The following is a 72,089-nucleotide window of genomic DNA, read 5'->3' as shown; positions in this document are numbered from 1 at the left end:
GATGTGAAGACTTTATGTTGCAATTTTCATTCCGTTGGATTCAGCTTCATTTTATCTGTCAATGTGCTAACGGTGGTCAACCTCTTCAGGATGGCTCCCGCTAAGAGCACCAATCAGAATCAGAATCAAGATCCGCCACCACCTCCACCTCCTCCGGAGGCATGGCAAGCTGTGATGGCCGCAACCAATGCAAACACACAGTTGATCATGCAAATTCTTCAAGAGCGCAATCAAGCGAACCAAGGCAACCAAGGCAACAATCAGAATCACTTTGCTACACTCAACCAGTTCCTTGCTAACGGGCCAAAGACTTTCAGCAATTGTGTTGAGGCAACTGATGCTGACGATTGGCTCGTGGATCTGCGCAAGCATTTCGAGTGCAGTAATGTCAGGCCTGAGGACTTCGTCAAGTTCGCTTCCTTCCAACTCAAAGATCAAGCTGCAGAATGGTTCCAGCAGTACAAGGATTCCAGAGGTGGACGTGTTATTACCTGGGATGAATTCCGTCAAGATTTCAGAGCTCATCATATCCTCAGAGCGTGGTTGAAAGCAAGCGTGAGGAATTCCGCAACCTGAAGCAAGGCTCTTTGTCTGTCTATGACTACAACAAGTTGTTTCAGAAGCTCGCCCGCTTTGCTAAGCAGGACGTCTCTGATGAGAAGAGCATGATATACCAGTTCAGGGGTGGTCTCAGAGAAGAAATCCAGCTAGCTCTTGTTCTCTTTGAGCCCTTGAGGTACGATGAGTTCTACAACATGGCATTGAAGCAAGAGGCTGCTCAACTGAGGTGTGATGCTTCCAAGAAGCGAGTCAGAGATGCTACTCCTTCTTCCTCTACTCAAGTGGCCAAGCAGCAGAAGTATTGGCTTCCTCCTCCTCCGTTTCGTCAGCCGTATCAGCAGAAGAGCAAAGGTGGCAGTGGATCTTCCCACCCACCCAACCCTGGCTTTCAGAACAAGACTTCGTCTCAAGCTCCAAGATCGAGTGCTCCGTATCACCGTCCGCTTTCAGAGGTCACGTGCAACAAGTGCCAACAGAAGGGTCACTATGCCAACAAATGCTTCAATCAGAGGCGCCTCCCTCCTCCTCCTCCTGTGAGATCGGCAAGTACAGCTATGGTCAAGCATAACCCCAAGCACGCCAAGGTCAACTTGATGAATGCAGCTCAGGCAGAGGACTCGTCAGATGTCATCATGGGTAACCTTCCTGTTAATGATATCCCTGCAAAAGTTCTTTTTGACACAGGTGCATCGCATTGTTTCATCTCGAGACCGTTTTCATCTAAGCATGGTTTGGCTTTGCAAATTTTGCCTAGTCCATTAGCAGTTGTCTCTCCCGGTAGGCGCATGCATGCTAACTCCATTGCTTCGGATGTTACTATCACTTTGGGTGACTACAAATTTCTATCTTCTCCAACAGTTCTTGGTGATTCGGATATTGATCTTATTCTCGGAATGGATTGGCTTTCTAAGCACAAGGCGCATCTTGATTGTGCTGCCAGGCAGATTCAATTGACTCATTCGTCTGAGGATGTAATTGTCTTTGCTGCTCGGGATAATACCATCCGTCTATTTTCTCTCAATGAGAAGGGTGAACTGGATGCTATCTCGCAAATTCCAGTCATTTGCGAATATCAAGACGTCTTTCCAAAAGAGCTTCCAGGAATGCCTCCGCACCGGCTAGTTGAATTCGTCATCGATCTTGAGCCTGGCACGGAACCAGTGTGCAAGTGTCCTTACAAGCTCGGACCTGAAGAGTTGAAGGAGCTGAAGAAGCAACTCGATATTCAAGAGAGAATGGGTCTCATCCGGCCTAGTTCTTCTCCGTGGGGTTGTGGTGTTCTTTTTGTGAAGAAGAAGGATGGAACGGATCGACTTTGTGTTGACTACCGTCCATTGAACAAGAAGACCATCAAGAACAAATACCCACTTCCCAACATCAACGAGCTGTTCGAACAACTCAAAGGTGCCCAAGTATTCTCCAAGCTTGATCTCCGTATGGGTTATCATCAGATTCGAATCCGTGAGCAAGATATTCCCAAGACGGCTTTCAGGACAAGCTATGGTTCATATGAATACACTGTCATGTCTTTTGGCCTCGTCAACGCTCCTCCGACTTTCTCTCGCATGATGAACTTCATCTTCAACGCCTACACCAATGACTTCGTTTTGGTCTATCTCGACGACATTCTGGTTTTCTCGAAGAACAAGGAAGATCATGCCAAGCACTTGCGTTTGGTACTCGATAAGCTGAGGGAACACCAGTTCTACGCCAAGTTCTCCAAGTGCGAATTTTGGCTCGATGAGGTTCTTTATCTTGGTCATATCATCTCTGCCAAGGGCATTGCGGTGAATCCTGAGAAGGTGTCTGCAATTGTGAATTGGGAACCTCCTCAGAACGTGAAGCAACTCCGTAGCTTCCTCGGTCTCGCAAGCTACTGTCGAAGATTCGTTGAAAACTTTTCTAAGATCGCGAAGCCTCTCTCAAATCTTCTCCAGAAGCACGTCAAGTACGTTTGGTCTCCGGAGTGTGACATTGCTTTCAACACTTTGAAAGAGAAATTGGTCACTGCTCCAGTTCTGACTCCGCCTGATGAATCCAAACCGTATGAGGTCTTTTGTGATGCCTCTCTCCAAGGTCTTGGCGCAGTGTTGATGCAAGAGAAGAAAGTTGTTGCTTATACCTCTCGCCAGTTGAAGCCGAACGAGAAGAACTACCCCACTCATGATCTCGAGTTGGCGGCAGTTGTGCATGCTCTTTTGACTTGGAGACATCTCTTATTGGGAAGAAAAGTGGACATTTTCACTGATCACAAGAGTCTCAAGTACATCTTCACTCAGCCTAATCTCAACCTCAGGCAAACTCGATGGGTCGAAATGATTCAAGAGTATAATCCGAGTATCGAGTATACTCCAGGCAAGGCCAATGTGATTGCTAACGCATTGAGCAGGAAGGCTTACTACAACAGTCTGATTCTCAAGCCTTATCAACCCGAGCTTTGTGAAGCTTTCCGCAAACTTAATCTGCAAGTTGTTCCTCAAGGTTTCCTCGCCAACCTTCAAGTCTCTCCTACCTTGGAAGACCAGATTCGCCAAGCTCAGCTTCTTGATGCTATGGTGAAAAAGGTGAAGATTGGGATTGCCAAGAGTCAACCCAAGTACAAGTGCTACCGCCTTGATGACAAGGATACTCTCTTCTTCGAGGATCGTATTGTTGTGCCCAAAGGTGACCTCGTAAAGTGATCATGAACGAGGCTCACAATTCTCTCCTCTCCATCCACCCTGGGAGCACGAAGATGTATCAGGACCTCAAGCAGGCTTATTGGTGGACTCGAATGAAGCGCGAGATTGCTCAGTTCGTGAATGAGTGTGATGTCTGCAGAAGAGTGAAGGCAGAACACCAAAGGCCAGCTGGTCTCCTCCAACCTCTTGCCATTCCAGAATGGAAGTTTGACCACATTGAGATGGACTTCGTGACTGGGTTTCCAAAGTCCAAGCGTGGCAATGATGCTATATTCGTTGTCATCGACAAACTCACTAAAGTGGCTCACTTTCTGCCTATCAAAGAGTCAATCACTGCAGCTCAATTGGCGGAACTCTATACCTCTCGGATTGTCTCTCTGCACGGTATTCCACAAGTGATCTCTTCAGACCGTGGCAGCATCTTTACCTCCAAGTTTTGGGATTCTTTTCAGAAGGCCATGGGCACCAACATCCGCTTCAGCACAGCTTTCCATCCTCAAACTAGCGGTCAAGTCGAGCGTGTCAACCAGATTCTTGAAGATATGCTCAGGGCTTGTGTGATCTCCTTCGGCATGAAGTGGGAGGATTGTCTTCCTTATGCTGAATTCTCCTACAACAACAGTTTTCAAGCAAGTTCGGGCAAGGCCCCATTTGAAATTCTGTATGGCAGGAAGTGTCGTACCCCTCTCAACTGGTCTGAAACCGGTGAACGTCAGCTTTTGGGTAATGACTTAATCACAGAGGCAGAGGAAATGTGCAAAGTCATTCGAGATAACCTCAAAGCAGCCCAATCCCGCCAGAAGAGCTACTATGATAGTAAGCACCGTGATTTGGCTTTCGAGATCGGAGATCATGTTTACCTCCGCGTCTCTCCTAATGAAAGGTACTCGTCGCTTCGGTATCAAAGGGAAGCTTGCCCCTAGATACGTGGGACCTTTCAAGATTGTCAGCAAGAGAGGCGATCTCGCATATCAACTCGAGCTTCCTTCAAACTTTGCAAATGTTCATGATGTGTTCCATGTCTCTCAGCTTCGAAAGTGCTTCAAGACTCCTGACCGCACCGTCAACTTCGAGGACATTGAGCTCCAAGAAGATCTCTCTTATCGTGAGCACCCCGTTGCTATTCTTGAAGAGACTGAACGCAAGACTCGCAACAAGTCAATCAAATTCCTCAAAGTCAAGTGGTCACACCATTCCGACCGTGAAGCTACCTGGGAACGCGAGGATCACCTCCGTTCTGAGTACCCAACGTTTTTTCAGTCCTAGATCTCGGGACAAGATCCTTTCGTAGTGGTGGAGTGTTGTAACACCCCGGATATGATTTTCCCAATATGTAATCCAACTCTTGCCGTTTCTGGCGTTAATTTATTTTATTTTCTCGGGTTCGGGTTTTGTCTCCGCGTGTTGTTGTCGTTGTCATGCATCTCATATCATGTCATCATGTGCATTGCATTTGCATACGTGTTCATCTCATGCATTCGAGCCTTTTCCCTGTTGTCCGTTTTGCATTCCGGCGCTTCATTCTCCTCCGGTGGTAATTTCTACCTTTCTTTCATGTGTGGGGATTAAACATTTCCGGATTGGACCGAGACTTGCCAAGAGGCCTTGGTTTACTACCGGTAGTCCGCCTGTCAAGTTTCGTACCATTTGGACTTCGTTTGATACTCCAACGGTTAACCGAGGGACCGAGAAGGCCTCGTGTGTGTTGCGGCCCAACACCCCTCCAAGTTGGCCCAAAACCCACCAAAACCCTCTCCGTCATCTAGAGCATTCAATCACGATCACATGGCCGAAAACCGCACCTCATTTGGACTCTCCTAGCTCCCTCTATGCCTATAAATAGGTCCTCCTCCGAAAATCCGGATCTCTCCCCCGTCCAAACCCTAAAAATCCCATATCCGCCGCACCGGACGTGTCCGGCCTGCGCCGGACAACGTCCGCCGCCTCCGCCACCAATCGGGGCGCGCCACGTGGCGAGCGGCGCCCCACATCGCCGCCTCAGCGCCGCCGGCCCGGGAAGCCCATCTCCGGCCCCCGTGGCCCACTCACCCAGCCGCCGCCCGGTGCCTTCCCTCCTCCGCGCCTGCTCGGCCAAGCCGCCGCACCACCGTCGCCGGCGAGCGCCGCCACCAGGGCGCGCTATCGCTGGCGCTCCTCCCCGCCATCCAACGCGCCGGCGAGCTGCCGCTGTCCGCCCCGCGCCGGCATGTGCCTCCTCCCCGCCGGCGTCTCATCAGCGACCTCGGGTCCGGCCGCCCCCCGGTCTTCTTCCTCCTGTCCGGTCGTCTCCGGCGAACAGCTCCGGCGGACCTCGTAAATCGAGCCCGGATCCCGATCTGGATCTGAGATTTGAATCTCGGGGTTGACTTCTGTCCCTAACCCTAATTTATTTGCCCTTGTTTATCGTGCCATAACTCCTCATCCGTAGCTCCGTTTTGGGCATATAGCATATCAAAATGTTCGTCTCGAAGAGCACATCATTTCATCTCATTGCGTCATTTTCATTTGAGTTCATATTGATGCCCGAAATGCTGATAGAAGAGTGCTATTTGAGATAATTGTCAGATCTGCTGCTCCAATTAGATATTTGTCATTTTTGCCATGATTATTGTGTGCATGATATGCCCATGAGCTCTACATGTGTTTTGTTATATGTTTTTCCATCTATCCAGAGGTGCAACCGATATATTTTTGTGATGTGTGTGGTGACTAGCACAAGCTTGCAAAGTGGAGCATTCGTTAATACTGATTTCAGGGACTTAGTATTTCCACTAAGTCCTTGAGCTGTTTATCTCAATATGCCATATGTTCTTGTTGTTTCCTAGTGATCCGTGCCTCTTTTGAGGATGATCAGTAAGGGTGTTTTGTTAATATTGTAGTGCTCTATCCATCCATGTCTTTGTTTGCAATTATGGAGCATCCTAGCTTGAGTCAATCGAGCTCTACTTTTGCTATTTCGTGAATCTGGGCAGATTATCTACTTGTTAGCGATTTTGCCGAGGATGTTGTACTTGATCCATGCATGCTATGCTATTGTTATTGCCATGTCTAGCTTGTATTTTGTGTATTCTTGATGGTTGTATGCTTAGATTGTCATGACTTGCTCTGTAGTGAGTGCATCGAGCTCGTAAACATGCCTACTCGATATCTGTTTTCAGCATGCTCCAGTTTTCACTAAGTCTGAGAACTGATTATGTTTTTGCCATGTTCACATGCTTGCAATTGTATTTTCTGATCACTTTTGGCTCAAGGTCACTAAGGGGCTTTTGTTAAGCTCTATGGGTAGCTCCATGACATGCTTTACTTTGTCATGTTCAGGTCCTGTAGCATATTGTTTTCATGCCCCAAAGAGTGTTATCTGATCTGAAATTCCACGCAAGTGTTAATTTCACTAAGTCTGAAATCTGTTTGCCAAATGCATTTTTGCCATGCTTGTTTGGACCTGTTAATGGATGATTTGGCCATAGCTCAGTGCTAAACTTTTGTTAAGTATCTTGAGTGGATCCCTGCCATATATTTTGATGCCATGTTTGGCTGCTGTAGCATGTTCATCTTGTTGCATTTAGATGGCTACTTGTTGTAAATCGCAGAACATGGTCATATTTGAATTGCTTGCCGTTTCCAAACCGTAACTCCGATTTTGGTGTTCTTTATATTGTTTTCAAACGATTTCATCTCACGTTTCCCTTGGCACACTTGGATTTCCAAGTTGAGGCCAGGTTCATTCATACCTTGCCAAATCTTGCATATGCATCACATATTGCATCCCGCATAGTATACCATCTTTGCATCATGTTGTTTGAGTTTGCACGTGGTTGATTGTGTCCTTGTTGCTTATTTGTCTTGTTTGGGTAGAGCTGGGAGACGAGTTCGCTAACAAGGAGCTTGTTGAGTTTGCTTTCGAGGATCCAGTCAACTCTGATAACTTTGCAGGCAAGACGATCATACCCTCGAAATCACTACTATCTTTGCTTTGCTAGATGCTCGCTCTTTTGCTATGCCTATGCTATGGTGCCTACCACTTGCTTATCATGCCTCCCAAATTTCCATGTCAAACCTCTAACCCACCATGTCCTAGCAAACCGTTGATTGGCTATGTTACCGCTTTGCTCACCCCCTCTTATAGCGTTGCTAGTTGCAGGTGAAGATTGGAGACCGTTCCTTGTTGGAACATTATTTTACTTGTTGGGATATTATTATATTGCCATGTTATCTTAATGCATCTATATACTTGGTAAAGGGTGGAAGGCTCGCCTCTCGCCTAGTGTTTTGTTCCACTCTTGCCACCCTAGTTTCCGTCATATCGGTGTTATTTTCCCGGATTTTGCGTTCCTTACGCGGTTCGGTAATAATGGGAACCCCTTGATAGTTCACCTTGATTAAAGCTTTTCTAGCAATGCCCAACCTTGGTTTTACCATTTGCCACCTAGCCTCTTTTTCCCTTGGGTTTCTGGAGCCCGAGGGTCATCTTATTTTAAACCCCCCCCCCCCCCGGGCCAGTGCTCCTCTGAGTGTTGGTCCACCTGTCAGCTGCCGGTGGCCACTAGGGGCAACTCTGGGCTGGCCTACCCGTACCTAAGACAATCTGAGTGTGCCCTGAGAAAGAGATATGTGCAGCTCCTATCGGGATTTCTCGGCACATTCGGGCGGTGCTGCTGGTTTTGTTTTAACTTGTCGAAGTGTCTCGAGGAACCGGGATACCGAGTCTGATCGGAACGTCTCGGGAGGAGGTCTATTCCTTCGTTGACTGTGAGAGCTTTTCATGGGCTAAGTTGGGACTCCCCTACAGGGATTTGAACTTTCGAAAGCCGTGCCCGCAGTTATGGGCAGATGGGAATTTGTTAATGTCCGGTTGTAGATAACTTGAACCTTAATTTAATTAAAATGAATCAACTATGTGAGTTGCTGTGATGGTCTCTTCTCGGCGGAGTCCAGGAAGTGAACACGGTGTTGGAGTAATGCTTGTGCAGGTTGTTCTCTAGTTTCTCGTTCGCGCTTTGCCTCCTCTCTTCTCGCTCTCTTTTGCGAACAGGATAGCCACCATATATGCTAGTCACTTGCTGCAGCTCCACATATTTAACTTGCCTTACCTTTAAGCTTAAATAGTCTTGATCGCGAGGGTGCGAGATTGCTGAGTCCCTGTGGCTCACAGATTACTTCCAAACCAGATGCAGGGCCTGATGATTCCGCTCCAGATGGTGTGCTTGAGCTCAAGTGGGAGTTCGACGAGGGCTCTCAACGATACTACGTGTCTTTCCCTGATGATCAGTAGTGGTGCCCAGTTGGGGGTGATCGGGACCGTGTCGCATGTTGGATTATCTTTTATTTTGGCGCCGTAGTCGGGCCATGAGTGTTTGAATGTTGTAATGTTATTTATGCACTTTTATTGATGTGGCGAGTGTAAGCCAACTATGTATCTCCCCTTTATTATTTATATTACATGGGATGTTGTGAAGATTGCCTAACTTGCGACATTGCTTTCAATGCGGTTATCTCTCTAAGTCGTGCCTCGACGCGTGGGAGCTATAGCCGCATCGAGGGCATTACAGTGCCCCCCTTTCCTTCCCCCCCTCTCCTTCCCTCTCCTCTCTTACTCCCACATGGAAGGGGGGAGTAGGACTCCTCATGGGGCGCGCCTAGGGTGGCCGGCCCCCTCCCCCTCCTCCACTCCTTTATATACGGGGAGGAAGGCACCCCTTGGAGACACAACAATTGATCTCTTGGATCTTTTAGCCGTGTGCGGTGCCCCTCTCCACCATAGTCCACCTTGATAATATTATAGCGGTGCTTAAGCGAAGCCCTGCGATGGTAGAACATCAACATCGTCACCACGCCATCGTGCTGACGGAACTCTCCCTCAAAGCTTAGCTGGATCGGAGTTCGAGGGACGTCATCGAGTTGAATGTGTGTAGAACTCGGAGGTGTCATGCATTCGGTACTTGATCGGTCGGATCGTGAAGACGTATGACTACATCAACCGCGTTGTGCTAACGCTTCCGCTTTTGGTCTACGAGTGTACGTGGACACACTCTCCCCTCTCGTCGTTATGCATCACCATGATCCTGTGTGTGCGTAGGGAATTTTTTTTGTAATTACTATGTTCCCCATCAATCTTGTGATCACTTGACTTGGGTAGCAACGTGTGCCTTAGAATCCAGTTTATGGTAGGCAGACCAGACAACAAGTAGTGGACAGATCCAAACTTATGAGTATCCAGAGCAGCATCTGGGATCTCTTTGTACATGTTGGCCATTGTGTTGTGGTCTTTCTTCTTCTCAGCATAAATATCCAAGTCATCCTCACTTTCTTTTGGGCCTTGATCAACTGAGCCCATTCATCAACAGAAGATTGGTACCTGGTACCCTCAGACATCCAAATGATCTTCCCATCTGGATATAAATGGGCAGTGGATTAAAACTGCATGATCAACTCATCGTTCCACTTGGTGAGCTTCTGGGCCACAAAGGCATCAACTCCACATGTCTTGAAGCTATCATAGACACCTGGATAGTGATCTTCATTCTCTTGGATGTATTCGCAGTCAACCCATTTCATGTCACACATGATGGGCTTCTTGTCAAGCAACACTGTCTCATAAAAATCTTGCTGTTCTTTGGTGTGAAACCTGTAGTCCACAACAGTCTTATCCTGATAGCGTATGGATCAGACTGTCTCCATAGTCTCAATCTTGCATCCTTCCTGATTTTCATATTTTCTGCAACTGGATGTGCATCATTGTGGTCAGGGATCTTGGGTTTCAGCTTCCTTAGCACCTGAGTTTCATCTTCTTCAGCAGCTTCAAGCATTGGGGCCTTGTTCTTTTCCTCAGCAGGAATGTTTCTAGTGCTTCTCTTGGGTTTAGGCTTCTGAGCTGGAGCAGTAGCCTTGGGAGCAACTTTGGGCTTAGATGGAGCAGCCCCTGATCTAATTGCATCTCCCATGAGCTTTTGAGTCTTAGGAGCTGGTGCAGCATCCTCTTCCTCTTCATCATCATCTCTCATAATTGATGATCTACCAAGCACTCTGGCAGTGGTCTTCTTGACCATTTCCTTCCTTTTCTTGCCTTCTCCAACTGCCTCTTCATATGGCTTGGAGGTTTCAGCAGTGGATGCTCTGGCCTTAGACATGGGGACTCTCTTTGCTAGTGCCTTCTTATGCATCCCTGGCTTGACTTTAGCAGCTGAGCCATACTCCTTTTTAGCACCTTTTTCCTTGAAGTGGCCTCATCCTCAACAGCCACATAATCTTCATCCTATGAATCAGAAATTCTCTTCTTCCTTGTTCTGGTGTCTGCTTTGGGCAAGTTGCTTGGTGTGCTCCCGCTGCCATCATCATAAGAACTGGAGGGACCAGTGCCCTCACTCATTTGGACCTATTCTTCAGGTTTGTTCTAGCTGTCACTTTGGTCAGACATCTTGCAAGCAAACTGTCAGCAGACCCTGTGAATAGATTATAGATGAGGTAGAGTAGATGAGCATCACAAAGTACAGGAGTTTTGCAAAACAGATGACTTAAAAACTTAGTTTTAGTTCTTCACAGAAAGCATTTCGGGGCTACTGATTTGTAAACTCGGTGATACCGAAGTAGCTTTTGGGACCTAAACTAGTGAACTTGGTCAGACCGAGTCATAGTTCGGCCGTACCGAGACTGCTAGCGTTTCATAGAGAATTGAACTCGGTCACACCGATTCGTAATTTTCGGTCAGACCGAAAACGCATGTGCAATGGCCTAAGCCAAATCGGTGAGATCGATTTCTACAACTCGGTCGGTCCGAGATGAATTCGGCAGAGACCTAATCCTAAATTTTCAAATCAAAACTAATCTACGGGACATTTTCGCTGGACAGGACGATCTCATTCGTGGCAAGAATCATGGCAAAGCAATGTGCTAAGAATCAGAGTTATGGATTAGCACAAATATCAAGTTCGTACCCTAGTTTGGTGGAGAACTTGCTACGGCGGCAACGGCGGGGCAGATTGCCATTGATGGCAGTGGAGACCAGCGGCGGGAGGTCGCTGACGACGAGAGGATGATCCAGAGACCCGAGGAGGCAGAGTAGGTTATGCGCGGGCGAAGAGGTTTCGGAAAAATTTCCAAAATTTGACCCGTCGGTATATATAACATGACCCTGTCGGTGTGACCGAGCGGAACAACTCGGTGGCACCGAGATGCAAAACTGCAGGCGGTTACTGCAACTTGGTGTGACCGAAAGGTTCTAATCGGTTGCACCGAGATTGAAAACCTAGATCAACTAAGTGATCTCGGTAGGACCGAAAAGGATGAATCGGTCAGACCGAAATACACAAAGAGGTTTTGGAAGTTTAAGTCTATGATGAATTGGCAACTCCGAGTGCTCCTCGCACAGAGTGGTTCAAATCTGACTTGATCAAACTTTGTGATGTAGCATGAATAGAGTTTGGGACGAGAAAAGCATAGATAGCTAGAGGGAGTTCTTAGGCATTCTTGTCCATCCATTTGGCAAAAATAGAAAAGGCCAAACAATCAAAGCAACAAATGGATGTCCTCGAATGAGAAAAACATGCAACCAACATGCTCACACAATTAAAATGGCAAATGAAATATGTGACAAAGCATGCACAAACACTCTAGCATCTATCAAGCAATTGGCGATGAATAGGTCATCTATATATGAGTATATTGACTTAGGAGTCAAATGAGAACATTTGATCATAGGTCATACTCATTGTTTAAGCACAAGTGGGGTTACCACTTTTTCATAAAGCATTGTTATGTTCACACCGTTAGAGTTGCTTTAGCTCAATTGATTAGAGTAAAGCTCCCCCTAGATGTGATATCCCCCCTAAGAGGGATCAACTAACCTTGGGTTTTGTCGATGATGACTTCATGTAGGTGTTGAAGATGTGGATGCTCAATGTTGATGTAGATCATTCGGAGCAATCCTTTGGAGTGAGTTGCACTTTCAATACCTACACGGGTTAGTCCCACAAGCAACAAACAAGGATATCCATAGACATAGAGTGATGTGTACACAAGATGATGTCCATGGAAGCATTAGGTTACCTTGTCCCTTGTCTTACCAACAAGAGGGTTTGTGACTCCTTGAACTAGTGCAAGATATGAAAGTTGTTTGCACTTGTCCTTGCCAAAATGATATGAGTGAAGTATGTTAGCAGAGTCACCCTCAAGAACTCTCTAGTTCCTCTTCTTCGGGATCCACACCATGTTGATGGGAATCCTTGGAGTTGTAGTCGTACTTGATGACATGGAACTTAATGTAGTCTTGGGAACCCGCTTGACCAAGGCTTTGGGAGCTTCCTCGAATGCATCAATCTCCTCTTGAAGCTTGTCCTTGCCTTTTTGCTTGTGGTCTTGTGGTGGAAGATCATCTTGAGATTGTGTTCCTTTGAAAGAAGTAGGATCATACTTCTCTTGTTGAGGAACAAACTTTGTCTTGGGGTATTGATCTTATTCCCACTCAACTCCATTGGCATTGAACTTTCGTTCAAAACCAACACCTTGATTCTTCTGTTGTCTTCCTTCCTTGCGTACAATTTTCTCAAATTGCTTACTTCCGGCAAGGCTCTTGTAAACACCTTTCTCTATAATTCCCTTCAATAAGCTATTTTCTTGCTCAAGTGTAACTTGTCTAAGAGAATCATTAGTGGAATCAAGAGAGCTACTAGAAGCAACAACATTGAATTTAGCATGATTTTTGTTACTACTAGATGAAGAACCTTTCTTGTTCTTGTTGCTAGATTTAACTTGTGGCATGTAAGTAGACAAGAGTAAACGCTTGGCAATGTAAGAAGAGCTTTTCTTGCGAAGATCATCATTGATTGCCTTTAAAAACTCATGTTCTTGCTCAAGGTTGAGCTTTTCAAAGCGTAGCTTATCATGAGTCTTTAAAAGATCTCGATGATCTTCCAAGGTAGTTTCATGAGCTAACTTAAGAGTGTTTAGTTCTTTAGTTAGGCGCTCAATCTCCTTCTTATCAAAATCATTCGTTTTATCTTGATTATCATGATTAATAGCAAGCTCATCATAGTTTTCATAACTAGAGTTGTCAACAAGTAAATCATCATCTCCTAGCAAATCATCTTCATCACTATTGAAATCAACATACTCGGGGTGTGTTACCTTTGGAACTTTAGCCATGAAGCATCTCCCAATTCCTTCATTTGGTGAGTCAAATATGTCGAAGGAGTTGGTTGTCACGAGTGCTAGTCCGGCAACACCTTCATCTTGAGTATATTCGGAGTCAGAGTGATAACTTCTTTCGGAGCGATTGTCGGAGTCGGAACCGGATACCCATTCACCCACATGAGCTTGATGTCTTCTTTGTGTGTAGCTCCTTGATGACTTGTCCTTCCTTTCCGTGTCCTTGCTTCTCCGAGAGGGTCTTCGTTCATAACGATCATCTCTACTCATTCTCTCTCTTAATGGCGAGTCTTCTCTTCTACTCCTTCTTTTTGGAGAATCTTCTCTTCTTTTGTAGGGGGTCGTACATTCATTGGAGTAGTGTCTGGGTCTTCCACAATTGTAGCAATTACGCTCATGACTAGAATATCTTTTGTCATTGTAGGACCTTCACTTGGAACTCCTTTCCTTGCTTCTAATCTTGTAGAACTTGTTGAAGTTCTTCACAATTAGACTCAATTCTTCATTGAAGGTTTGCTTCTCACTTGATGATGTGGGAGTGTCACACGAGGCTTTGTAAGCACCACTTGACTTGTTGTGAAGCTCTTCCTTATCCTTGAGTGACATCTCATGAGCAACAATTCTTCAATAACTTCCGTTGGCTTGAGATATTTGTAATTGGGTATCATTTGGATCAATGTGCACACGGTATCATATTTTCCATCCAAGGCTCTTAGGATCTTCTTGATGATGAATCTATCAGTCACCTCTTCACTTCCTAAGCCGGCAATCTCATTAGTGATGAGAGCAAGCCTAGAGTACATTTCAGCGACGCCTTGACCATCCTTCATTTTGAACTTGTCAAGCTGACTTTGAAGCACGTCCAATTTCGATTCCTTGGCAGATTCGGTACCTTCATGCATATCAATCAAAGTATCCCAAATTTCCTTTGCATTCTCAAGACGACTGATTTTGTTGAATTCTTCGGGGCATAATCCGTTGAAGAGAATATCACAAGCTTGAGCATTGTATTGTAGCATCTTCAACTCTTCCGTGGTAGCTTCAAGGTTTGGTTATCTCCCATCGAAGAATTCACCTTGCAAGCCAATACACACAATAGCCCAAACGGCGGGGTTATGTCCAAGAATATGCATTTTCATCTTATGCTTCCAACTAGCAAAACTTGTACCATCAAACTAAGGACCTCTACGGTGGTAATTTCCCTCGCTAGACACCATACTCTCCTAGGTTGTGAAACCAAGGCTATGACCACTAAAATCTATGGAAATGAAAGAAAATGGAGACCAAAGCTCTGATACCACTTGTAGGATCAAAAGTATGTCTAGAGGGGGGTGATTAGACTACTTGACCAAATAAAAATCTAGCATTTTCCCAATTTTAGTTTTTGGCAGATTTTAGCAACTTAGCATAAGTCAAGCAATCAACCTACACATGCAATTCTAAGAGTATAGCAGCGGAAAGTAAAACAATCGCATATGAAGGTAAAGGGAGGAGTTTGGAGTGTGCAAACGCAATTGGAGACACGGAGATTTTTGGCGTGGTTCCGATAGGTGGTGCTATCGTACATCCACGTTGATGGAGACTTCAACCCACGAAGGGTAGCTGTTGCACGAGTCCACGAAGGGCTCCACCCACGAAGGGTCCACGAAGAAGCAACCTTGTCTATCCCACCATGGCCGTCGCCCACGAAGGACTTGCCTCACTTGGGTAGATCTTCACGAAGTAGGCGATCTCCTTGCCCTTACAAACTCCTTGGTTCAACTCCACAATCTTGATGGAGGCTCCTAGGTGACACCTAACCAATCTAGGAGACACCACTCTCCAAGAGGTAACAAATGGTGTGTCAATGATGAACTCCTTGCTCTTGTGCTTCAAATGATAGTCTCCCCAACACTCAACTCTCTCTCACAGGATTTGGATTTGGTGGAAAGATGATTTGAGTGGAAAGCAACTTGGGGAAGGCTAGAGATCAAGATTTATGTGGTTGGAGTGGAATATCTTGACCTCAACACAAGTGTAGGTGGTTCTCTCTTAGAAAATGTATGTTGGAAGTGTAGGCATGTTCTGATGGCTCTCTATATAAATGAAGAGTGGGTGGAGGGGTATAAATAGCCTTCACAGGAAATCTAACCGTTACACACAAATCACCAAACTCGGTAGGACCGAATCATGAAACTCGGTCAGATCGATTTAGTTCAAAATGTGAGCATTAGGATTCTCGGTGGGACCGACATGTCAACTCGGTGGGACCAATTTTGTTAGGGTTAGGGCATAACGTAATATCGGTGAGACCGATTACACAAACTCGGTGAGACCGATTTTGGTAATGGACTAATAGAGAGTTGGTCAGGCAAACTCGGTGGGACCGATTCGCTCATCTCGGTTGGACTGAAACGTTACGAAAGGGAAACAGAGAGTTTGCATTGCAATCTCGGTGGGACCGATCGCTCATCTCGGTTTGACCAAAATGTTACGAAGGGAAACATAGAGATTACAATCCCATCTCGGTGAGACCGAGATCCCTATCGGTGAGACCTAAAAGACTTGGGTTTCTGGCAGTGGCTATGTCAACTGAACTCGGTGGCTCCGGATAGAAAATTTCGGTGGGGACGAGTTTGACTTTTGGTTTGGGATATATGTGGATGTGAGGAAGTAGTTGAGGGCTTTTGGAGCATATCACTAAGCACTTTGAGCAAGAAACTCATTAAGCAACACCTCATCCCCTCTTAATAGTATTGGCTTTTCCTATGGACTCAATGTGATCTTGGACCACTTAAAATGAAAAATGTAGAGTCCTGAGCTTTGAGCTTGAGCCAATTCTTTGTACTTAGAATTTTGAGGGATCCATTTTTCTCATCCATGCCATGCCAATCATTGAGCTTTCCTGAAATGTTTATCTTGAAATAGCATTAGCTTAATTAACTATATGTTGTTAGGAATTACCAAAACCACCCAGGGATAGTTGCACTTTCAGTGTTGTCTTCAAACTCAGGATATATAGGTAGATGCTCCTTGTCCAGCAAGTAAGTCCCTGTGCCCATCTTAGAGTTGATGAGCTCCTGAATATGTGGAGCATATCCAAAACTCCTCTTTTGATCAGCAACAGTCCTTTTGATCATTTCTACAATCAAGCTCATAACTTTGAACTTCTGGGGAACATAAAAAAATTGCAGCATGTTGATGGAGTGTCCTCTGATCATCTTGTGATCTCCTGACTTGGGTAGCAATGTGTGCCTTAAGATCCAGTTGATCGTAGGCAGACCAGACAACAAGAAATGCACAGATCCAAGCTTGTGAGTTTCTAAAGCCTTATCAGGGATCTCCTTGTACATGTTTGCCATTGAGTTGTGGTCTTTCTTCTTGGTGGCATACACATCCAAGTCATCTTCATGTTCCTGGTACCCATGTGGTCTTTCTTAGCTTGACCCATTCATCAACTATGGACTGGTACCTGGTACCCTCAGACATCCAAACTATCCTCCCATCTGGATAGAAGTGGGCAGTGGAGTAGAACAGCATGATCAACTCATCATTCCATTTGGTGAGCTTTTGCCCAACGAATTCATCTACTCCACAAGCCTTAAAGTTGTCATACACTCCAGGGAAGTGATCTTCATTCTCCCGGATGAACTCACAGTCCACCCATTTCATGTCACACACTATGGGCTTCTTGTCAAGCAGAATAGTCTCATAGAAATCTTGTTGTTCCTTTGTATGGAACCTGTAGTCAACTGCAGTCCTCCTCCTAACAGCATAGGGATCAGACTGTCTCCACAACCTTAGTCCTACATCTTTCTTGATGTGCATGTCCTTAGCGACTGGGTGAGCATCATTATGGTCAGGAATTTTGGGCTTCAACTTCCTCAAAACATGAGAATCATCTTCTTCTTCTTTAGCTTCAGGCATTGAGGCCTTGTTCTTCTCCTCAGCAGGTATACTCCTGGTGTTCCTCTTGGGCTTCGGGGGTTTCTAAGCAGCAGCTTTGGGAGCAGACTTGGGCTTAGATGGAGCAGCCCCTGACTTGATTGCATCTCCCATAAGCTTCTGAGCCTTAGGAGCTGGTGCAGCATCCTCTTCATCCTCATCTTCTTCTGAATCTCTAATAATGGAGGATCTACCAAGTACTCTAGCATTGGTCTTCTTGACCCTTTCCTTCCTTTTCTTTCCTTCTCCAACTGCCTCTTCAGTTGGCTTGGAGGTTTCAGTAGTTGAGGCTCTGGTCTTTGACATGGGAATCCTCTTTGCTGGAGCCTTCTTGTGCATCCCTGGCTTTGTTGTAGCAGCTGAGCCATACTCTTTATTCAGCACCTTTTTCCTGGAGCTGACTTCTTCCTCAACAGCCACATAATCCTCATCCTCAGAATCTGAGGTCTTCTTCTTCCTTGTTCTGGTGGCTACCTTGGGCAAGTTGCTTGGTGTGCTCCTACTGCCCTCATCAGAAGTGCTAGAGGGACTAGTGTCCTCACTCATATGAACCTGCTCCTCAGACTTGTTATGGCTGTCACTTTGATCAGACATCTTGCAGGCAAACTGTCAGCAGACCCTGTGAATAGGTTGTAGATGAGGTAGAGCAGATGAGCATCACAAAGTGCAGAATTTTTGCAAAACAGATGACTTAAAAAACTCAGCTTTAGTTCTTCATAGAAAGCATTTCGGATCTACCTATTTGTAAACTCGGTGATACTGAAGCAGCTTTTGGAACCTAAACTAGTGAACTCAATCAGACCGAGTCACAGTTCGGTGGCACCGAGACTGCTAGGGTTTCACGGAGAATCGAACTCGGTCACACCGATTTGCAATTTTCGGTCAGACCGAAAACGCATGTACAATGGCCTAAGCCAAATTGGCGAGACCAATTTCTACAACTCAGTCGGTCCAAGATGAGTTCGGCGGAGACCTAACCCTAAATTTTCAAATCAAATCTAATCTACTGGATGCTTTCGCTGGACAGGATAATTTCATACGTGGCAAGAATCATGGCAAAGCAATGTGCTATGAATCGGAGTTAAGGAATAGCACAAAGAGCAAGTTCATACCCTACTTCGGTGGTGAACTTGCTACGGCGGCAACGGCGGGGCAGATTGCCATTGACGGCGGCGGAGACCAGCGGTGAGAGGACGATTCGGAGACCCGAGGAGGTAGAGCAGGTCACGCGTGGGTGAAAGGTTTTGGAAAAAAATTCCAAAATTTGACCCGTCAGTATATATAACCTTACCCTGCCGGTGTGACCGAGTGGAACAACTCGGTGGCACCGAGATGCAGAACTGCAAGCAGTAACTGCAACTCGGTGTGACCGAAAAGTTCTAATCGGTTGCACCGAGATTGAAAACCTAGATCAACTTAGTGATCTCGGTGTAATCGAAATGTATGACTCGGTCATACCCAAATGCACAAAGAGGTTTTGGAAGTTTAACTCTATGATGAATCGGGGACTCCGAGTGCTCCTCACACAGAGTGGTTCGAATCTGACTTGATCAAACTTTGTGATGTAGCATGAATAGAGTTTGAGACGAGGAAAGCATAGATAGCTAGATGGAGTTCTTAGGCATTCTTGTCCATCCATTTGGCAAAAGAGAAAAAAACCAAACAATCAAAGCAACAAATGGATGTCCTCGAATGAGTAAAATATGCAACCAACATGCTCACACAATAAGATGACGAATGAAATATGTGACAAAGCATGCACAAATACTCTAGCATCTATCAAGCAATTTGGCGATGACTAGGTCATCTATATATGAGTATATTGACTTAGGAGTCAAATGAGAACATTTGATCATAGGTCATACTCATTGTTTAAGCATAAGTGGGGTTGCCACTTTACATAAAGCATTGTTGTGTTCACACCATTAGAGTTGCTTTAGCTCAATTGATTAGAGTAAAGCTCCCCCTAGATGTTATATCCCCCCTAAGAGGGATGAACTAACCTTGGGTTTTGTCGATGATGACTTGATGTACGTGTTGAAGATGTGGACGCTCAATGTTGACGTAGATCATTCAGAGCAATCCATTGGAGTGAGTTGCACTTTCAGTACCTACATGGGTTAGTCCCACAAGGAACAAACAAGGATATCCATAGACATAGAGTGATGTTCACATGAGATGATGTCTATGAATGCATTAGGTTACCTTGTCCCTTGTCTTACCAACAAGAGGGTTTGTTACTCCTTGAACTAGTGCAAGATATGGAATTTGTTTGCACTTGTCCTCGCCAAAATGATATGAGTGAAGTGTGTTGGCGAAGTCACCCTCAAGAACTCTCTAGTTCTTCTTCTTCGGGATCCACACCATCTTGATGGGAATCCTTGGAGTTGTAGTTGTACTTGATGAAGTAGATCTTGATGTAGTCTTGGGAACCCACTTGACCAAGGCTTTGCAAGCTTCTTCAAATGCATCAATCTCCTCTTGAAGCTTGTCCCTGCCTTTTTGCTTGTGGTCTTGTGGTGGAAGATCATCTTGAGCTTGTGTTCCTTGGAAATAAGTAGGATCATACTTCTCTTGTTGAGGAACAAATTTCGTCTTGGGGTATTGATCTTCTTCCCACTCAACTCCATTGGCATTGAACTTCCGTTCAAAACCAACACCTTGATTCTTCACGTGTCTTCCTTACTTGCGTACAATTTCCTCAAATTGCTTACTTCTGGCAAGGCTCTTGTAAACACCTTTCTCTATAATTCCCTTCAATAAGCTATTTTCTTGCTCAAGTGTAACTTGGCTAAGAGAATCATTAGTGGAATCAAGAGAACTACTATAAGCAACATCATTGGGTTTAGCATGATTATTGTTACTACTAGAAGAAGAATCTTTCTTGTTCTTGTTGCTAGACTTAACTTGTGGCATGTAAGTAGACAAGAGTAAACGCTTGGCAATGTAAGAGGAACTTTTCTTGCGAAGATCATCATTGATTGTCTTTAAGAACTCATGCTCTTGCTCAAGGTTGAGATTTTCAAAGCGTAGCTTCTCATGAGTCTTTAAAAGCTCTCGATGATTTTCCAAGGTAGTTTCATGAGCTAACTTAAGAGTGTTTAGCTCTTTAGTTAGACGCTCAATCTCCTTCTTATCATCATCATCCGTTTTGTCTTGATTAGCATAATTAATAGCAAGTTCATCATAGTTTTCATCACTAGAATTGTCAACAAGTAAATCATCATCACCTAGCAAGTCATCTTCATCACTATTGAAATCAACATACTCAGGGTGTGATACCTTTGGGCCTTTAGCCATGAAGCATCTTCCAATTCCTTCATTTGGTGACTCAAATATGTCATAGGAGTTGGTTGACACAAGTGCTAGACCGGCAACACCTTCATCTTGAGTATATTCGGAGTCGGAGCGATAACTTCTCTCGGAGTGATCGTCGGAGTCGGAGCCTGATACCCATTCACCAACGTGAGCTTGATGTCTTCGTTTTGTGTAGCTCTTTGATGAATTGTCCTTCCTTCCTGAATCCTTTCTTCTCCGTGATGTTCTTCATTCATAACGGTCATTTCTACTCCTTCTCTCTCTTGGTGGTGATTCTTCTCTCCTACTTCTTCTTTTAGGGGAATCTTCTCTTCTTTTATAGGGAGCCGTACACTCATTTGAGTAGTGTCCGGGTCTTCCACAATTGTAGCAATTACGTTCATGACTTGAAGATCTTTTGTCATTGTAGGACCTTGACTTGGAACTTCTTTCTTTGCTTCTACTCTTGTAGAACTTGCTAAAGTTCTTCACCATTAGGATCAATTCTTCATTGAAGTTTTGTTTCTCACTTGATGATGTGGTAGCATCACATGAGGCTTTGTAAGCACCACTTGACTTGTTGTGAAGCTCTTCCTTATCCTTGAGTGACATCTCATGAGCAACAATCCTTCCAATGACTTCCATTGGCTTGAGATCTTTGTAATTGGGCATCATTTGGATCAATGTGCACACGGTATCATATTTTCCATCCAAGGCTCTTAGGATCTTCTTGATGATGAATCTATCGGTCATCTCTTCACTTCCTAAGCTGGCAATCTCATTTGTGTTGAGAGCTAGCCTAGAGTACATTTCAGCGACACCTTCACCATCCTTAATTTTGAACTTGTCAAGTTGACTCTGAAGCACATCCAATTTGGATTCCTTGACGGAGTCGGTACCTTCATGCATATCAATCAAAGTATCCCAAATTTCCTTTGCATTCTCAAGACGGCTGATTTTGTTGAATTCTTCGGGGCACAATCCGTTGAAGAGAATATCATAAGCTTGAGCATTGTATTGCAACATCTTCAACTCTTCTGTGCTAGCCTCACGGTTCGGTTCCCTCCCGTCAAAGAATTCACCTTGCAAGCCAATACACACAATAGCCCAAACGGCAGGGTTATGTCCAAGAATATGCATTTTCATCTTATGCTTCCAACTAGCAAAATTATTACCATCAAAGTAAGGACCTCTACGGTGGTAATTTCCCTCACTAGATGCCATACTATCCTAGGTTGTGAAACCAAGGCTATGATCACCAAAGCTATGGAAATCAAGGCAAATGGAGACCAAAGCTCTGATACCACTTGTAGGATCGAAAGTATGTCTAGAGGGGGGTGATTAGACTACTTGACCAAATAAAAATCTAGCCTTTTCCCAATTTTAATTCTTGGTAGATTTAAGCAACTTAGCACAAGTCAAGCAAACAACCTACACATGCAATTCTAAGAGTATAGCAGCGGAATGTAAAAAAATTGCATATGAAGGTAAATGGAGGAGTTTGGAAGGAGCAAACGCAATGTAGACACGAAGATTTTTGGCGTTGTTCCAATAGGTGGTGCTATCGTACATCCACGTTGATTGAGACTTCAACCCACGAAGGATAACGGTTGCGCGAGTCCACAGAGGGCTCCACCCACGAAGGGTCCATGAAGAAGCAACCTTGTCTATCCCACCATGGCCATCGCCCATGAAGGACTTGCCTCACTAGGGTAGATCTTCATGAAGTAGGCGATCTCCTTGCCCCTACAAACTCCTTGGGTCAACTCCACAATCTTGACGGAGGCTCCCAAGTGACACCTAACCAATCTAGGAGACGCCACTCTCCAAAAGGTAATAGATGGTGTGTTGATGATGAAATCCTTGCTCTTGTGCTTCAAATGATAGTCTCCCCAACACTCAACTCACTCTCATAGGATTGGATTTGGTAGAAAGATGATTTGAGTGGAAAGCAACTTGGGGAAGGCTAGAGATCAAGATTTATGTGGCTGGAATGGAATATCTTGACCTCAACACAAGTGTAGGTGGTTCTCTCTCAGAAAATGTATGTTGGAAGTGTAGGCATGTTCTGATGGCTCTCTCAGAAAATGTATGTTGGAAGTGTAGGCATGTTCTGATGGCACTCTCTACTAATGAAGAGTGGGTGGAGGGGTATATATAGCCTCGACACAAAATCTATCCGTTACACACAAATCACCAAACTCGGTGGGACCGAATCATACAACTCGGTCAGACCGATTTAGTTCATAATGTGACCGTTAGGGTTTTCGGTGGGACCGACATGTCAACTCGGTGGGACCGATATCATTAGGGTTAGGGCATAACGTAATCTCGGTGAGACCGATTACGCAAACTCGGTGAGACTGATTTTGGTAATATACTAACCAGAGAGTTGGTCAGGCATTCTCGGTGGGACTGATTCGCTCTTTCGGTAGGACCGAAACATTACGAAAGGGAAATAGAGAGTTTGCATTGCAATCTTGGTGGGACTGATCGCTCATCTCGGTTGGACCGAAACGTTACGAAGGGAAACAGAGAGATTACAATCCCATCTCGGTGAGACCGAGATCCCTATCGGTAGGACCGAAAAGACTAGGGCTTGTGGCAGTGGCTATGTCAAGTGAACTCGGTGGCTTCGGATAGAAAGTTTCGGTGGGGATGAGTTTGACTTTTGGTTTGGGATATATTTGGATATGAGAAAGTGGTTGAGGGTTGTGGAGCATATCACTAAGCATTTTGAGCAAGAACCTCATTAAGCAACACTCCACCCCCTCTTAATAGTATTGGCTTTTCCTATGGACTCAATGTGATCTTGGATCACTAAAAATGAAATGTAGAGTCTTTTGCTTTGAGCTTGAGCCAATCCTTTTGTACTTACCATTTTGATGGGTCCACTTTCTAATCCATGCCATGCCAATCATTGAGCTTTTTCTGAAATATTTATCTTCAAGTAGCATTAGCTCAATGAGCTATATGTTGTTAGGAATTATCAAAACCACCCAGGGATAGTTGCACTTTCATCCCCATAGTGGCTGCATCCTCCTTTACCCGCCGCCTCCCCTCTCTGCAACAATGCCTCTGTGTTGGCCGACCAAAACCTTTCTCCGTAGACACTACCCACCAACGGTGTCACCTTTCTTCATGTGCACCAGTCATGCCTAAGGTTCCTCATCCCGTCGTCGCTCGTGTGGTGCTGGCGGCTTTTGTGGCAGTGGGCGCGCAAGATTTGGGGCTCTCACGGCGCAGGGTGCGCTGGATCGGTGCTTCTGGCGCCATTGTCCATGTCGACATACCCCCCCATTCATTCCATTTGTGTTGTGGCACTCTAATTAGGAGGAGGAAGCCATCGCCCCCTTCTCCCCATTCCCATTGAGGTCGAGCCTAAGCCCAAGGACCCAATCCAGGTCCTATTCGTGATCCCCACCCGCGAAGAGTGCTGCTACGAGCGCCACGCCCCCAGTTGACGAGCTTGGGGAGAAAGGTGTAGATTGAGATCGTCACTCTCCGCTCCTTTGGGGAGGCCGAGCACGAGAAAAGAGCTCAACTGTCATTGAAAAGCTGACGAACCTACTATAGTGATGACCTAGACCAGGGGTGAAGCTGGGCCCCGGGCACCCAGGGCCCAGGCCCGGGGCATGGAATTTCTGCTAGGCTATTATATATGTATGATACTCTGCAGGCCCGGGGTACAGCCCAGTAAAATGAAGGGCCAGAGCGTCATGGGTTGTCTCACCGCATGCCAAGGGACGCACGCACGAGGAGACCTCCCACTCGCGCACGCATGTGACAGGAAAATAGGAAACTGACGGACGCACGCACAACACGAATCTGTCGATTTCTCAAAGAAAGAAAAACCCACATGAATCTGTCAGGAGACGCCAGCGACCGCGTAGCCGCCGCCGACCTAACTCGCACGCGACACACACAAGATCAATCTGCAAAGTCCAAACTCCAGCGCTTGCGCCGACGCCGCCGTCCACCGGCGTCTCGGCCACCGCCGTACCACCCTCCTGTGTGGCTCTGCGCTGTTCGCCCAATCGCCCGACGCGCCTAGCTTCTTGACTGCCATACCTACCTTGATATTTTTTTGATGGTTTCTCCTCATGCTTCCACTTGTATCATGTTCTACAATGTCAGTGTGAAATCTGTCTTAGTGTGTATCACTCCAAAGTAAAATTTAATTGCAATAATGTGTATGTATCAAGTCATATATCTAGTGTATTATTGAACTCATATTAATCTAATTGCCCATTTCATTTCATATTGTAGAAAGAGAAGATGAAAAGATTTTTTCACCGGTCTCCGGAACGAGTGTGTCTACACTTATCTTTTCAGATGGAGGGAATCAAGCAACTGAGGGGGTGAGTTTTTAGATTTATATCAATCATAATTGTTTCACTTGATGTTTACTCCTTCTCTTATGAAATTTTGCTTTTAATGTCTTGAAGATGTTGGCCCTTCTTCCACCGATGATGAGGTTATGTGAGGCACTGATGAAGCAAACCATTGATTTGATACTCTTTTTTATCACATACTATTCTTTGTAGTTCTTCACATGTTTTTACCTATTTTGTTGTATCGTTAAGCACTGAGCTAAAATTCTTAATTTTTCATGCAATTGAGCCATATTTTGTTTGGGTATCTTTTGTGGTAGCTAAAAGCCTTATAAACGTCAAGTTTTTAACTTTGGGCAAAAATCTTTTTTTTGGCCCGGGGCTTGCTCCAATCCTGGCTCCGCCACTGACCTAGACGAGCTCCTCGACGACGACGATGAGGAGGGGTACAACCGCCTCGATTTAGTATATAGTTAGCAATGTCGAATAACGACTTTGCATGTGTTTAGTATTTTCAAATGCCACCCAACGACATTTTTAAGTCACAAATTATATGTAAACAGAAGGCATTTCGGCCCCTATTGAAAATCTGCCTATTTCTAGTTTAGTTTCCGTGTTTGCTTTCGGTGTAGCCACTGTATGAATGGCTTAATGTTAACTTCAAATTTCAAGAAAATGCAAAAGAAAGTTTGTGGTTTTATGATTTTGTGTTTACACACAGGCCCTACAACTTCCCAAATGTTGTGAAGCGCACTGCATATTGTTTTTGGTGACCCCCAATTCGACAATTTATGCTAGAATTGCTCTTACAGCCGGATAACAATATGGTAGAAATCACCAAAAGATAATGTTAAACTAAGTAGAAATCACCAAAAAAAACTCCAGGGCTAAAAAAATCTCAAAACTTGTAGTTGAACTCATCATCTTTGCACAATCATAGCTCTCATCGACGATAGTCAACGTTGAGAAATTCATGCACTGAAATACCTACAATATATGTAATGACTAAATCGCGTTAAAGTATTGTAATAGTAGATCTTCACCCTAGTCTAGACAGGCAATTGTACCGGCATTGCCACACTAGGGCGATGATCTTTCTCGTAAATGCTTGAAAGAAGGGACTGCCGAAGAAAACAACGTTGTCACTGAGGATGACGCAGAGCAACGTTCTTGGACATAACCCAAAACCAACCCGTAGTCACGAAGAACAATGGGAAAAAACTTACAAGTATGGATGGCAGCGGGGCTGCTCCCCACCAGAAAGTGCCTTCCCATCCCCATCCCCATTAAGTAATTAGGGACACTTTCTTTCTCGTCCCCATCCCCATCAGGTTCAGGGATTAGGTTCCCATTCAGAAGACAAACTGAAACAACATTGTGATATTTTCATGATCTTTTGGACATGCAAAAACACCTGGCTTTTGTAACATATACATAGCATAATAATAATAATAAAATAACTTTTATACGCCAAATCACAAACAATAATGCGCTAGAGACAACATTACATATACACGTACGATTTGGGGGTATAGCAGGGGATGGGATGGGGTAGACCTTCCCAACCCCATCCCCGCATTAGATTGCGAGGATCAAATCTGTTCATACCTTTCTTTAGGGAAACACTTTGTATCTATTCATGAAACATCATGCAGTACAAAAAAGGTAGAGTATCAAAAATTACATGATGTTTTTTGTACTGCATGATGTTTTTGCAGGAACGAGACAATTGTCATCCCTACTTACAAGCTCTTGGTAACGGCGGAACAAGCTCCACCAGGAGACGAAATGTCCTTCCCTTTTGGCTTACTATGGTTGGAGGCAAAGCATTGACATGAGCTCGCAAATTAACATGAATTTGGTCATTTTTCTATTTATAAATGTGATTTATCATCACTGGAACTGTTGTTTTTCTATTTGAGTGGTGCTCAATTGATAACAGAGAACCTCAAAGTGCAATGTTTATTTTGTTTCTTCCAAGTGTAACATTGTATATATTTAATTGAACAGTAATGCTATTAAGTTGACTTTTGTTGGGAGAGGATGGCAAATCGAACATTTTTATGGCACCTTATATTGTCACGGGACGACAAATTCGGTTTGCGAGCACATCGAATCCTGACAAAGAAAATGAACTGAAACAAATTTGACATGCTTGTCATCTTCGTCCGACATGATTTGCCATGCAAATTGTTTGTATTTTCCATATTTCTCAGCTGACATTTGCTGGTTGAGAGACCTTTTATTAAATAGGACTCTAATATCCAGCAAACGTCAGATTTTAAGACATGGCAAATCAAATGTTTTTCATGACAAACTATGGCAATTTTAGTTGACGAGCATGACTATCTATTTCAGTTTATTTTAATTTTTATCAGAAAATTATCATGCTTGCAAATTAAACCTGTCATCATCCCACATCAATATAAACTTGTCATCATCAAACAACAATAACATTAGATTTGCCATGCCTAAAAAAATCTGAAGTTGGATTTCAGCAATTTATTGTTAAAATATATATTCAAAAGCACCTAAAATATTATAATTTGGAATTGTAGGACTTTACCCTCCCCAAAGGAAAGGAGCCCTTTCAGAAATTCTCAATGGCCCCAAAGGGCCAAAGAGGGGGTTTGGAAATAGTTTTCAACCAGTAATTGACACACCTCGGTATAACCTCACTAACTGCGTCATTGCCCCAAGCGCAAAGATGCTTCCCAAGGTGCGCCCACCCCGTGGTCTTATCACCTCCTCCACCTCTCCTTCCTCGGTCGCCAACCGATGTGGGACAAAAGACATAAACGCAGCGACCCTGCCTGCCGTACCGGCTCTCCTCTCATGGGCCGCGTCCCGGACGAGGCAGCGCCGCAGGCGAATGGGCCGCGTCCAAGGCAGGCATCGTGTTCCTCTGCCGCCGCTGCTGGCGTGCGCGATCCGCTACGCTGAAAATGAAAAGCGAGATATCGCCTTCGTGCACGTGTGGCCGTCTGAAAATGTAGCATCAGTGCATCACGAACGAGAAAAGAGCAAAGCTACGTGATTCTGCTGCTGCTGCGGCTGTCGGCGACAGCAGCAGACAACGCGTGGCCTGCCCATCCCCCGTTCCAGTCCACGGTGAACTCAACTGAAACCCTCCACCCTCTCAAACTTCTCGTGTAAGCACGACGGAGATCGAGCATCTAGCACCCGCTGCTGGCCAGCCAGGTGAGGCGACTCTGACAGCGGCAGAGCAAAGCCACTTGTACACTGACCGGTGAGTACGCGTCGTTGTGGCGCACCGGCGACCGGTGGAGTGACGGCGAAGTCTATACCACAAGGGGTCAGGCCAGGCACGAGCACGACCCGGTCGCCGCGCGCGCTGGGCTCTGCCTTTCCGTGTGTCGGAAGCGAGCGCAGCTGCCTGTGAGCGTGAGTGTGAGTGATCGGCGTACGTAACAGCAAGGGGGCGTACGGCAGCAAGTGGTTAAAAATCCGGTGAGATTTGTCGCGGGATTGCCGGCTGGGGGAGCCACCTCGCCTTTCCGATGACATGGACCTGTTGTAGGGAGAGCTCAAGAGTGAAGAGAACCTACTCCCTCACCCACAACAGTGCGCCCTCCCGCTGCCGCCGCTTGTTTGCTTTGCCACTCTTTCCTGCGTGCTCTCCCTCTCACCTGCTGCTGCCAATATCTCAATGCCCACCAACCTGAAGATTCACCGCATCATCTCCCACTGGTACTAGTAGTATCCACCCCGTCTTCGTGTAGCTGTGCCCGTGCGGGATTGTTTCGGAGCCACCGGAGCCGGGGACTTCTCGAGATAAGCTGATGTCGCCTGGGACTCGGGCATCGTAAAACAGAGGTCTGTTCTTACCTCAGCGTTCCGTGTTCTTGTTCCTGTTGCTCCGGTGTGCCTTGCTATGAGATTCTCTCGGTGTACATGTCCTTGCGCTCTTCTAGGATTGATGTGCCGTTGATTCTTAGCTTCATTATTGGGTCGATATTCATATCCTGTAGCTCCACTTTCAGCTCTCGCATCTCAGTATATATGCTCTGCTAAATGCTGGAATGGGCACTGAAACCAGCTGGTTGATCAAAGGACACTTCCTTCGGCATGTTCAGATAAACGTCTCCACCTGCTCTTGACTTGATTTCTTTGGCCACTTTGCAGTTCTAGTGCCCCTGACCAACCAGCAAGTCCCCTTCTCAAGTTGGTTTTTTCGCTCTGCCCTGCCATGGGTAAGCCTAGAGGGAAGGCCAAGAAATCCGCTGAGGATGCGAGGGACGACGACGACGGCAGTGGCAGCGAAGAGGCCGCTCCGACCGACCACAAGAGGAGCGGCAGTCCTCTGAAGCCTCTCGGGGACGACGGAGCCGGCGAAGAAGTGGAGGACATCGCCAAGGTCGCGGAGGCCGCAGACAGCGTGAAACCGGTCGTGCCAACCAAGGGTGCCGACGGCACGGTTGGCGGTAAAGTTCCTGACGGAGCGATGAAGAGGCCGCGGCGGCGCCAGCGGCGTCTGCAGGTGAAGCGAAGCTCCGAGTCGGTTGAGGACGTCGGCGACAAAGACGGTGACGACGTGAGGACGAAATCGAACGGGTTCCGGCGAAACGGAAGCCGCCGGAAGAACTCTACTCCCCGGCGGGCAGCCGAGGCGGGAGTAAGTGTCAGTGTGTGATCGGTGGGTTTAGCAAATGGGCATTGATAGGATGTGCTACTGATGCTGGTCTTTTATTTTATGTTACTAGCACTACTCTACTAGCAGTACTTTGTTGCATGGATCGTCAAACGTACGTCTAGAATCTACTCCTAGATGCTTCGTGTCTGTGAGCATGAGCATGTTTTTTAGAGATTATGATGAGCATATGCCATCATGCCTAGTTGTATGTTCTTCCACTCGTTTTGGATAACAAGGTGGCTGTGGCCTTAGGTGACTTAACTGCACTGGCGGCTACTGTTACTAATTGATATAGTTTGTGTTGTACACGCATTCTTGTCATGATAGAAACAAAACTAGATGTTGGAATCTGTGATTTTTTTTTGGTAAATGATTGTCGACCGGCCGAAGCACTCGCTCACGTGAGTTACGGGCCCACACACGTCTCCTTACCCCTATTATCTCTTCCTCCTCTCGATTTTCTCTCTCTCTCTCTCTGGTAGCCCCCCCCCCCCCCCCCCCCTCACACACACCACACACACACACTGATCTAGCCCAGCCACGCCGCAATCGCAACCCCTTCGACGTGCCCCGTCCATAAGAGCTCTCCTCCATGGTCGCCGCCTCCTCGACAGAGGCAACAAATTGGTGACCAGGAATTTTACAGCAGCGGGTACGTGATTAGTTACAACCAACGAAAGACTTATTGAAATAATAGGGAATATTGTCATTTACAGATGTTGCGACCGGTGGCCATGGTTCCTAGGACCCGGCCGTACCCGTGTTGCATGAGTCGACAACGACCAGTAGCTGCCGGCCACCGATGTGCAACCGGCATGTCATTTTGCTGGAACTGACGGACGAGAAGTTGCGACCACACACAACTATTGCCGGAACCAGCCAGCCAGCAAGGTCGTTTTTCCTGCAATCGACATTTTTTTTCTAGAATCGACTGCATTTTTTATGGAATCGACCACACCGCTGGCAAGGGCAAAAAGCTGCAACTGGCAAGCAGAATTGTTGGAACCAGCTGAAATTTTTGCTACATCAATGGGAGTTATACTTTTGGGCGAGTAGCGCACAATCTGTGCTGCAACCAGTGTGGTGAGCGTCAACGGCGAGTGCGACAGGGGCTGTGCACCCGATGCTGCAACTGCATTGAGCAGAGCTGAAATCGTTGCCGGGCGAGGCTTCATGTCAGCGTTGGCACAACTCCGACCATTCACAGCAGGAGCTGCAAGCAGCCATGGCCGAGCACGCCCGTCGAAGACGGGTGTTGTAGGAGGGCAAATATCGATGGAGATGGACGACAGAGGCAACGACCCTCAGGATCCCACCAGTTGGGCGGCGATTTCTCGTGCAGCGTGTGCGAGATATAATGCACGTTTGGGAAGAAAGGGGAAAGGATCAGACGACCAACAATACTCGATCTGGATGGCTCACATGCAACCAACCAAAATTTTGGCCCAGCCGACCGGCCCCTAGCACCAGCCTTTGTATTTAATAAATAATACATGTTATTTATCTCTACTCCTAATGTCTCAGTTGGTAGTTCGCGTTCCGGGTTTTATTTTGGTCCCACCTCACCCGGTCTTTTTTGTTACTTTTTTGGTATTTCCTCCCACCTCCCCCTCAGCCGCGAAAAACCAAGGAAAACATGTCTCAGTTGGTAGTCTCCGTTTCAGATTTATTTTCGTCCCACCATTTTCGTCGGTTTTATTTCGCTGGTTTTTTTCGTCTTCCCTCCTACCCACGCGCTAAAAAAATCCACGTAGACTCCTCTCGATCCCGATTCCCCTCGACATACGATCGCTGCAGACGCACGAGATAGGGGAGGTGCGATATCGCCGCCGCGGATCTTACAGCAGGGCGCACGAGAACTTCGTCGCCGACCTCACAGGGCGCACGAGATCGCCGCCGACGACCTTGTTGGGGAACGTATCAGAAATTCAAAATTTTCTACGCATCACCAAGATCAATCTATGGAGTAATCTAGCAACGAGGGGAAGGAGAGTGCATCTACATACCCTTGTAGATCGCTAAGCGGAAGCGTTCAAGTGAACGGGGTTGATGGAGTCGTACTCGTCGTGATCCAAATCACCGATGATCCTACTGCCGAACGGACGGCACCTCCGTGTTCAACACACGTACAGCCCGGTGACGTCTCCTACGCCTTGATCCAGCAAGGGGAGAAGGAGAGATTGGGGAAGACTCCATCCAGCAGCAGCACGATGGCGTGGTGGTGGTGGAGGAGCGTGGTACTCCAGCAGGGCTTCGCCAAGCACCGCAAGAGACGAGGAGTGAGAGGGGTAGGACTGCGCCAAGAAGGAGATTGAATCGTCTCTATGGCAGCCCAAAACCTCAAGTATATATAGGGGAGGGGAGGGGCTGCGCCCCCACCTAGGTTTCCACCCCTAGGGGTGGCGGCCAGCCCTAGATCCCATCTAGGGGGGGGGCGGCCAAGGGGGAGAGAGGGGGGCGCACCACTAGGTGGGCCTTAGGCCCATCTGAGCCTAGGGTTTGCCCCCTTCCACTCTCCCTTGCGCCTTGGGCCTTGGTGGGGGGCGCACCAGCCCACCTGGGGCTGGTTCCCTCCCACACTTGGCCCATGCAGCCCTCCGGGGCTGGTGGCCCCACTTGGTGGACCACCGGGACCCTCCCGGTGGTCCCGGTACACTACCGATGATGCCCGGAACACTTTCGGTGGCCAAAATCATACTTCCTATATATCAATCTTTACCTCCGGACCATTCCGGAACTCCTCGTGACGTCCGGGATCTCATCCGGGACTCCAAACAACATTCGGTAACCGCGTACATACTTTCCCTATAACCCTAGCGTCATCGAACCTTAAGTGTGTAGACCCTACGGGTTCGGGAACCATGCAGACATGACCGAGACAACTCTCCGGTCAATAACCAACAACGGGATCTGGATACTCATGTTGGCTCCCACATGTTCCATGATGATCTCATCGGATGAACCACGATGTCAAGGACTTAATCAATCCCGTATACAATTCCCTTTGTCCATCGGTATGATACTTGCCCGAGATTCGATCGTCGGTATCCCGATACCTTGTTCAATCTCGTTACCGGCAAGTCTCTTTACTCGTTCCGTAACACATCATCCCGTGATCAACTCCTTGATCATATCGTGCACATTATGATGATGTCCTACCGAGTGGGCCCAGAGATACCTCTCCGTTTACACGGAGTGACAAATCCCAGTCTCGATTCGTGCCAACCCAACAGACACTTTCGGAGATACCTGTAGTGAACCTTTATAGCCACCCAGTTACGTTGTGACGTTTGGCACACCCAAAGCACTCCTACGGTATCCGGGAGTTGCACAATCTCATGGTCTAAGGAAATGATACTTGACATTAGAAAAGCTTTAGCAAACGAACTACATGATCTTTGTTCTAGGCTTAGGATTGGGTCTTGTCCATCACATCATTCTCCTAATGATGTGATCCCGTTATCAACGACATCCAATGTCCATGGTCAGGAAACCGTAACCATCTATTGATCAACGAGCTAGTCAACTAGATGCTTACTAGGGACATGTTGTTGTCTATGTATCCACACATGTATCTGAGTTTCCTATCAATACAATTCTAGCATGGATAATAAACGATTATCATGAACAATGAAATATAATAATAATAATAACTAATTTATTATTGCCTCTAGGGCATATTTCCGACAGTCTCTCACTTGCACTAGAGTCAATAATCTAGTTCACATCGCCATGTGATTAACACTCACAGAGTTCTGGGTTTGATCATGTTATGCTTGTGAGAGAGGTTGTAGTCAACGGGTCTTGCCATATTCAGATCCCTATGTATTTTGCAAAAAATTTATATCGTAGATGCTGCTACCACATTCCACTTGGAGCTATTCCAAATTGTTGCTCCATTATACATATCCGGTATCTCTACTCAGAGCTATCTGGATAGGTGTTAAGCTTGCATCGACGTAACTCTTTACGTCGAACTCTTTATCACCTCCATAACCGAGAAACATTTCCTTATTCCTCTAAGGATAATTTTGACCGCTATATGGTGATCTACTCCTAGATCACCTTTGTATCCTCTTGCCAGACATGTGGCAAGGCACACATCAAGTGCGGTACTTCAACATGGCATACCGTATAGAGCCTATGACAAAAGCATAGGGGACGACCTTCGTCCTTCCTCTTTCTTCTGCCGTGGTCAATCTTTGAGTCTTACTCAACTTCACACCTTACAACTCAGGTAAGAACCCCTTCCTTGACTGATCTATTTTGAACTCCTTCAAAAACATGTCAAGGTGTGCGTTCTTTGAAAGTATCATCACGCGTCTTGATCTATCTCTATAGATCTTGATGCCCAATATGTAAGCAGCTTTATCCAGGTCTTCCTTTGAAAATCACTCTTCAAACAAACCGTTTATGCTTTCCAGAAATTCTACATTATTTCGGATCAACAATATGTCATCCACATATACTTATCAGAAATGTTGTAGTGCTCCCACTCACTTTCTTGTAAATACAAGTTTCTAACAAATATTGTATAAACCTAAAAGCTTTGATCACTCCATCAAAACATATATTCCGATTCCGAGATGCTTGCTCTAGTCCATAGAAGGATCGCTGGAGCCAGCATACCTTTTAGCATCCTTGGGATCGACAAAACTTTGATTGTATCACATACAACTTTTCTTACGAAAACTGGTAAGAAAACTTGTTTTGACATCCATCTGTAAGATTTCATAATCGAAAAATACAGCTAATGCTATCATGATTCCGACGGACTTAAGCATCGCTACGGCTGAGAAATTCTCATCGTAGTCAACTCCTTGAACTTGTGAAAAGACTCTTTCCCACAAGTCGAGCTTCATAGATGGTAACATTACCGCCCACGTCCGTCTTCTTCTTAAAGATCCATTTATCTCAATGGCTTGCCGATCATCGGGCAAGTCCACCAAAGTCCATACTTTGTTCTGATATATGGATCCTATCTCGGATTTCATGGCTTCTAACCATTTGTCAGAATACGGGTCCACCATCGCTTCTCCATAGCTCATAGGTTCATTGTTGTCTAACAACATGATATCTAAGACAGGATTACCGTACCACTTAGGAGTAGTACATATCCTTGTCGACCTACGGGGTTTGATAGCAACTTGATTCGAAGCTTCATGATCACTATCATTAACTTCTTATTCAACAGATGTAGGCTCCATAGAAAACATCTTTCTGTGTTGCATCACTCTCTGGTTGAAATAAAGGTTCGACAACCTTATCAAGTTCTATCTTCCTCCCACTCAATTCTTTCGAGAGAGACTCCTTCTCGAGAAAGGACCCGTTCTTAGCGACAAACAATTTGCCCTCAGATCTGAGATAGAAGGTATACCCTACTTTCACCTTTGGGTATCCTATGAAGATGTGTTTGTCCACTTTGGGTTCGAGCTTCTCTGGCTGAAGCCTTAAGCATTGCAGCCCCAAACATTAAGAAACGACAACTTTGGTTTCTTGCCAAACCAATGTTCATACGACGTCGTCTCAACGGACTTAGATGGTGTCCTATCTAAAGTGAATGCAGCTGTCTCTAACACATAACCTCAAAACGAAAACGGTAGATTGGTAAGAGACATCATAGTTCGCACCATATCTCATAGGGTTCGATTACAACGTCCGGACACACCATTACCTTGTGGTGTTCCAGGTGGCTTCAACTGTGAAACAATTCCACAATGTCTTAAGTGATTGCCAAACTCATAAATCAGAAAATCCCCTTTTGATCAGATCGTAGGAACATGATCTTCTTTGTTATGATGATTCTTAACTTCACTCTGAAACCGCTTGAACTTTTTAAATGTTTCAGACCTGTGCTTCATTAAGTAAATATACCTATATCTACTCAAATCGTCAGTGAAGATGAGAAAATAGCGATATCCGCCGCACGCTTCAATTCTCATTGGATCACACGCATCAGCATGTATGAATTCCAACAAGTCACTTGCCCGTTTCATTTTACCTGAAGACAGGGTCTTAGTCATCCTGCCCATGAGGCATGGCTCGCATGTGTCAAGCGATTCAAAATCAAGTGACTCCAAACATCCATCAGCATGGAGTTTCTTCATGCATCTTACGCCAATATGACCTAAGCGGCAGTGCCACAAGAAAGTGGTACTATCATTATTAACTCTACATCTTTTGGCGTGAACATGTGTATTACCATGACCGAGATTCAATGAATCATTCACATAGGGTGCATGACCATGAAAGGTATCATTCATGTAAACAGAATAACCATTATTCTCTAACTTAAATGAATGACCGTATTGCAATGAACATGATCTAATCATATTCATGCTCAACGTAGACACCTGATAACATTTATCTAGGTTCAATACTAATCCCGAAGGCAGATGGAGCGTGCGATGATGATCTCATCAACTTTGGAAACACTTCCAAGACACATCGTCACCTCGCCCTTAGCCAGTCTATGTTTAGTCTGTAGCTTTTGCTTCAAGTCACCAATAATAGCAACTGAATCGGTATCCAATACCCAGGTGCTACTAGGAGTACTAGTGAGGTACACATTAATAACACGTATATACTTTGTTGAAGTTGCCAGCCTTCTTATCTACCATGCATTTGGGGTAATTCCGCTACCAGTGACCGTTCCCCTTACAATAGAAGCACTTAGTCTCGGGTTTAGGTTCAACCTTGGGTTCCTTCACTGGAGCGGCAACTGATTTGCCATCCATGAAGTTTCCCTTCTAGCCCTTGCCCTTCTTGAAACCAGTGGTCTTGTTAAACCATCAACACTTGATGCTCCTTCTTGATTTCTACCTTTTGCGGTCTTAAGCACCGCGAATAGCTCCGGGATCAACTCCATCCCTTGCATGTCATAGTTCATCACGAAGATCTAGCAGCTTAGTGATAGTGGCTAGAGAACTCTATCAATCACTATCTTATCTGGAAGTTTAACCCCCACTTGATTTAAGTGATTGTAGCACCTAGACATTCTGAGCACATGCTCACTCGCTGAGCTATTCTCCTCCATCTTGTTGGTAAAAGAACTTGTCAGAGGTCTCATACCTCTCAACACGGGCATGAGCCTGAAATCCCAATTTCAGCTCTTGGAACATCTTGAATGTTCTATGGCGTTCAAAACGTCATTGGAATCCTGATTCTAAGCCGTAAAGTATGGTGCACTAAACTATCAAGTAGTCATCAGGACGTGTCTGTCAGGTGTTCACAACATCCACAGACGATGTTGTAGGGGTTTGCACATCGAGCGGTGCATCAAAGACGTAAGCCTTCTGTGTAGCAATGAGGACACTCCTCGGACTACGGACCTAGTCCGCATCAGTGCTTACAATATCTTTCAACTTGGTCTTTCTCTAGGAACGTATTGAAACAGGGAGCTACAACGTGAGCTATTTATCTACAACATATTTGCAAAGACAATTTAGACTATGTTCATGATAATTGAGTTCATCTAATCAAATTATTTAATGAACTCCCACTCAGATAGACATCCCTCTAGTCATCTAAGTGAAACATGATCCGAGTCAACTAGGCCGTGTCCGATCATCACGTGAGACGGACTAGTCAACATCGGTGAACATCTTCATGTTGATCGTATCTTCTATACGACTCACGCTCGACCTTTCGGTCTTCCGTGTTCCAAGGCCATGTCTGTACACATGCTAGGCTCGTCAAGTCAACCTAAGTGTTTTTGCTGTGTAAATCTGGCTTACACCCGTTGTATTCGAACGTTAGAATCTATCACACCCGATCATCACGTGGTGCTTCGAAACAACGAACCTTCGCAACGGTGCACAGTTAGGGGGAACACTTTTCTTGAAATTTTAGTGAGGGATCATCTTATTTAAGCTACCGTCGTTCTAAGCAAATAAGATGTAAAACATGATAAACATCACATGCAATCAAATAATAGTGACATGATATGGCCAGTATCATATAGCTCCTTTGATCTCCATCTTGGGGCTCCATGATCATCTTGTCACCGGCATGACACCATGATCTCCATCATCATGATCTCCATCATCGTGTCTTCTTGAAGTTGTCTCGTCATCTATTACTTCTACTACTATGGCTAACACTTTAACAATAAAGTAAAGTAATTACATGACGTTTAAGTTGACACACAGGTCATAAATAAATTAAGACAACTCCTATGGCTCCTGCCGGTTGTCATACTCATCGACATGCAAGTCGTGATTCCTATTACAAGAACATGATCAATCTCATACATCACATATATCATTCATCACATCCTTTTGGCCATATCACGTCACAAGGCATATGCTGCAAAAACAAGTTAGACGTCCTCTAATTGTTGTTGCAAGTTTTTACATGGCTGCTATAGGTTTCTAGCAAGAACGTTTCTTACCTACGCCAAAACCACAACGTGATATGCCAATTTCTATTTACCCTTCATAAGGACCCTTTTCATCGAATCCGATCCGACTAAAGTGGGAGAGACAGACACCCGCTAGCCACCTTATGCAACTAGTGCATGTCAGTCAGTGGAACCAGTCTCACGTAAGAGTACGTGTAAGGTCGGTCCGGGCCGCTTCATCCCACGATGCCGCCGAATCAAGATAAGACTAGTAACGGCAAGTAAATTGACAATATCGACGCCCACAACTGCTTTGTGTTCTACTTGTGCATAGAAACTACGCATAAACCTAGCTCATGATGCCACTATTGGGGAACGTAGCAGAAATTCAAAATTTTCTACGCATCACCAAGATCAATCTATGGAGTAATCTAGCAACAAGGGGAAGGAGAGTGCATCTACATACCCTTGTAGATCGCTAAGCGGAAGCGTTCAAGTGAACGGGGTTGATGGAGTCGTACTCGTCGTGATCCAAATCACCGATGATCCTAGTGGCGAACGGACGACACCTCCATGTTCAACACACGTACAGCCCGGTGACGTCTCCTACGCCTTGATCCAGCAAGGGGAGAAGGAGAGGTTGGGGAAGACTCCATCCAGCAGCAGCACGACGAAGTGGTGGTAGTGGAGGAGCGTGGTACTCCAGCAGGGCTTCGCCAAGCACCGCAAGAGACAAGGAGGGAGAGCGGTAGGGCTGCGCCAAGAAGGAGATTGAATCGTCTCTATGGCAGCCCAAAACCTCAAGTATATATAGGGGAGGGGAGGGGCTGCGCCCCCACCTAGGTTTCCACCCCTAGGAGTGGCGGCCAGCCCTAGATCCCATCTAGGGGGGAAAGGGGGGAGAGAGGGGGGCGCACCACTAGGTGGGCCTTAGGCCCATCTGAGCCTAGGGTTTGCCCCCTTCCACTCTCCCTTGCGCCTTGGGCCTTGGTGGGGGGGCGCACCAGCCCACCTGGGGCTGGTCCTCTCCCACACTTGGCCCATGCAGCCCTCCAGGGCTGGTCGCCCCACTTGGTGGACCACCGAGACCCTCCCGGTGGTCCCGGTACACTGTCGGTGATGCTCGGAACACTTCCGGTGGCCAAAACCATACTTCCTATATATCAATCTTTACCTCCGGACCATTCCGGAACTCCTCGTGACGTCCGGGATCTCATCCGGGACTCCGAACAACATTCAGTAACCGCGTACATACTTTCCCTATAACCCTAGCGTCATCGAACCTTAAGTGTGTAGACCCTACGGGTTCGGGAACCATGCAGACATGACCGAGACAACTCTCCGGTCAATAACCAACATCGGGAACTGGATACCCATGTTGGCTCCCACATGTTCCACGATGATCTCATCGGATGAACCACGATGTCAAGGACTTAATCAATCCCGTATACAATTCCCTTTGTCCATCGGTATGATACTTGCCCGAGATTCGATCGTCGGTATCCCGATACCTTGTTCAATCTCGTTACCGGCAAGTCTCTTTACTCGTTCCGTAACACATCATCCCGTGATCAACTCCTTGATCACATTGTGCACATTATGATGATGTCCTACCGAGTGGGCCCAGAGATACCTCTCCGTTTACACTGAGTGACAAATCTCAGTCTCGATTCGTGCCAACCCAACAAACACTTTCGGAGATACCTGTAGTGGACCTTTATAGCCACCCAGTTATGTTGTGACGTTTGGCACACCCAAAGCACTCCTACGGTATCCGGGAGTTGCACAATCTCATGGTCTAAGGAAATGATACTTGACATTAGAAAAGCTTTAGCAAACGAACAATACGATCTTTGTGCTAGGCTTAGGATTGGGTCTTGTCCATCACATCATTCTACTAATGATGTGATCCCGTTATCAACGACATCCAATGTCCATGGTCAGGAAACCGTAACCATCTATTGATCAACGAGCTAGTCAACTAGAGGCTTACTAGGAACATGTTGTTGTCTATGTATCCACACATTTATCTGAGTTTCCTATCAATACAATTCTAGCATGGATAATAAACGATTATCATGAACAATGAAATATAATAATAATAACTAATTTATTATTGCCTCTAGGGCATATTTCCAACAGACCTCACAGGGGAGGGGCGATCTAGCCGCCGCTGACCTCACAGGGAAGACACGATCTCGTCGCCGCGGACCTGACAGGGGAGGGGCGATCTCGCCGCCGCGGACCTGACAGGGGAGGGGCGATCTCGCCGCCGCGGACCTCACAGGGAAGACGACACCGCCAATCCAACTGCTCTCTCGATCCAATCCCTCCTCAATCCTTTTCCTAGGTCATGATTGTGGGATGACGCCGTCGCCGCCATCGCTCCAGCATCCGCCGTCCTACATCTTGCCCCTCTCCAACCTCAGAGACCTCCGCCACCGCCGCCATCTCACAACCCCAGTTCAGGGCAGGACTCAGGGAGGGTGTGGCTGTGGACGACGCTGCCGCCGTCGTGGAACCCTAGGGCAGGGCGTGGTCACGTTGCGGGCAGCGCGAGCGGCCGTGCGTCTCCCCCGTCAGGCTGTCCTCGGCAGGAACTCGGGACCTCCTCCTGACAGAGCCAAGGCCCTCGAGGTCTAGGTCGCCAATCCAACGTGCACCGTGAGCCCTCAACTAGCGCGCGTGTGGCCACTGCATTAGGTAATTAACAACCTCCACCACAACTCCACAAGCCCCATCGCAAGTTTGTTTTTTCGTCATGTGCTCAAGACTGAAAGAATTCTGCTGTATTTAGGGCATGTACGGTTGTGCCAGTAAAGCTATTTGATATATGCCACTATAGAACTACTATCAGCCTTTTCATGTCCCTGCAAAAGGGGTTTCCATTATGTATGTAGAGATTTTCCATACAATTTTTAGAGCCGCTCCTCTCTCCTCCCTGGCCGGAGGAATCCCCACATCCCCAAGCTCTACGGGCTTGCCAGACGACTGATTGAGGTCCTCGCCATGGCCACTCACACAGCCGGTGAGTCCCGTAGGCTACCGACGTCACCAACCGTCGCGCGCCGCCGGTCTGCCTAGCCCACTGTCAGCTGCGGGCAGCCAGCTGGGTCGAACTCCATGCATGTTCCATGCCGGCCAAACGAGACCGCCCTCCATGCCGGGACACTGACACATCGGCCTGCCCGTCCCTTGCTCCACGTCCCGGCCTGCACGTCCCCTGCTCCGGACGGACGCACCAAACTCCACAACTTTCCGGCAATCCGACCACGGGCAGACACATTTTCTTCAGGTTCGCACAACTTCCCTGTCGTCAATCAATGGACCTGCATTTGAATGAAAACAACTGTATTTTGTTGGCTATTGTACAATATTTGGTTTTGGTCATATTAATGCAGGGGAATTCAGATTACAGTACTGTGTAATCATAGTTGTAGCAGCACAGAGCAGAGCCTCTCCGATCGGTAAGGAAAATTCAGGAAGCACATCACACCATTTCTTACCTAGCCTACTGCATTGTTGTTGCTTCAGCAATCACGCTGGTGCATCGATCCTCCTAGCACATATATAAATTAAATTGTGTATAGATACGAACTGCTTGAGCAATCACGCTAGATTTTCATGACCACCTTCTGCCCTTCTCCAGTAATATTTGTCAGATCCTTGGCGTGATCTATGTACTAGGTATTAGAACTGTAAGTATAACATTGTCTGATGATGTCCTATACATGTGAATTGCAGTTTGTAAACATTCATTTTCCGAAGAAATCATGGGATTTAGTTATATCTATTTTCTCATATTGATTCCTCATGCTATAAATCCATAGAAGAAACAAAGCAGATTGATTAAATACCACTATAAGCAGTTTTTCCCAAATCCTGTTACAACTAAGTGAGCCTGACATTTTGCAGCAAAGAATAATCAAGAAATTTGCAGCATAATATATCAAAAAAAATTAGAGAGGAGAGAAAAATGGAAAGAACTTTCTCAAAAAAAAATGTAGGTGAACCCAATAGGAGAAGTTCAATTTCAGCAAGAACATTAATTATATAACCTTTATGCATTCAGGAAAATATGGACGTGAAGAGAACACCTTAAATTAGTTAGGCGATACACGTTTACTCGAGTGCACTGAAAGCTACACTAACCTGGCAGAATATGACCACAATTCAGGTATTGTGAAAATGTTAAAATAATTGAGTATATCTTTTTCTACACAGATCGGTGGTTCTCACTGGATTTTCTTTCACTTTTATCAGTAGTTTCGTGAGGCCTGTGGTGGCCAAGGTTTGAAGACTGAGTTTTCAAAGCTGAATCTGATGTCCAGTCTACATTTCACGGTGACAACAACGTTCTACTTCTACTGCAGCAGGTTATTTTATTTTTTGTTCATCGTTCGTGCATGTGTTATAAAAGTTACTCCAAGCTTGGTTTTGTATCTCTGTAAATTGTATATAAATATTGGCTTTGTTTTTGGAGGACGAGATGACTGCTCCTGCTGGGTATAACACTCTTGGTCGTATTATGGCGCCACTGGCCAGATAAGCCAAAAGGAGGCACGACTAGCTCCGTCTTCTCGCAGTGACAATGGCCTTCCTCCAAAAAGTTTGATGTCTCAACCGCCACACACGCTGGGGAAAGCAAGTCTGAGCCTGAGAAACCGTATCGCTTGGTACAGGGAATTTGTTGGCTAATGACTTTGAGTTGAATACTGCTTGATTGCACACTTGAGTTGTATACTCTCTCTTCACGTCAATGCTCATGTGCTCCGACCCTCCCTGACCCCTCCTAGCAAGCAGCAGAGTCTCTCGGGTTCGAGCTCCATCGGGCCGCCGCCGGCGGCGTCCATGTTCGTTGGGCGGAACACAAGGTGTGAAATCCACCATGATGCTACTGATGAGGCTCTCCTTCTCCTTTGTCCATCGGTTATCAGACAACCGTGTATGAGGCGTCCACCGTCGTACACGCATTTGATCGTGCTAATGCGCCTGGCTGTGGGTTGGCTTCTGTTGGGATGCTCCAAGGTGAGGCCAACTCATGAACTTGCTGAGACGTCTTTACCTTAAATTACAATTTCTTATTATGATCTTGAACGAATACTAAGGCTTGCATCTTTTATAAAGCTTGCCAGTTACTGTGTAGTTTCAGTTAACATAAAAGTCACCCGTGGTGAATCTCTTTTCTTGTCCACAGATTTCACAGATCCATTATGATGAAATAGGGTCCCCCCGGGCTTTATTTCACTAATCCATTATTGCCTACAGAACAACATCCTGGCCCTCCCAGTTTGAGTGATTCTCTTTATTTTTCTATATCTCAACTGTTACATGCATCGTTTATATTCGCCGGTCTGCACCCCCGCGTCTCCTCACGTTAATGTGGCTACTGGTCACGGGACTGACGAGGAGGTCGTGGTGGAGGGGTGGTGCTGGATGTAGCCTAGCAGGATGTCATAAGCTCTCCCATGTTCTTTTGTGTATGAATCAGATTTAGTGGTTCTTGATTTTACAGGCATGCATCGATCTTACTCCTGTTCTGTATGTAGGATACACTTAATGTTTTTTACAGGATGTTCTGCAGATTTTTAGAACACTGAGGGCATATCTTGGCTTGGAATGCTGCTGGGTCGATGAAGGTCAGGCAACATGGCAGGTGAGTGCTCCTCTCCCCTTTCCCTCTATGCTAAAAATTAGTTCCAATTTCCGTGCAAGTTCGCCAATTTAGATCTAGAGATAAAGGTTTTGTACGAGGTTAGTTAGCAGGGTCTTGCTGGTGACTACTTGAACTCAAGTTGGACAACATATGCAATGTCGAATTCAGCGAGATATCATGACTCGATTTCACTTTCATTCCAAATTTGAGATCATAATTTGATTGATATTTTGCATCTTTTATAGATATAGATTGATAACATTTAATGATGTTATAGGATGTATAATGATTAGAAAAAGAGAGACCATGTGTTTTATGGATCAAAACTGATACTTGCTCATGATGGCATCTCAAGGAATTCTAAATTCCAAATACAGGTGTACATGTGTCCACTTGGAAGCTGCTTGAGTTGTTCAAGACAAAAACCAAGTCTATATATGATGGACTGCACTCCTATTTTTTTATGTGTGCGCCTGCTCCATGCTCTTTTGTTCCCAGCAGGCTGTTGTGTTGATCCGTGGGGATTTGTTTTTACCTCTGCCATTAGTTTGCCCTGTAAAACGCAGGTGTTCCTGGTACTTATCTTTTATAAGAATAAAAAAGCTGGGATGTCATAGACTTTTTTGTGGCAGCGTTGATCGTTAAACTACTAAAATGTCTTCTGTAGGTTTTGCTTACTCTGGCTGTATGTTGGCTTCGTGCTGGAGGGCTATAGTTCTCCTGTCACAAATCATGGAGACATTCATCCTCACAGATTTCTGCTCCTGCTATGTGAAAAGGTAAATTCCATCAAACGAACCCCCTGAATAAAGTGATGTACATTTCACACTATTTGGTTAAAGGATATTCCAAGAATTCCCACTCTCGCAAGAAAACAACTTGGATCACTTATGATAAGATGTTTTGGTGTTAAGTTTCTCCTCTTTTATGGACCAAGAAGATGAATTATTTTGGCAACATCAACTGCATTTGTACTGACAACAAAAATATTGTTACCTGGATGGTCTTACATTTAGAGGTACACTATTATCTCTGCACTTTATTGTTACTACCTGAAAGCTCCATAACATCCATGCATAGATGCACTTCCAGTCGATTTATGGTTGGCATTGAAGTTAACCTTTAAATTGAACTTGCATGTCAGTACGTCATCTTAATTTTTGAGTATAAATTCTCACTGCGCCGTTTGAACTCCATGTCAATAATGGAACGGTCAGTATTTAAAGCCCCGCTTGATGAGAAACTATCAAATAATTGTTAATCTTAAATTGTAGACAAGATACCGAGCCAATCATTCTATAGCTTTGATAATTTAGCTCCTTTAGATTGATATATTCCAGAACATCTTCTGCAACATAGTATTTTTGGATGAAATCCCTTTATCATAGTTATTTAAGAGTACCGTCTACTTGTCGAGTGTGTGAGCACCCAAGGAATGTTTAGTGCTTTGTCCATTGTTCACTTGACTGCATGATCTATTACTCCCACTGATCCATATTAGTTGTCGCTAAAACGGATGTATCTAGACGTATATCAATGCTAGATACATCTGTTTGAGACAAGTAGTATGGATCAGAGGGAGTATCAATTTTATACAATGCTCTAAGACCAATCGGCTGAATAAGTTCCATTTCATCATTTTCTTGTTTATGTACCTGTTTATTCATGTTGATGATCTGCACAGAGAAAAATGCATGACAACCTCCATCTTGATTGCGTGATCTCGTTCATTCTTATTTTTCAGACTAGAGGTAGATATTTGAGCCAATTTGGTACACTAATAAGAAAGTTAAAACCTGAGAAGTGATAAGACTATTGTTTGTGTCTTCATGAACTTTACTTTTAGGTTTTCATGACTTTTGTTCCTGTCCAAATATTACACGGTCGCATAATTCTTCCCTAACTTGCAGATGCTATCCAAGCCACATTACCCTTACCTGACATGCAGATGCTATCTAAGCATTTGTGTTCTAACCGAGATAAATAACGTTTTTCATTAAATCAATAAGAGCAGCACAAAGTCTAGGTCCATGTCTCGGTGGCAGACGGAAGGAGGGGAAGGAGAGCAGATGTTGTGGTCATATATTTTGATGTAACACATGGCAAGTAGTGTATGCCCATTGAAATATGTCGACGATATGTATACAAGTGTCAACAAAAGCACCATTTAACCATTATGACAGATGTTTCTATGATTGTTAGCTGACAGAGCATTTGTTGTGATGTTGCTGGAAGCGTCGTGTATGGCAAAGGCAGATCCTGTTGTAGTGCAGAGCAGAGTTAGTGACATTCAAGTCCATTGTTGAATGTGTGGTTATTACCAAATGCTGTACTTCTCATTTTCTTATTAAAGTGTGGCTTTTATTGCAAAAAAAGCTTGCGGCAAAGCTGAGGAGATGGATTGCAAGGGGGAAGAGAAGATTGCAAGGGGGAAGAGAAGATGTATTCATAGATCAAATTTTGTAAGAAAAGTAGCGTGTATATACTCTCTGTGTGATTTAACTTTGACCACCAAATTTAATTGATAATATACGTGTTATGTGTCATAAAATTATACCACCTCAAATTTGAATGCAGTCATGGATTTTGTCTTAAGAGTAATCATGATTTTGTCTAACAGTAATACATAATGATATTTGTTCCAAAGAAATCATAAGCTGCAAGTGACATGTTGTGAATTAAAATGATTTTTTATTAATGTATTAAACTTGTTGTTCTATGGCAACGCACGTGCATTCAGATGTATCTAGATGACAGCGTTATTCCGCTTGGTATTCCAACAAGTATAGACTGGTAAGTTTATATATTTCATTATCATAACATTCAAAATACATGCATTTTTTATCACTATATTCAAGATAAAATTAATTTAGGAAATGGCAGGGATGTGTCCGGTTATTTTAATTTTTATTTTATGCTCTGGTGGGATGGTAAAGAATTGTTCGTCCGGTTTGTACCGTGAGTACTCTCTATTACATATTTTAAGACATTTGACGTGAAGTATTTGTTCTAACTACATATATTGCTTGTGTGAAATGGGTATGATTCGAGGAAGAAGTTTTTATTATACTTACTCAAATATTATGCGAATGGTGCTAAAAACAATATTTCTGATATTGTGAGAATTTCTTAAGCACATCAAGTAGATCTTAATTTGTAAAGATTTTTAGTTGGATAATCAGTCATATGTATACATCTTCAAATTGCCTTTCTGTTATCAATTTACATTGCATGTAAAGTGTACTTCAATTATTACCCGATTGTGTCCGTGTTATCTTTTCTCTAGCATGTGAAGTTTAACATGCATTATGTTTATATTACTCCAGCAAAATATTTCAAAAGCCCATGGCAACGCACAAGCATTGTACTAGTTAAATATTAAGGAAGCTGATACAAATACGACAAGGATACAATTGTGGATGGTTGTCTGATGGAAAGCAAAAGGATAAATAAAGGTCCACGGCTCTACCATCATAGTTGATAACCTTGAACTTCATCACTCCCCTGTCACAGCATTCGTCGAGTGACGATGGCTATGCAAATCCACTTGTCCACCTAAAAACAAGCGATAAACTCAAGGCATTAAAAACCATAGTGTGGGACCTGTGTGAAGACGGATGAAGGAACATCAGTCAATCCATGCATCGCCCCGAGCTTTTTGTGATTATGATATGGTGACATTGTGGCCAAAGAGCAAGAAGAAGGATCGCCACACTAGATCATTTAATATGTCTAGAGGGGGAGGGGTGAATAGACTAAAATCACAACATACAGGAACTTCATTTAAGATTTAAATGCTTTACAATTTTAAGTTTAGCTACCGGTTGACTAGGACTTCCTATACATGCAAGTCGACAAAGAGTAAAGCAACGAAAAATAATTTGCAAAAGTAAATAGGAAGGGTTAGGATAACGCAACACGGAGAGGCTCAACATTAATGGAGGCTTCAAAGCACAAGGATTATAAGATTATGGAGATCTCGGCTGCAAGGTCCACGGACGACAATACGTAGGGAGGTTCCATGAAGGAGGAACCAACATCAACATATTCCACTATTGCATATGATCATGAAGGTCTAGCCTTACTCGGATAGATATTTACGAAATTGGTGATCTTCGGATCCGTACAAACTTCTTAGTTAATTCAAGCTTTGAAGTCTCACAAGCACACCTAGCTGCTGATATAGAACACACACACGCGTGTGCGCGTACACTTTTTTCTTTATCGCTTTTTCATCAGTCAACACGAGGTGACACGCGCTTCTCGTCAGTCTACTCACTATACAAGGAACATAAGCGCAAAGGCTATGTCTCGATTACACAAATAGAGAAAAGTGGGTCGGCTCTGTTGCTACTTCTTGAGCTTGCATTGTTTTTTTTCTTGAAGAGGAAATGGTGATGCTGCAAAATAGAGATAAGTATTTCCCTCAGTTAAAGAACCAATGTATCAAACCAGTAGGAGGTACAAGCAAATCTCCAATCTATGCACCTGCACAAACAATCAAACACTTGCACCCAACGCGATAAAGGTGTTGTCAATCCCTTCGATCAATAGCAATGGTGATCTGATAGAAATATGTATAAAAGATTACTAAAATGTAAGACTAAATAAAAGTAAATAAATTGCAACAAGGTATTCTTGGGTTTTGGGGTTTATATATCTAAAAATATATGATGGGAAATAGACCCGGGAGCATAGATTTCACTAGAGACTTCTCTCCTGAAAGCAAATAATACGATGTGTGAACAAATTACTGTTGAGCAATTAATAAAAAACACAAAGTTATGACGATATCCAAGGCAAGGATTATGCATATAGGCATCACGTCCATGTCAAGTAGACCGACTCCTGCCTGCATCTACTACTATTACTCCACACATCGACCGCTATCCAACATGCATCTAGGGATAAAATCAAACAATATAATGAAAACCTCATCTTTTTATCCTTGATGGCAACAATACAATACGTGTCTCGCTATCCCTACTTTGTCACTGGGTGAAATCACGCAAGGTTGAACCCAAAAGGCCAAAACTAAGCACCTCTCCCATTGCAAGAAATAGCAATCTAGTTGGCCAAACCAAACCGATATTTCAAAGAGAAATACAAAGATATCAAATCATGCATATAAGAATTCAGAGAAGATTTAAATAATATTTATAGATAATTTGATCATAAATCCACAATTCATCGGATCTCGACAAACACACCGCAAAAGAATATTACATCGGATAGAACTCCAAGAACATCAAGGAGAACATGGTATAAAAGAACAAAGAGAGAGAAGAAGCCATCTAGCTACTAGCTATGGACCTGTAGGTCTGAGGTAAACTACTCACGTTTCATCGGAATGGCAATAGGGTTGATGTAGATGCCCTCCGTAATCGAATCCCCCTCCCGCAGATCGCCCGAAAAGGCCCCAAGATGGGATTTTATGGGAACAGAAGGTTGCGGCGGCGGAAAAGTATTTTCGTGGATGCTTATGAGGGTTTGAGAATATTTGAGAATTTAGGGTTAGAGGAGCTCCGAGCCCCCCCCCCCCAGGGCGCGTCCTGCACCCTGCCGCAGCGTCAGGACTCTTCTGACTTGGTTCTCAAGTCCTATGTGTGTCTTCTGGTCCAAGAAAAATCATCGTAAAATTTTATTCCGTTTGATATTCCTTTTCTGCTAAACTAAAAAACAAGGGAAAAAAGCAGAAATTGGCACTGGGCTCTGAGTTAATAAGTTAGTCAAAAAAATAATATAAAATAACATATTAATTCATATAAAACATCCAAAACAAATAATATAATAGCATGAAACAGTAAAAATTTATAGATACGTTGGAGACGTTGGAAGCTTCCAAGACCAGTTCGTGGAACCTTCCACCTGTTTCGGGAAGGTTCCACTCATTTTTGTGTGTTTTTCTTTATAACATTTTATTTTTGTTCATTTTTCTTTTCTTTATATTTTTTAAAATACATGCCCACCTTTTTCATATATATTAACATTTTCATATACATATCCTATATTTTTAGATATACATTGTATATTTTTTAATACATTTTGAACATTTTTATTTGGGTACATGTTGAACATTTGCAAAATGCACATTGCATATTTTTTAAAATTTCACGAAACAAAACTAAATGCATGTTTTTTCAGGATCCTGGACAATTTTATAAGTGATCTGAACAATTTCTACAAATTACGTGAAAACTTTGTACATTTTCATGAACATTTTAGAAAAATGTGATGAACAAATTTTAAACGTGTGAGCACTTTTTTTTCAAATTAATGAACATTATTAAATTCAATAAACACTTACATAAATTGCGTGAACATTATGCTGGAATTTCATATTGCACGCTAATTGCGTCAGGTGCTCCTAATCGGCGCCTTTAGCGCCGCCAAAGCAAACTGGGCACACGGCTGCCCATAGTGGGTCGGCCCATGAACTCCCAGTGTGCTGAATGGTATATCTCCACTACTATTAAACAATCAAATAAGAACTTTCTTACGTGCATCTCGAAAAATGTCCACAACCACGTCACCCACGTCACCACCATAGGATGAAGCCCGCACGACATCATCTAATAGCCATCATTAATTTATTCGAGATCTGGTGTGCGCCTAGCAGTTTATATAGACTGACCGTATTTCACCAGATGAAAATATGAAACTCTCCGTCCCGCCTATGCAGCCCCTCAAAATCACGCTAATCTAACCATCTGACCAACTCGTAAATAAGGAAACTGAACCTAATCGTGTCCTTCGCCCCTCTCCTTGCCTTTCCTCGTCAGCCCTGCATGGCGAACTTGATCCTTGCATCGGATCATGGCTGCCCTGCACCGCATCGATGCCTCCCTGCCGGGCACCCTCGCCGCCCTAATCAACATCGTCGAGTGGGCGGCCGTCCCTCCTTCACCTACAATCAAATGTTCATAGATCAGCCATGCTACAACAAGATTATTATGCAGCAATCTGCTCGAGTTTGAAGCTGCACGCAGCCCCATTAGATCGGCCAGGTATGATTTCCACGGCCAATGGAAACCCACCTAACAAGATACAACCTCACCTTCTTCTTTTTTTACCAGCAAAAAAACTCACATTTTTTCTAATATTCGTCCGCGAGATCGCCATTGCCCAGGAGCCTGCCCTAGCACATGAGCCGCCTGAAAGTGCAATCATGCCCTTAATCTTATTTTGATGTTCATGACAACATGCATGTATGGGACTAATCATGTTTATCAAGTATATCTCAGGATTATGTCTCAGGCCGTGTGTGGATCATGATTAAAGACAAATGCATATAACTCAAGATTGGAGATACAAGACAATAACATTGGCTTTGTTTACGGTTTGTTCTTGAGTATAGGGATCCCACACTATTAAGAGGGGATCGATCGATCTAGTGAAAGATTTGCTTAAAACCCACAACTCCATTTTCCTCCGGACGTCCGGTACGTTACTGACGTCCGATCCCTTTCAGCTGACCGGTCATCCGGCTCCCGTCAGTCGTCCGGTGTTTCTTCACACGACAAAATTCACGGATGTCCGACCTTCTTCGGACGTCCGGTCCACGGACGTCTGTTCTGCTCCGGACGTCCGACACTTACTCAATAGAACAGTTTTTACGGATATCCGGTCCTCTACGGATGTCCGGTCATCGGATGACCGAAACGGTCTGGACGTCCGTTAGCTGTATGCTAATTCATGGCTTGTGTTTCTCCAGCGACCGGACGACCGACGTCTGTCGGACGTCCGAACCTATCTGTGCCACCAGACGTCCGGTCTTGTCAGACGTCCGACGCCTCCTGTGCACTTGTGTTGCTCAAACGGTTACTTTTCCCACTTCCACTATATATAGCCTTCTCCCCCTCACGGGATGAGGCTGACCATTCACTTTGAGCTTGCTAATAACACATTTCACTCACTCTCTCACTCTCCCACACAAAATCTTAGATCCCCAAGGGATTTGAGAGCACTTGAGAGAAGTTCTCCAATCAATTGATAGATCCACTCCTTCCCCTTCTTTGCACCAAAGGAATTCGTGATTTGAGTAAGTCTTGAGCTTTTCCCCATCGTTCTTGTTACTCTTGGAGGTTGGATACTCCTAGGCGGTAGGAGTCTTTTGGAGAGGAATCTACCATTGTGATTACCCCCCGAAAAAGTTTGTGAGGGTTTGGAGACCACCTCAAGGTCCGCCACTAGTGGTTGAGAAACGCCTTCGTGGTGTTGTCTCAAAGAGAGAATAGGGTGAGCCTTCGTGGCGTTGGTGTGCCTTCGTGGTAACATCCACCTCTCTAATGGTGACGTAGCTTCCCTCCAAGGAAGTGAACATCGGCATACATCCTCGTCTCCCGGAGTTGCGGTTATTCCTAACCCTAACTCTCCACTTGTGGTTACTTGTCTCTTAGCACTTACTTGTATCATCTTGTGCTTGCTTACTTACATACTTGTGATACTTGTTTATCCTGCTTAGCTCCTTGTACTACACTTGCAATTGTTAGGCTCATCTTCATATTCCGCATTATTGCCTAAAATTGCTAAGTAATAATTAAAATTTGTAATTGTACCTATTCACCCCCCTCTAGGTCCATCTCGATCCTTTCAATTGGTATCAGAGCCTCGTGCTCTATTCTTGTGGCTTAACCGCCCTAGAGCGAGATGAACCCCGATGGGACTCCCCTTGTTACAGATCCGAAGGATAAAGGTGAGGCTTCTTCAGAAGTCAAGTCCTTTACTTCTGAGGATCTGGAACGGGCCCTTGCTAAGCAAAAAGAGGAGCATGATGCTTCTCTTGAGGCCTTGGTCCAAATGAGACTAGCCACGTTGTCCATGGTGCTTGCACCACTTTCTGGTGGTGCGGCTTCGAGGCCAACTGTGCCTACTCCGTCACTTGGTCAACAACCTCCTAACAATGATCACTCCAGTGTTCCTTGGCTTTATGCAAGACCCCAAGTTGAGAAACCAAAATATAATCCTCAAGGAAAACCTCATTTACTTGATGCCACTTCCGATTTTGCCTTGTGGAGAGTTGCTATGCAGGATCATCTTCGATATGGAAACGATGAGATGCTGGAGATCTTGGAGTATGGTTACCATGTGGTTGATCCAAAGAATCCTACACCAAGAGAAATTTATGACAAGAATCTCAATGACACTGCAACCATGTGTATAAGGAGAGGTATGGTTGAAAAGCAAAGGAGACCTTTCATACACATCACAAGTGCAAAGGAACTATGGGAAAGTATTATAAGATCCAAAACCGGTACCTCCACCCTCCAGAGTGCTCAATATGAAATTGCTAAGGGGGAAATTGCAAAACTTTTGTATGGAGAAAGGTGAAACTCCCAATCAACTCCTTGAGCGTCTCATGACTCTCACTGCTGACATTGAGTCGTGTGAGTGTGACAAGACACAAGATGGATTAAACATGACTAAGCGATTTCTTGTGGACAAGTTGCTTCATGCTCTTGCCCGACATAAGACAACACCATGCCTTCAAGGAAATGACTACAGATGACATCATATCCACCTTCCAACTATTTGAAGAGTCAAAGGCAAATGCCACAAAACATCTTGCCATGCATGGTACTCCAACATCAAAGATCAATCTTGCATTGAAGGCCAAGCATGTATGTGAAGATGAGAAAAGTGAAGAAGAAGAAGAAGATGATGATGAAGATGGTGATGAGGTTGAATCCGATGAGGGCCCTTCATATGAAGACATGGCTCTCTTTGTCAAGAAGTTTAGCGCGGGAAAATTCAAGGGAAGATTTCAAAACAAGAAAGTAAGAAAATGCTACAACTATGAAGAAACCAACCACTTCTCCAATGAGTGTCCTTATGAGAAGAGGGAGGATAAATCAAGGTTTCCCAAGACCTTTCCCAAGAAGAAGTTGCCAAATCCTTTGAACTCCAAGATCAAGAAGAGAGATGGGAAAGCAATGGTTGCTCAAGAAGAATCCGACCCGGATGATGTTAGTGGTGTTGCCAGAGTTGCTCAAGATTCTCAAAACACGTTGAGGCTAGTCAACAAGAGTGGTGATGTTGTCACCTAAAACTATATGAAGGACTACAAGGGCAACACTCACAAGTGCTTAATGGCAAAGGCCGTGGTAGAAGAAGGAAATGACCAAAGCTCTCTCGACAAGGTCAAGGTAACTCCACGATCATATCCTCCTCTTTTCACTCCTCCTACTCCTAGTGATGAGTATCTTGATGCGGAGGATAGTCATGAGGATGATGATATAGATGATCCTATGCTTGCTAAACTAAATAAGTTCATGTGCTCCCTCAAAGGAAAGAAGCTCACTATGTTTCGTATGCTTATGGAGATGGTGAGTAAGCACACCATCACCATTAAGGAACTCGAAACCCTCGTCATCGAGGAAAAGGAAAAATATGAGATCCTTGAGTGGAAAGTCCAATATGAGGAAACACGAAATGATGAACTATGCTTGAAAATTGGTGCAAACATTGATATTCATACTAAAGATCTTGCCTCCTTGAAAAAGGCTATTGACTCTTGCGAAGAGTTGATGAATGATAAAAGTAAGCTTTTGAAGTTGAATGCTTCTCTTTCTAAGGATTGTGAGCTCCTATCCGTGTCCCTTAAGACTAAGCAAGAAGGGCTCACCCTTCTTACAAAGAGTTTTGAGACACTCAAGCTTACTTATCTTGAAACTCTAGCCAAGGCTTACTCTTCTCCTATTATCAATGTTGATGCTTGTACTACTAACTCTGGTAGTGATCTAGCATCTATTCTTGAGGAAAATTGCTTTCTCAAGGCTCAAATCGAGAAAGGGCTCATGACGTGTGCTCAAGGGCAAAAGAACCTTGATGAGGTATTGAGCCAACACAATAGAGTGCTCGCCAAAGAGGGACTCGGTTTTGACCCTAGCATAAGCAAGAAGAAGACATCCTCTCAAAAGTGCACCACCCCTCTAAAAGAAACTTTTGTACGACAAGGGCACAAGGAGAAAGGTAGGTTGTTAGTGGGAAGGCCACGAGGGGCATGCCCACTCTCAACAAGCCAAAAGAGTTCAAGCCTCCATCCTATGTACTTCGTAAGGCTAAGGATGGAGAGGTTTATGCAAAGTTTGTTGGTCCTCGAAATGCATTCTGGTTTTATGCTATTTGGGTCCCTAAGACCCTTGTGACTAACTTGAGAGGTCCCATTGCAAAATGGGTGCCTCTAACCAAGTCATAATTGTGTGTAGGTTGCTTTCTCTGGTGGAGTAAAATGGGTGATTGACAGTGGATGTACCAATCATATGACCAGAGATAGCAAGTTGCTCTATGATTTCATGGAAGCTATTCAACCATTTATGACCATTATGTTTGGTGGAGGATCAAAAGGACAGGTACTCGGGTTGGGCAAGGTGGCTATCTCAAATGGCATGTCGCTTGCAAATGTCATGCTTGTCCAATCCCTTAAATACCACTTGCTTTCTGTTCGCCAATTGGCTTCTATTGGTTATGATACACTCTTTGGACTGACGGATGTGAAAGTCTTTAAGAGAGATACTCTCGAAGTGGCCTTTGTTGGAGAGTTGGATAGAAACCTTTACACGGTTGACTTCTCGAAAGAGAGCACATTCCATGCAACTTGTCTAATGGCCAATGCCGACAAGGGGTGGCTATGGCATCGCCGGCTAGCCCATGTCAGCATGAGAAATTTTCAAGATCTCTTAAAGGGTAATCACATCCTTGGACTAACTAATGTATCTTTTGAGAAAGGTCGTGTGTGTAGTGCACGCATAGCCGGGAAGCAACATCAATCAAAGCACCCACCCAAGAATATTGTGTCTACCTCAAGGCCTTTAGAGCTCCTTCATGTGGATCTTTTTGGGCCTCCTTCATGGGATAGTCTTGGTGGGAAAAAGTATGGACTTTTTGTTGTTGATGATTACTCAAGGTATTCATGGGTTTTCTTCCTCAAGTCCAAGGACGAGACGAAGATCACCTTCATTGATTTTGCCAAGCAAGCACAATGCAAGTTTGACAAAGAAATCTTGGCAATAAGAAGTGATAATGGCTCCGAGTTCAAGAACTACACCTTGGAAGAATTTCTTAGTGATGAAGGGATTGAACATCAATATTCAGCTCCATACACTCCCCAACAAAATGGTGTAGCAAAGAGAAAGAACCGTACACTTGTGGAGATGGCAAGGTCCATGCTGGATGAATACAAGTCACCACATAGTTTTTGGGCTGAGGCGGTCAACACTGCTTGCCATGCATCAAACCGACTCTTTCTCCGCACTATATTGGAAAAGACTCCATATGAGCTTCTAACTGGGAACACGCTGAATGTCAAGTACTTTTGAGTATTTGGGTGCAAATGTTTCATTCTCAACAAAAGAGAACAGTTAGGAAAATTTCAATCCAAAACCATTGAGGGCATATTTGTTGGCTATGGATCAAACTCTCACGCCTATAGAGTCTACAACAAATCCAATGGATGTGTTGTAGAAACTTGTGACGTGGTGTTTGATGAATTTAATGGCTCTCATGGGGAGCAAGTTGATCTAAGTGATGTAGGTGAAGAAGATTCTTCTCAAGATATCTTGACCATGGGTGTTGGTGCACTTCTTCCAATGGAGCAAGAACCTCATGATGATGAAGAATAAGATGGAAGCTTCATGCATCATCAAATTACTTCAACACCCATACCACCTCAAGCTCCTATTGTTCAACCAATGCCCATAGTCCAAGTACAAGATGATGATCAAGTTCCTCTTCATGATAATCATCAAGAACAAGATCATCCTCAAGGGCAAGTACAAGAAAGTGCAATCATTGACAATGAACCTCAACAAATGCAAGAAGAAGAAGAAGATTTTCCACCACACATTAATGATCCATATGTTGAGGACGTGGATGATGGACATGAAGTTGAACCTCGCGAAACCTTAACCTCCATCATGCCTCGAGTGGTCGGTCGTGTTGATGTCGATAAAGTCCTCACCGGCATATCGGAAGGTAGAGTCACTCGTAAACAATTGACGAACTTTTGTGCTCACTTCTCTTTTGTGTCTAGTGTTGAGCCTCTCAAGGTACAAGATGCGTTGATAGACAACGATTGGCTCATTCCTATGCAAGAAGAGTTGAATAGTTTTGAGCGCAATCAAGTGTGGTCATTAGTCAAGAGGCCAACTACGGAACACAACGTCATTGGAACAAATTGGATTTTCAAGAACAAGCAAGATGAGAATGGTGTAATCATCCGCAACAAGGCAAGGTTAGTGGCACAAGGGTACTCACAAGTTGAAGGTTTGGACTTTGGTGAGACCTTTGCCCCTGTTGCCCATCTTGAATCCATTCGCATCTTACTTTCTTATGCTGCTTTCAATGGCTTTACATTACATCAAATGGATGTGAAGAGTGCTTTCCTTAACGGTCCTCTACAAGAAGAAGTATATGTATCACAACCACCTGGGTTCGTTGACCCCGATCACAAAGACTATGTGTATAAACTTCATAAGGCTTTGTATGGCCTCAAACAAGCACCTCGTGCTTGGTATGATCATCTTAAGAAGTTTTTACTCGATGATGGCTTTGTGAGAGAGGTGATCGATCCCACTCTTTTTACTAAGAGGGACAAAGGTGATTTGATCTTATGCCAATCTATGTAGATGATATCATTTTTGGTTCTCCTAACATTCATTTATGCAAGAAGTTTGTGGCATCAATGACCAAGAATTTTGAAATGTCACTCAATGCGGATTTGGAGTTCTTCCTCGGATTTCAAATTCAACAATTTCAAGAAGGAATTTTCTTGTCTCAAGCAAAATACCTCAAGGATATCTTAGAGAAGTTGCATGTCTGATGCTAGTCCATGTAAAGACACCCATGCCAACCAAAATTGCACTCACTGAAGACACAAATGGTATTCCTTTAGACCCATCTACTTACCGCTCTATGATTGGTTCATTGCTTTATCTTTGTGCATCTAGACCAGACATCATGTTTAGTGTATGCATGTGTGCTAGATTTCAAGCTTCCCCTAGGGAAAGTCATCATAAGGCGGTTAAGCATATTCTTAGATACCTTCACACCCCAAAGTTGGGTCTATGGTACCCCAAGGATGCTAAGTTTGATCTCATTGGGTACACGGATGCGGACTGGGCTGGCGACAAAGTGGATCATAAGTCAACCTCCGGTGCTTGTCAATTTCTTGGACGCTCCTTGGTAAGTTGGTCCTCGAAGAAACAAAATTGTGTTGCTCTCTCCACCGCAGAAGCTGAATACATTGCAACCGCCAGTTGTGCAACTCAATTACTATGGATGAGGCAAACTTTGAAGGATTATGGTATCACCTATAGACATGTGCCCAAAGATCATACCCGCACCAAGCACATCGATATTAGGTATCACTTCTTGAGAGATCATGTGGAAAAGGGGATATTGATATTGCTCATGTTGGGACAGATATGCAACTTGCAGATATTTTCACGAAGCCATTGGATGAAGCAAGGTTTTGTCAACTTAGGCGTGAACTTGGTATCTTGGAGCTTGACAACATTATGTGAAAACTAGTACCCATGCATGCATTGTCATAATGTATTGTCTCGATGTAGGCATATATTTAGGGGGAGACACTCAACTATTGAGTACTCTCACCCTATGAAATGCATAAAAAGAACAAACACTCTCAAAGCTATCATGTTATTCTAACTATGGAGCTTTCTATGATGGAGTAGTGATTATGCACCCAAAGTTCCATTCTTTGCGGAGCCATGTCACGTATACTCATACATGGTGGCCGTAGCCACTGCTCTTGTCACTAGAACAATATATGAGCAGTATGTGTTTTGGTGCTATTGTTGTATTGTTATAGGTTACTCAGTACTTGATATTATACCAATTCATCATTGTCATCATCATCTCCCCCCCTAGTCATCATCTAAAATTTTACAGAAATTTTTTGTGTGTCGGTCGTCCGATTCTGTCCGGACGTCCATAAAAAACTCTCTGGTACCTTGACGTCCGAAGAAATCCGGTCGTCCGTTAAATCTTTCCTGGCTCGGGCACCGGACTTTCTCAGGCACCGGACGGCCGAAGGACTCCGGTCGTCCGTAGAAAGCTCTCTGTTTCATCGGTTCGGACGTCCGGTATAACCGGTCGTTCGTTAATTCCTCTCCTGGCTCAGGCACCAGACATCCGTAGGACTCCGGTCGTCCGGGCCTTTCTCGGGCATCTATATAAAACGCGGGGTGCGGTTTGGGTCATTTTACCCTAAATCTATTTGCTCCCCGCCGCCGCCCCTGTTTCCTCGCCGTGGCCGCTCGTTCCTCGCTCACCGCTCGCGCCCCTCGCCGACACCACCTCACTTTGCTCGCCGCAGTCTCCGGCGCGACCCCTTGCCTGATTTGCTCCGGTCGCTATCTTCCTCCGCCGTCCTCACTCCAAGGTAGCACCCATCTCTTCTCACCTCATCCATCAAGTCTTTGATCTATGCTGGGGTTGCTGATTTGGGGCCGTCCTCCTTCTTTAGGTCGAGATGCCCAAGACCAAGCAGTCCGCGCGCAAGCAGGTCATTGGTAGGCCATCTCGTATGTCTCGTCGAGGTGGCTCCGATGACTCACAGGAGCGGGTTCGTCCTCGGAAGCGTGCCGCTCGCCCTCATAGCTCTACTAGCAACTCCTCTTTGGAGGGCTCCGACTATGAGGATGAGCTGGATGATTTGGAGCAGCCAGGGTTTGTCGCTGTTCGCACCTCCGCACCCAAGCAGGGTACTCGTCGTCCCACCTTCAAGCCTCCTCCTCCTTCGGTGCAACCTCACGGTGATGCTCATCATACCTCTCTCGAACCTCCTTTACCCCTCGGCCGCCACATTAAGCGGTTCAACGAGATTCCTGTTGCTTCCTATCTTAAGTTGCGTCGTGATGTTGATCAATTTACGGTTGCTCGAGACTCTCAGGACAATCGTTTTCGCACTAATGTCCAAGATGACATTTTTACCACTGTCATCATTCCTAAGGGTCTTTCTCTACATTTGTGCATTGATTTAGAGCATATTCGTACTCATCCGGACAAATATTCTGGGGCTATTGAGCTCATTGAGTCGTCCAATCTTGTTGCCCCATTTGCATTTCAACATGACTTTAACCAAGCCGCCATTCATCAATTCTATGCTACATGTTTCTTCGGTCGCAATAACACTGTTACTTGGATGACCTCGGACACAAAGCTCTCGGCTTCCTATTCTCAGTTTGTTGATGCCCTTGGTTTTCCTAACACCGGGTTCAAAATTCACAATGATGACCCCGAACATAGACCCAAGGGCGCACTGATGTGTGTGCTGATCTTATCAAACCCATACCAGACCTGACTAATGAGGAGAAACATAAGGGCTTTAACCAAGTCTCCATTTGGCGTGCTCCCTTCTTAATTATCTATCAATGTGTCATTCGCACCATTTATCCTAAGATGGGTGACAAGGGCTCTTGCAGTAGCTACTGCATCGATCTCATGCATCGCCTCTATTCGACTCCAAAAGGGAAGATCAATGTGCCTCATTTTCTATGGCATGAGATTCGCCTCGCTTCTCTCCAGTACAAGCAGGCCTTTCCTCATGCTCCCTTTCTTTAGGCATTTATCAAAAGTGTGGCTCCGTTTCCTATTGTCCGCACTCATTTGCATGAGCGATGGGTCATTCTCGCACACATGGCCAATGACTATGTTCCCAAGGATTCTTCCTCTTCTGCTCATCCGCGCCGAACTGTTGCTAGCACTCCTCGTCCTGCTCCCTCCGGATCTGCACCCTTTGGTCGCATTGCTCGCTTTCTTGGGAAGGCCCACTCTGCCTTGATGAAGGCTGTTACTTTTAACTGCTCCCAAAATCACGATGTTGTCACGCGCCTTATCACCTCCAAAAACGCTCTGAAGGCTCGTCTGAGAGACTCCGGAGTGTTCGATGTGAGTGATGATGACCATTTTCCTGATGAGCCCCATTCTGACTTTAGCTTTCCTTCGGGTCCTGAGTGGTCTGACTTCTTTGACGAGGCCGGTGGTAGTGGTGCTCATGATGATGATGATGAGGCTGGGTTCTGATGATGATGATGATGATGTTCTGGTTGCTCCTCTTGGCCCCCTTTTTAGGCACTTGCTGCCAAGGGGGAGTAGTGTATCCATTGAGTACTGTAATATGTAATATTAACTTGTATTGCACTATGATATGTATCGTACCATGAACCTTGTTATGATCATTGTTACTTTAGGTTCTATGATGTGAGTGACGAATCTATTTGAATGTTATCATGTGCAACTTGTGATTTGAATATGTTGGTATCACCTGTTGGAAATATGCCCTAGAGGCAATAATAAACTGATTATTATTATATTTCCTTGTTCATGATAATTGTTTATTATCCATGCTATAATTGTATTGATAGGAAACTCAAATACATGTGTGGATACATAGACAACACCATGTCCCTAATAAGCCTCTAGGTGACTAGCTCGTTGATCAATAGATGGTTAAGGTTTCCTGACCATGGACATTGGATGTCATTGATAACGGGATCACATCATTAGGAGAATGATGTGATGGACAAGACCCAATCCTAAGCCTAGCACAAGATCATGTAGTTCGTATGCTAAAGCTTTTCTAATGTCAAGTATCATTTCCTTAGACCATGAGATTGTGCAACTCCCGGATACCGTAGGAGTGCTTTGGGTGTGCCAAACGTCACAACGTAACTGGGTGGCTATAAAGGTACACTACGGGTATCTCCAAAAGTGTCTGTTGGGTTGGCACGAATCGAGACTGGGATTTGTCACTCCGTGTAAACGGAGAGGTATCTCTGGGCCCACTCGGTAGGACATCATCATAATGTGCACAATGTGATCAAGGAGTTGATCACGGGATGATGTGTTACGGAACGAGTAAAGAGACTTGCCGGTAACGAGATTGAACAAGGTATCGGGATACCGACGATCGAATCTCGGGCAAGTATCGTACCGCTAGACAAAGGGAATTGTATACGGGATTGATTAAGTCCTTGACATCGTGGTTCATCCGATGAGATCATCGTGGAACATGTGGGAGCCAACATGGGTATCCAGATCCCGCTGTTGGTTATTGACCGGAGAGTCATCTCGGTCATGTCTGCATGTCTCCCGAACCCGTAGGGTCTACACACTTAAGGTTCGGTGACGCTAGGGTTATAGAGATATTAGTATGCGGTAACCCGAAAGTTGTTCGGAGTCCCGGATGAGATCCCGGACGTCACGAGGAGTTCCGGAATGGTCCGGAGGTAAAGAATTATATATAGGAAGTGCTATTTCGGCCATCGGGACAAGTTTCGGGGTCACCGGTATTGTACCGGGACCACCGGAAGGGTCCCGGGGGTCCACCGGGTGGGGCCACCTGCCCCGGGGGCCACATGGGCTGTAGGGGGTGCGCCTTGGCCTATATGGGCCAAGGGCACCAGCCCCTAGAGGCCCATGCGCCAAAGGGACAAGAGGAGGGGAGAGTCCTAAAGGGGGAAGGCACCTCCGAGGTGCCTTGGGGAGGATGGACTCCTCCCCCCCTTGGCCGCACCCTTCCTTGGAGGAAGGGGCAAGGCTGCGCCCTCCCCCTCTCCCTTGGCCCTATATATAGTGGGGGGAAGGGAGGGCAACCATACCTAAGGCCCTGGCGCCTCCCTCTCCCTCCCGTGACACATCTCCCTCCTCCCGCAGCGCTTGGCGAAGCCCTGTTGGAATCCCGCTACTTCCACCACCACGCCGTCGTGCTGCTGGATCTCCATTAACCTCTCCTTCCCCTTGCTGGATCAAGAAGGAGGAGACGTCGCTGCTCCATACGTGTGTTGAACGCGGAGGTGCCGTCTGTTCGGCGCTAGGATCATCGGTGATTTGGATCACGACGAGTACGACTCCATCAACCCCGTTCTCTTGAACGCTTCCGCGCGCGATCTACAAGGGTATGTAGATCCACTCCTCCCTCGTTGCTAGATGACTCCATAGATAGATCTTGGTGACACGTAGGAAAATTTTGAATTTATGCTACGTTCCCCAACAGTGGCATCATGAGCTAGGTCTATGCGTAGTTTCTATGCACGAGTAGAACACAAAGTAGTTGTGGGCGTTGATTTTGTTCAATATGCTTGCCGTTACTAGTCTTATCTTGATTCGGCGGCATCGTGGGATGAAGCGGCCCGGACCAACCTTACACGTACTGCTTACGTGAGACCGGTTCCACCGACTGACATGCACTAGTTGCATAAGGTGGCTAGCGGGTGTCTGTCTCTCCCACTTTAGTCGGATCGGATTCGATGAAAAGGGTCCTTATGAAGGGTAAATAGCAATTGGCATATCACGTTGTGGTTTTGCGTAGGTAAGAAACGTTCTTGCTAGAAACCCATAGCAGCCACGTAAAACATGCAAACAACAATTAGAGGACGTCTAACTTGTTTTTGCAGGGTATGCTATGTGATGTGATATGGCCAAAAGGATGTGATGAATGATATATGTGATGTATGAGATTGATCATGTTCTTGTAATAGGAATCACGACTTGCATGTCGATGAGTATGACAACCGGCAGGAGCCATAGGAGTTGTCTTAATTTATTTATGACCTGCGTGTCAACATAAACGTCATGTAATTACTTTACTTTATTGCTAACCGTTAGCTGTAGTAGTAGAAGTAATAGATGACGTGACAACTTCATGGAGACACGATGATGGAGATCATGATGATGGAGATCATGGTGTCATGCCGGTGACAAGATGATCATGGAGCCCCAAGATGGAGATCAAAGGAGCTATATGATATTGGCCATATCATGTCACTATTTTGATTGCATGTGATGTTTATCATGTTTATACATCTTGTTTACTTAGAACGACGGTAGTAAATAAGATGATCCCTCATTAAAATTTCAAGAAAGTGTTCCCCCTAACTGTGCACTGTTGCGACAGTTCGTTGTTTCGAAGCACCACGTGATGATCGGGTGTTAGATTCTAACGTTCACATACAACGGGTGTAAGACAGATTTACACACGCGAAACACTTAGGTTGACTTGACGAGCCTAGCATGTGTACAGACATGGCCTCGGAACACAGAAGACCGAAAGGTCGAGCATGAGTCGTATGGTAGATACGATCAACATGAAGATGTTCACCGATGTTGACTAGTCCGTCTCACGTGATGATCGGACACGGCCTAGTTGACTCGGATCATGTAATCACTTAGATGACTAGAGGGATGTCTATCTGAGTGGGAGTTCATAAGATGAACTTAATTATCCTGAACATAGTCAAAAGGATCTTTGCAAATTATGTCGTAGCTCGCGCTTCAGTTCTACTGTTTAGATATGTTCCTAGAGAAAATTTAGTTGAAAGTTGATAGTAGCAATTATGCGGACTAGGTCCGTAAACTGAGGATTGTCCTCATTGCTTCATAGAAGGCTTATGTCCTTAATGCACCGCTCAGTGTGCTGAACCTCAAACGTCGTCTGTGGATGTTGCGAACATCTGACATACACGTTTTGATAACTACGTGATAGTTCAGTTAAACGGTTTAGAGTTGAGGCACCGAAGACGTTTTGAAACGTCGCGAAACATATGAGATGTTTCGAGGGCTGAAATTGGGATTTCAGGCTCGTGCCCACGTCAAGAGGTATAAGACCTCCGACGATTTTCTTAGCCTGCAAACTAAGGGAGAAAAGCTCAATTGTTGAGCTTGTGCTCACATTGTCTGAGTACAACAATCATTTGAATCGAGTGGGAGTTGATCCTCCAGATGAGATAGTGATGTTTCTCCAAAGTCATTACCACCAAGCTGCTAGAGCTTCGTGATGAACTATAATATATCAGGGACATATATGATGATCCTTGAGATATTCGCGATGTTTGACACCACAAAAGTAGAAATCAAGAAGGAGCATCAATTGTTGATGGTTGGTGAAACCACTAGTTTCAAGAAGGGCAAGGGCAAGAAGGGATACTTCATGAAACGGCAATTCAGCTGCTGCTCTAGTGAAGAAACCCAAGGTTGAACCCAAACCCAAGACTAAGTGCTTCTGTAATAAGGGGAACAGCCACTGGAGCAGGATTACCCTAGATACTTGGTAGATGAGAAGGCTGGCAAGGTCGATAGAAGTATATTGGATATACATTGTGTTGATGTGTACTTTACTAGTACTCCTAGTAGCACCAGGGTATTAGATACCGGTTCGGTTGCTAAGTGTTAGTAACTCGAAATAAAAGCTACGGAATAAACGGAGACTAGCTAAAGGTGAGCTGACGATATGTGTTGGAAGTGTTTCCAATGTTGATATGATCAAGCATCGCACGCTCCCTCTACCATCGAGATTGGTGTTAAACTAAATAATTGTTATTTGGTGTTTGCGTTGAGCATAGACATGATTGGATTATGTCTATCGCAATACGGTTATTCATTTAAGGAGAATAATGGTTACTCTGTTTATTTGAATAATACCTTCAATGGTCTTGCACCTAAAATGAATGGTTTATTGAATCTCGATCATAGTGATACACATGTTCATGCCAAAAGATATAAGATAGTAATGATAGTACCACCTACTTGTGGCACTGCCACTTAAGTCATATCGGTATAAAACGCATGAAGAAGCTCCATGTTGATGGATCTTTGGACTCACTCATTTTTTGAAAAGTTTGAGACATGCGAACCATGTCTATTGGTGTATATGCATAAAGAAACTCCATGCAAATGGACCATTTGACTCACTTGATTTTGAATCACTTGAGACATGCAAATCATACCACATGGGCAAGATGACTGAAAGCCTCGGTTTCAGTAAAATGGAACCAGAAAGCAACTTGTTGGAAGTAATACATTTTGATGTGTGCAGTCCAATGAGTGCTGAGGCATGTAGTGGATATCGTTATGTTCTTCACAGATGATTTGAGTAGATGTTGAGTATATTTACTTGATGAATCACGAGTCTGAATTATTGAAAGGTTCAAGTAATTTCAGTGTGAAGTTGAAAGATCGTCGTGACAAGAGGATAAAAGATCTATGATATGATCATAGAGATGAATATCTGAATTACGAGTTTGGCACAGAATTAAGACATTGTGGAAATTGTTTCACAACTAATACAGCCTGGAACACCATAGTGTGATGGTGTGTCCGAACATCATAACTGCACCCTATTGGATATGATGCATACCATGATGTCTCTTATCGAATTACCACGATAGTTTATGGGTTAGGCATTAGAGACAACCACATTCACTTTAAATAGGGCACCACGTAATTCCGATGAGATGACACCGTATGAACTATGGTTTAGAGAAACCTAAGCTGTCATTTCTTAAAAGTTTGGGGCTGCGACGCTTATGTGAAAAAGTTTCAGGCTGATAAGCTCGAACCCAAAGCGGATAAATGCATCTTCATAGGACACCCAAAACAGTTGGGTATACCTCCTGTCTCAGATCCGAAAGCAATAAGGGATTGTTTCTAGAATCGGGTCCTTTCTCGAGGAAAAGTTTCTCTCGAAAGAATTGAGTGGGAGGATGGTGGAGACTTGATGAGGTTATTGAACCGTCTCTTCAACTAGTGTGTGGCAGGGCACAGGGAGTTGTTCCTGTGGCACCTACACCAATTGAAGTGGAAGCTTATGATAGTGATCATGAAACTTCAGATCAAGTCACTACCAAACCTCGTGGGATGACAAGGATGCGTACTACTTCAGAGTGGTACGTAATCCTGTCTTGGAAGTCATATTGCTAGACAACAATGAACCTACGAGCTATGGAGAAGCGATGGTGGGCCTGGATTCCGATAAATGGCTCGAGGCCATAAAATCCGAGAGAGGATCCATGTATGAAAACAAAGTGTAGACTTTGGCAGAACAGCTCGATGGTCGTAAGGCTGTTGAGTACAGATGGATTTTAAAAGGAAGACGGACAATGATGGTAAATGTCACCATTAAGAAAGCTCGACTTGTCGTTAAGATGTTTTCCGACAAGTTCAAGGAGTTGACTACGATGAGACTTTCTCACTCGTAGCGATGCTAAGAGTCTGTTGGAATTATATTAGCGATTACTGCATTATTTATGAAATCTTGCAGATAGGATGTCAAAACATTGTTTCCTCGACGATTTTTTGAGGAAAGGTTGTATGTGATACAACCGGAAGGTTTTGTCAATCCTGAAAGATGCTAATAAGTATGCAAAGCTCCAGCAATCCTTCTAGGGACTGGAGTAAGCATCTCGGAGTTGGAATGTATGCTTTGATAAGATGATCAAAGTTTTGGGTGTATACAAAGTTTATGAGAAACTTGTATTTCCAAAGAAGTGAGTGGGAGCACTATAGAATTTCTGATAATATATGTTGACATTGTTGATCAGAAATGACGTAGAATTTCTGGAAAGCATATAGGGTTATTTGGAAAGTATTTTTCAATGGAAAGCCTGGATTAAGCTACTTGAACATTGAGCATCAAGATCTATAAGGATAGATCAAAATTCTTAATGGTACTTTCAAATGAGCACATACCTTGACATGATCTTGAAGGTGTTCAAGATGGATCAGTCAAAGAAGGAGTTCTTGCCTGAGTTGTAAGGTATGAAGTTAAGACTTAAAGCTCGACCATGGTAGAATAGAGAGAAAGGAACGAAGGTCGTCCCCTATGCTTAAGACATAGGCTCTACAGTATGCTATGCTGTGTACCGCACCTGAAGTGTGCCTTACCATGAGTCAGTCAAGGGGTACAAGAGTGATCCAAGAATGGATCACAGGACAGCGGTCAAAGTTATCCTTAGTAACTAGTGGACTAAGGAATTTTCTCAATTATGGAGGTGGTAAAAGAGTTCGTCGTAAAGGGTTACGTCGATGCAAGCTTAACACCTATCCGGATAGCTCTGAGTAGAGATACCGGATACGTATAATGGAGCAACAATTTAGAATAGCTCCAAGTAGAACAGTTATTTGGAATAGCTCCAAATAGAACGTGGTAGCTTCATCTAGGAGATGACATAGAGATTTGTAAAGCACACACGGATCTGAAAGGTTCAGACCCGTTGACTATAACCTCTCTCACAAGCAAAACATGATCAAACCCAGAACTCATTGAGTCTTAATCACATGATGATGTGAACTAGTTTAGTGACACTAGTAAACTCTTTGGATGTTGGTCACATGGTGATGTGACCTGTGAGTGTTAATCACATGACGATGTGAACTAGATTATTGACTCTAGTGCAAGTGGGAGACTGTTGGAAATATGCCCTAGAGGCAATAATAAATTGATTATTATTATATTTCCTTGTTCATGATAATCGTTTATTATCCATGCTATAATTGTATTGATAGGAAACTCAGATACATGTGTGGATACATAGACAACACCATGTCCCTAGTAAGCCTCTAGGTGACTAGCTCGTTGATCAATAGATGGTTACGGTTTCCTGACCATGGACATTGGATGTCATTGATAACGGGATCACATCATTAGGAGAATGATGTGATGGACAAGACCCAATCCTAAGCCTAGCACAAGATCATGTAGTTCGTATGCTAAAGCTTTTCTAATGTCAAGTATCATTTCCTTAGACCATGAGATTGTGCAACTCCCGGATACCGTAGGAGTGCTTTGGGTGTGCCAAACGTCACAACGTAACTGGGTGACTATAAAGGTGCACTACGGGTATCTCCGAAAGTGTCTGTTGGGTTGGCACGAATCGAGACTGGGATTTGTCACTCCGTGTAAACGGAGAGGTATCTCTGGGCCCACTCGGTAGGACATCATCATAATGTGCACAATGTGATCAAGGAGTTGATCACGGGATGATGTGTTACGGAACGAGTAAAAGAGACTTGCCGGTAACGAGATTGAACAAGGTATCGGGATACCGACGATCGAATCTCGGGCAAGTATCGTACCGCTAGACAAAGGAAATTGTATACGGGATTGATTAAGTCCTTGACATCGTGGTTCATCCGATGAGATCATCGTGGAACATGTGGGAGCCAACATGGGTATCCAGATCCCGCTGTTGGTTATTGACCAGAGAGTCATCTCGGTCATGTCTGCATGTCTCCCGAACCCGTAGGGTCTACACACTTAAGGTTCGGTGACGCTAGGGTTATAGAGATATTAGTATGCGGTAACCCGAAGTTGTTCGGAGTCCCGGATGAGATCCCGGACGTCACGAGGAGTTCCAGAATGGTCTGGAGGTAAAGAATTATATATATGAAGTGCTATTTCGGCCATCGGGACAAGTTTCGGGGTCACCGGTATTGTACCGGGACCACCGGAAGGGTCCCGGGGGTCCACCGGGTGGGGCCACCTGCCCCGGGGGCCACATGGGCTGTAGGGGGTGCGCCTTGGCCTATATGGGCAAAGGGCACCAGCCCCTAGAGGCCCATGCGCCAAAGGGACAAGAGGAGGGGAGAGTCCTAAAGGGGGAAGGCACCTCCGAGGTGCCTTGGGGAGGATGAACTCCTCCCCCCCCCCTTGGCCGCACCCTTCCTTGGAGGAAGGGGCAAGGCTGCACCCTCCCCCTCTCCCTTGGCCCTATATATAGTGGGGGGAAGGGAGGGCAACCATATCTAAGGCCTGGCACCTCCCTCTCCCTCCCGTGACACATCTCCCTCTTCCCGCGGCGCTTGGCGAAGCCCTGTTGGAATCCCGCTACTTCCACCACCACGCCGTCGTGCTGCTGGATCTCCATTAACCTCTCCTTTCCCTTGCTGGATCAAGAAGGAGGAGACGTCGCTGCTCCGTACGTGTGTTGAACGCGGAGGTGCCGTCCGTTCGGCGCTAGGATCATCAGTGATTTGGATCACGACGAGTACGACTTCATCAACCCCGTTCTCTTGAATGCTTCCGCGCGCGATCTACAAGGGTATGTAGATCCACTCCTCCCTCGTTGCTAGATGACTCCATAGATTGATCTTGGTGACACATAGGAAAATTTTGAATTTATGCTACGTTCCCCAACATCACCCTGAGGGGGAGCTCCTCTCATGCTTATTTTTCTTTGTGCACATTGTTAAGGGGAGCTCCGCAACATATCCCTTTGATACTCAATGTTTTATTTTATTTTAAGAAGTACATGTATGTTGTCATCAAATACCAAAAGGGGGAGATTGAAAGTGCAATCATGCCCTTAATCTTATTTTGGTGTTGATGACAACATGCATGTATGGGACTAATCATGTTTATCAAGTATATCTCAGGATTATGTCTCAGGCCGTGTGTGGATCATGATTAAAGACAAATGCATATAACTCAAGATTGGAGATACAAGACAATAGCGTTGGCTTTGTTTACAGTTTGTTCTTGAGTATAGGGATAACGCACTATTAAGAGGGGATCGATGGATCTAGTGAAAGATTTGCTCAAAACCCACAACTCCATTTACCTCCGGACGTCCGGTACGTTACGGACGCCCGATCCCTTTCAGCTGACCGGTCGTCCGGCTCCCGTCGGTTGATGACCCACAAGTATAGGGGATCTATCGTAGTCCTTTCGATAAGTAAGAGTGTCGAACCCAACGAGGAGCAGAAGGAAATGATAAGCGGTTTTCAACAAGGTATTCTCTGCAAGTACTGAAATAAGTGGTAACAGATAGTTTTGTGATAAGATAGGTTGTAACGAGAAACAAGTAACAAAAGTAAATAAAGTGCAGCAAGGTGGCCCAATCCTTTTGTAGCAAAGGACAAGCCGGAAAAAACTCTTATAATAGGAAAAGCGCTCCCGAGGACACATGGGAATATCGTCAAGCTAGTTTTCATCACGTTCATATAATTCGTGTTCGATACTTTGATAATTTGATATGTGGGTGGACCGGTGCTTGGGTGCTGTTCTTACTTGAACAAGCATCCCACTTATGATTAACCTCTACTGCAAGCATTCGCAACTACAACAAAAGTATTAAGGTAAACCTAACCATAGCATGAAACATATGGATCCAAATCAGCCCCTTACGAAGCAACACATAAACTAGGGTTTAAGCTTCTATCACTCTAGCAACCCATCATCTACTTATTACTTCCCAATGCCTTCCTCTAGTCCCAAATATGGTGAAGTTTTATGTAGTCAACATTCACATAACACCACTAGAGGCTAGACAACATACATCTTATTAAAATATCAAACAAATACCAAATTCACATGACTACTCATAGCAAGACTTCTCCCTTGTCCTCAGGAATGAACGTAATTACTCACAAAGCATATTCATGTTCATAATCAGAGGGGTAATAATATGCATATAGGATCTGAACATATGATCTTCCACCAAATAAACCAACTAGCATCAACTACAAGGAGTAATCAACACTACTAGCAACCTACTAGCACCAATCCCGGACTTTGAGACAAGAATTGGATACAAGAGATGAACTAGAGTTTGGAGATGAGATGGTGCTGATGAAGATGTTGATGGAGATTACCCTCTCCTGATGAGAGGAGCGTTGGTAATGACGATGGTGATGATTTCCCCCTCCCGGAGGGAAGTTTCCCCGGCAGAACAGCTCTGCCAGGGCTCTAGATTGGATCCGCCAAGGTTCCGCCTCGTGGCAGCGGAGTCTCGTCCCGAAAAGTTCCTCTTATTTTTTTCTCATCGAAAGACCTCATATAGGAGAAGATGGGCGTCGGAGAGCCACCAGGGGGCCTACGAGGTAGGGGCGCGCCCTAGGGGGACGCCTCCCCACCCCCGTGAGCAGGGTGTGGGCCCCCTGGCCTTCATCTTTGGCGTGGATTTTTCTTTATTTCTTTTAAGACGTTTCATGAAGTTTCAAGACTTTTGGAGTTGCGCAGAATAGGTCTCTAATATTTGCTCCTTTTCCAGACTAGAATTCCAGCTGCCGGCATTCTCCCTCCTTATGTAAACCTTGTAAAATAAGAGAGAATAGCCATAAGTATTGTGACATCAAGTGAAATAACAGTCCATAATGCGATAAATATCGATATAAAAGCATGATGCAGAATGGACGTATCAACTCCCCCAAGCTTAGACCTCGCTTGTCCTCAAGCGAAAAGCCGATAACAATAAATATGTCATCATGTTTAGAGGTAGAGGCGTCGATAAAAAATAAAATACGGACATGAAGGCATCATGATTATTCTCATAACAACAACATATATAGATTTTGTCATATGATTACTTATGTTCAAGTGATGATCTATTCACAATGCAAAAGTATAAATCATAAACCTTATTGGGCTCCAACAAACTATAATCTCAGTCATTGAAGCAATTGCAATTTATCATAACATCGGAAAGATTCTATGTCAGAGCTTAAAAAGCAAGTCCACATACTCAACTATCATTTAGTCCTCCATAATTGCTAACACTCACGCGATACTTGTGGTTACGGAGTTTTAATCGGACACAGAGAAAGATAGGGGCTCATAGTTTTGCCCCACAACCTTTTACCTCAAAGGTAATGTCAACATTAATGGTTCATGCTCCCCTACATCCAATTATATATATATATATATATATCATGTTCTTTCCAACATGCTGAGCTTGCCAAAGGATAAAATGAAAAAGGAAAGGTG

The 72,089-nt window shown here is 44.8% G+C and overlaps 1 protein-coding gene and 1 pseudogene across 1 annotated transcript; one reads left to right on the top strand and one right to left on the bottom strand.

The window, feature by feature from the left end:
- Window positions 1–27,495: 27,495 nt before the first annotated feature.
- Window positions 27,496–27,646, bottom strand: LOC123155093 (uncharacterized; annotated as a pseudogene).
- Window positions 27,647–28,421: 775 nt separating this feature from the next.
- On the top strand, window positions 28,422–29,919 carry LOC123150842 (uncharacterized). Its single transcript, XM_044570659.1, has 2 exons — window positions 28,422–28,774; window positions 29,084–29,919. Exon 2 carries the CDS (start codon window positions 29,148–29,150, stop codon window positions 29,589–29,591), a length of 444 nt encoding a protein of 147 aa, XP_044426594.1. The 5' UTR covers window positions 28,422–28,774; window positions 29,084–29,147; the 3' UTR covers window positions 29,592–29,919.
- The last annotated feature ends 42,170 nt before the right edge of the window (window positions 29,920–72,089 follow it).

This window comes from Triticum aestivum, chromosome 7A (assembly GCF_018294505.1).
Source record: "Triticum aestivum cultivar Chinese Spring chromosome 7A, IWGSC CS RefSeq v2.1, whole genome shotgun sequence".
In the NCBI taxonomy this organism is placed as follows: domain Eukaryota; kingdom Viridiplantae; phylum Streptophyta; class Magnoliopsida; order Poales; family Poaceae; genus Triticum; species Triticum aestivum.
This window is presented reverse-complemented; position numbering and strand designations above follow the sequence as displayed.

Bases quoted from the DNA above. Each gene is read 5' to 3' on its own strand.
- LOC123150842 (XM_044570659.1), top strand. From the start codon at position 29,148: ATGGGTAAGCCTAGAGGGAAGGCCAAGAAATCCGCTGAGGATGCGAGG.